This window comes from Dipodomys spectabilis, unplaced genomic scaffold (assembly GCF_019054845.1).
Source record: "Dipodomys spectabilis isolate Male_0828 unplaced genomic scaffold, ASM1905484v1 ptg000030l, whole genome shotgun sequence".
In the NCBI taxonomy this organism is placed as follows: domain Eukaryota; kingdom Metazoa; phylum Chordata; class Mammalia; order Rodentia; family Heteromyidae; genus Dipodomys; species Dipodomys spectabilis.
Window position 1 is genome coordinate 10712563 of NW_024870707.1, and position 64031 is coordinate 10776593.

A 64031-nucleotide genomic window follows, 5' to 3' on the forward strand; every position below is an offset into this window, starting at 1 on the left:
TGATATCTATTTTTGTAGTGCTGGGAATCAGTCTCAGGGTCTTGTGCATACTAAGCTATCTTGTTTAAAGAAAATTCCAGGGGTTGGGAAGGTGGCCCAGTGGTAGAGTGCTTGCCTTGCAGGCATGAGGCCCTGGGTTTGTTTCCTCCGCACCACATAAACAAAAAAAGCTAGCAGTGGTGCTGTGGCTCAAGATCTCAGCCTCCTGAGTAGCTAGGATTACAGGCATGAGCCATGGGCACTTGCTAACTGGGGCAATAATTAAGAACCTGTCACAAACTTTTGGTGGCTCACACCTGTAATCCTAGCTACTCAGGAGACTGAGATCTGAGGATCACAGTTCAAAGCCAGACAGCCTGGACAGGAAGTCCATGAGACTCTTATCTCCAATTAACCACCTGTGGCTCAAGTGATAGAGCGCTAGCCTTGAGCTGAACGGTTGAGGGACAGGGCCTAGGCCCAGAATTCAAACCCTACAACCAACATACACACAAAAAGTGCCAAGGGTACAGCTCTGTAATACAGTGATTGACAAACATGTGTAAGTCCCTGGGTTCTATGCTCAATTAAGAAAAAAATTTCTTCTGAGGTAGGGGCCAGTGGCTCATACCCGTAGTCCTAGCTACTCAGGAGGCTAAGATCTGAGGATCTCAGTTCAAAGCCAGCCTGGACAGGAAAGTCCATGAGACTCTTATTTCCAATAAACCACTCAGAAAAGTGGCACAGTGGCTCAAGTGGTAGAGCGCTAGCCTTGAGCTGAAGAGCTCAGTCCCAGAGTTCAAGCCCCATGATCCACAAAAAAAAAAAAAAAAAAGAAAGAAAGAAAAAAAAAATTTCATGCCTGTAATCCTAGTTACTCATGAGGGCTGAGATCTGAGGATCGCACCCTGAGAAGCCACCTTGGGAAGCCCATATCTCCAATTAATCACCAAAAAAGCTGTAAGTGGAGCTATGGCTCAAGTGGTACAACACTATCTTTGAGCAGAAAAGTTAAGCCAAGTTAAAGCCCCAATACCTAGACAGACAGATAAGCACAAGCACACACACAAATCCAGAAGACTCAGTAGACAAAAAGAAGACAGAAAACAGAATATTTTGGAACAGCCAGTCTGTTTTGTGAAGCAGAAAGTAGGAGAGATGAAGGCAGTCAATGTTTGGGCCATACAGTGAAACATAGTGGTTAGTGTCTACAGTATTCTTTAAAAATATTTTTCACTTACCAATGAAAATTAGAATTTTCTCTCTGGACTTTACTGAGCTATTTCCTGAAGCACAAAACCTTCCAGAGTATTGAGCTCCAATTAACCTTCTTTCACTGAGCCCAGGGAATCAACCAAATGTTGTACAGCATCTCACACAGTATAGGAAAAATCTATTTAAAAAGGGAAAAGGAAGAAAAGGAGGAATAGAGGGTGAGGACAAAGTACTGGAGGAGCTGAGGGTGTGGCTCATGTGATTTGAAAATTTCATCCTAGAGGCAGTAAGTTTGGCCCCCAGCCCCAGGGGTTGTTTTAAAACATTCCTTTCCGGCTTTCTCTAAGCCTGGATTTCTTAAGCATGAGGAGCCAGTTCTAGTCCCTTCCCCAGCTGAGAAATTCCCACAGATGTGCAGCTCAATGCACTGAGATTTAAGAACACCTTCTGCTAATTAACTGTACTTCATTTTAGGCAAGTTACAAATTCCCCAGGATCTCAAATCTCCATCTGTAAGTTAAGAAGAACAATTCCAGCGTCAGACATTGAACTTAACACAGACGTCAGGAAAAGTGAAGAGATCTGCTTCAACTGTTCGATTGGGCTGGGAGGTGAGGGAAGGGGCCCTGGTTAACCTGGGGGGGCACCCTGACACCCCGATCGTGAAGGAGCCCCTCCCGCAGACCCCCCCACCCCCACCCCCACCCCCAGACGGACATTCACAGGACGCACAGGGCTGAGTCGGCTGTCAACCTCCACTAAACTGTCCTAACTTAGCTGCCATCCCAAGGGTCCCAAGCTCGACCTTCCCCACTTTCTCAAACCCTGTCCACTGAAGTTTCTGGAACACAGCTCCTCAGGGGCAGGGTGGGTGTCACCCGCGGGGGGGGGGGGTGGTGGTGGTGGTGGTGGTGGTGAAGCTCAGACTCTGAGATCGCCATTTTGTGACGCTACTTTAGTTTTTATATGTAATTCACACGTGTTCTATATGTTATGAATATATAATTCAAAAAGCCAAAGGACACCTGGCCGCCGCTGGCCGCCCGAGGCGCGCGCCCCAGCCCGGCCCGGCCCCACACGGTCCGGCCCCGGCCCCGCATGGCGGCGCTGGGCCACGAGGCAGGAATCGTGCATCACTATATTAATTACGGGAGAATGATCCCCACCCCCGCCGAAGAGCAATGGAGGGCAGCGAGGGCTCCCCAGAAAGACCAGCACCTCCAAACATGGAGACCAAGCAGAAAACAGGGCCCAGGAAGAGTCGTCTCCTCCCCCACCCCCTCCAAGCCCAGGCCGTGGGGGCCGCGCGCGCCTGCGCAGAGAGGCGCTGCGTCAACCGCCACCGCTCTTGGAAGGCGGTCAGGACCGGCTGGAGCCGGTTAGAACCGGCAGCTCCCGCCCTCGAGCCGGCGCTTCACAAAGGCAGGCGGCGGCTCACGCTCCCCCGCGTATCCCTGCGCGGCGTGGGGGTGGGGGTGGGGGAGGAAGTGCGCGCCGCTCCCCTCCCCCAGCCTTTGTCCCCCTCGTCCCCGCTCCGCGGTGCCCGGCCGGAAGTTGGCTGGGGTTTCTGGAGGGGGGCGGGCGGCGGGGCGCTGGCTGCTGCTTTCCTAAAAAGAAAAAAGAAAAACCCCATAAAAAAAAAGCCTCATGGCAGTTTGGGGGTCCGGGAAGGGGTCTGCTTTAGCTGTGACTGTGGGCAGTTCAGGATTAGAGGGGGTCAGATAATAACACCCTTTCGGCTGGAGCCGCGCGGCTGCCGCCCTCAGCCAGCTCTCGGGGGATGTCTGCCCAAGGTTACTGTGTCCTTGAGGGCGACGCCCTGGGGAGAGGGAGCGTTTCGGAGGGGCCCTTCTGCTGGGTGCTGGGTTTCCATGGTGATCTAGCTTTGGGGATCTTGAATGAAGGCGTGGAAGGTTAGGGTGTTCAATACTGGCTGGGGACACCGTGTTTTGTGGGGCCAGATTGGGTTTGAAATGTTTGAGAAGGCCAGGCCCGGCCGGGGGTGGGGGGCCAGGCCACAGGGGCCGGCCTAGGAGGCCAGGCCCGGCCGGGGGTGTGGGGCCAGGCCTCGGGGGCCGGCCTAGGAGGCCAGGCCCGGCCAGGGGTGGGGGGCCAGGCCCGGCCGGGGGTGGGGGGCCAGGCCCGGCCGGGGGTGGGGGGCCAGGCCTCGGGGGCCAGGCCCGGCCGGGGGTGGGGGGCCAGGCCACAGGGGCCGGCCTAGGAGGCCAGGCCCGGCCGGGGGTGTGGGGCCAGGCCTCGGGGGCCGGCCTAGGAGGCCAGGCCCGGCCAGGGGTGGGGGGCCAGGCCCGGCCGGGGGTGGGGGGCCAGGCCTCGGGGGCGGGCCTGGGGGAGCCAGGCTTGGGGGAGGGGCAGCCTAGGAGGCCAGGCCTCTGGGGACCGGCGTGGGGGCCCAGGTCCGGCCGGGGTGGGGGGAGCAGCTTCCGGGGACAGGGGTGGTGCCGGAGGCCCAGGCCTGACCACGGGTTCTCTGTGGCCGCTTGAGACGTTTTCTAAATGGATTCCACTTGGTGACTTCCCATATAAGCTGGGCAGGTGTCTCCATTCAAAGTCAGAATTAAAGCCGTGGTATCTCGGTAAGGTCGCAGGATTTCATCTGGTGGGGGATGGGGACACCCTCCATTTTCTTTTGATCCTCTGTGGTATGATGTGAACTGATGCCCGGCCACAAAATGTAAACCAACGCCGTCCACACACCCCGTAAGTAACACACCCTAAGCAAACATCAAAGTTGTTTAGAACTACTTTTAAAGTTCCTAAGGGTCTGCTATTTTTTTTTTTTGGCCTAATTCTTCAGTTCATACTACTTGCTAGTAAATCAAGTATTTCTGGACATTTGCATTCAAGTTCCAGAAACGTGATGGAAAAATCTTGAAAGTTTTGTTAAGTCAGAGTCTATTTTTAATCTCTTCCGGGAACTACTTTTTCTTCCCTCACAAAGCCGGCGGAGGGTTACAGACTTCGCGGTGTGCTTCGACCTTGGTGTATAAATACGCCTCTCCCGGCCTCTGCGTCAGGCTTTCAGGCAGCCAGCGCAGGACGGTAGGCGAGGCGCAGCGTGAGGAAGGAAGCCGCAGATAAGTTTTATCATTTAAAAAGAGAACTAAATGTAGCTTTTTTAAACAAATGTAAACAGCTAAGGAGTCGCTAAGTGTTAAAATTGTTAGTTTTGCTAAAACTAAAAAGGATTTTAATGGAAGAGATAGCTTTTTTAAAAAGTAGTGTGAGAAAAGCGGTGAGGAGTAAAAAGTTCGTTAATGATGGAGGTTAAGATGAAGCTACCTCACGGAATAAATCTCGTTTTTAATAATCTGAAAGGGGCCCTAAAGTCCTTAAGAGAAGGTTAGCGAATCTCCTAGATGAAGATTAAAATGAAGAAGGCGATTAGACAGCTTAAACAACTTTTAAAAAATAAAACTTGTAGGAAGTAATTTGTAGCCTTAGTTAAAAAGACACAAAAGGTGAAGGTGTTTAAAAGAACCTTCATGGCGGAGGAAATACTGCGTCATCTAAAACCTAGTTAATAATTTAAAGCTACTTCAGAAAGCTAATAAGACAGTGAAGATTAATTGGGAGTGGTAGGGTAAAAATTGAAGATTAAAAAATTGGAATGGAAAAGTTGAAGACAAGGAAGGTGAAGAAAAGACCTAGAGAAGATAGGAAAACTAGAAGATTTTCTTTAAAGAAGTCTTTAGAAGATAGGAAAACTAGAAGATATTCTTTAAAAGAAGTTTTTAGAAGATAGGAAAACTAGAAGAATTTTTTTGAAAAGAAGTCTTTAGAAGAAACAGCCTTAGAAGAGAAAGTTTCTTAAATCGACAAGATAGGAAGAAAGAAACCTAGGAAAACAAGGTAATTTAAATCTACAAGATAGGAAGAAGGAAGAGACCTAGAACAACTGAGGTAATTAAAAATCCACAAGATAGGAAGAAGCAAGAAACCTAGGAGAACAAGTAAGCAAACAGAAGAAAACTAGAAGATAGAACAAGATAGAAAATGATTGGAAATTGCTGTCAAGGCAAGGTATTTCAGATGGAAAATGAGAAGCTAAGCATACTGCACGAAAGCTTTCAAGATAGACAAAAATAGGAAGTCAGTTGGATAAAATGTAAGCTGAAAAGGAGTGATTAATAGCAGCTTAAAAATTCCCATCAGTTTTAATTTTCAGTGGTGCAGTTTATAAGTTTTAAGGCGGGTAATGCTTAAATCTCTACTGTAAGCCACTTTTAGAAGAATATTTGAAGCTAAAAGGCAGTTAGACATCAAAAAGATACTAAAAGGACTGAAGTAATTTAAGGCAGAATGCTTTTGGAAGAGCTAGAAGAATTTAAAAGGCCTTAAGCTGATTAGCTTTACTTTGGAAGAAGGACTTTCATAGCAAATTTCAAGATCACGAGTAATCAGCAGTTTTTTGCATTGGACTTTGAGCCACTTTGAGCCAAGGTGGTTTTTAAAATTTTGAGGACTAGCATTAACAGCTGACCCAGGTCTACTCAAGTGGATGCAGTGAACCTAGGAAGACAGGATTCCAGGAGCCAGTGTTTGACGCTAGGACTGAGGAGCAAGCAGGAGTTCGTGGTGAAGATAGGAGTCCAGGAGCCAGTGCGATTTGGTGTAGGAAGAAGGAAGGATCCCTGACGGTCTGGTGGTGAAGCTAGGAAAGGATTCCAAGGAAGGAGGAGCCAGTGCGGTTTGGTGAAGCTAGCTGGTGGCTTGGCCTGTCAACTACCCGGAGGAGGAGGCACGTTGTGGAGCATAGATAGTGGATCCTAGACCAGCATGAGTGTGCAAGGCTACCAAGAGCGTGTGGTGCGGTAAAACTCGAGGTCGGCAATGTGTCTGTAACTGGTGTGGTAACTTGTTTACTTTCGTAATAGTAATGGGGGAGTTGTGTACTTCTGTGTAAAGGGATTTATATGGGTTAGGCCGATTTCCGGGTGTCGTAGGTTTTTCTTTTTCAGGCTTCTATTCTCATACACCTTGTCTGAAGCTTTTGAGGGCAGACTGCCAAGCCTGGAGGAATGGTAGAATGGCAAGTTTTTGTCTTTAAAACAATTTGAGGGAAGACATGAATTTTACAGAACCAGCAGAATTTGGGCAGATTTGTAAGCAGTTTTTTTTAGTTGGGGATTATGAAATGATTTTGTGGATAGATAATTTTGTTTTCCTCCACCCTGAATTAAATTTTGTAAGTAAGGACTCTGGGTGTTTAAGCGGGTGGAAAGTTATTTTGTGTGTGTGTGTGGGGGGGCAAATATGTTTTGAGTTCTTTTCCCCTTAGGTCTGTAGAATCCTACAGGCAGATGACTCGAGGTAAAAGAAAAAAAGAAAAATCCAATATCAGGATAATGAGAACACCACAGGTTTACAGTTTCTTTAAACTAGAGCACCAGTAGCTCTGTCTTGGAGGAGCTGACCATTGGAGAGAGAAATGGCTGGTAGTTATTCTTTCCCTCCCTCCCCTTGGTCAGGTTTTTTAAAGTGATTAATCCCTTCAACATGCTATTTTTACTTGAATTATTTGGGGGATGGTCTTAACAGGGAAGAGAGGGTGGGGGAGAAAATGTTTTTTCTAAGATTTTCCACAGATGCTATAGTACTGTTGACAAAAGTGGGTTAGAGAAGGCGTGTACTGCTGTGCTGTTGGCACGAACACCTTCAGGGATTGGAGCTGCCTCTTACCTTGGAAGAGTTTTTCCAGTTGAAGCTGAAAAAGTACAGTGCAGCTTTGGCTCATACTCAGTCATCTCAGGAGAACTTCAGGAGCGCTTGACTAGGCCAAATGTTGAAGTTAAGTTTCCAAATACCAAGTGACTTAAAAACACTTCATTAAAGGGGAGGGAGAAATTCTGGCGATTAGTTGGCCAAGGCCTATTTGGGATGGGGGTGGGGTTTAGGTAATTGTTTAGTTTATGATTTCAGATATTCATACCAGAGCTTAAGTACTTAGAATGGAAAACTAAAGAAATCTCAGCTTCCAAGTTGGCAAGTAACTCGAAATCGTATGGTTTTTGTTCCCCTCGTTTATGAATTGGGCCACTGGGGAAGATGGCGTTAGGTTTGGAGTGCACTAACTTGCGTGCATAGGGCTTGTGGGAGGAAAGTGCTGGACTTGGGGGTTGGCTTAGCCCACTGGAATGACTAAAGTTTGGATTATATAGATGGTAGTGTGTGGTTCTCTTTTGGAATTTTTTTCAGGTATTTAATGTAACTTAATACTACTATAGGAACTTCAGATCAAAGGAGGTGGCTTAATGACCCTGAAGGGATTTCTTCTGATGGTAGCTTTTATATTATCAAGTAAGACTCTATTTTCAGTTTTGTGTGGAAGCTAAGTTTTTTTCCCCTAGAGTAGGATGATTTTTCTTTGTATGATGGGCAAAACAAGATGTGAAGGTATGCTTAACTTTTTTTTTTGTAAATTGTTTTAAATTTGTGTTTGCTTTGTAAAGTGAATTGTTGAGGGAGGGCGTTTTGTTGATGAGGGAGGGGAAACCTTTTTTTTCTGTAGACTTTTTTCAGATAACATCATGTGAATCATAACCAGCTTGGCAGTGTGGCCTAGAATGCAGAGGGAACAAACAGCTCCTTGGTGAATTCGATAAGTAAAGGCAGAAAAAAAATAAATGTCATACCTCCATTGGGGAATAAGCTAAACTATGAAATCCTTACTGCTGATGAAAGCATTGCCTGCAAATGCAAAAATATAAGCAAGTGAAAGCTACAAATTTAAATATGGAATCTACCATTCTAAAGTTCTGTCCTAACAAGCTATATCCACAAAAATAATGATGAAAAACAATGAAGATCAAATGTCCATCTCAATACTGCTTTTACAAAAGCAGAATAAAAAAGTGAAATGAAAATGATACATTAATCCTGGAGTAAAAGAAGCTGAAATAATTGAGTTGGGATCAAGTGGATGAGGAGGCTGTGCTGTGTGCCAATCTTTCGTTTGCCTCAGACAGGTTTCTCTTCATAATCAGAAGAGTTGCTTCATTTCTTCTGGGAGCAGGAAACAGCAGACAGCTGTTAACAGATAAGTTTAATTTGTATCTGCAGTTCTGCATGTTAGGGATAAGTGCTTATTTGTAAGATCTGTGGAGATGATACAATTGTGCACTGTCTCCTGACCCCTTCCTTAGGGGATTTCAGGATTGTAAGCAATTTACCCATCCAGCCCATTTAAATTGTAGGCTGCCATGATGGGGTGGCACATCTACCTTGATTTTGAGGCATTTGGATTTTAATTCCTTGAGGTTACTTAATCATACTGCTTACGAAAAGGAGAAAATTGAGCGTTGAATCTCTGGAGAACTTATGTGCTGTTGAGTCAGTATGTTAATCTAAAATTTAAATGTTGCTTCTTGTATATTATGCATAAAACCATTAAAACATACAAATGAATAAAATACTTCAGTAGAGAATGTATGCTTTAGAAAGCTGTCTCCTTATTTAAATAAAGTTTTGTTTGTCTGTAGTTAGTGTTGGGGCAATCTTGGGGGGTATTCTTCTCTAATCTTTCAGAAACTTGTCTTCGAACACTTTAATGGACAAGATCAGGAGTTGAGCAGAAGACCGAATTTAACTTAAGGCAGGAAAGACAAATTTTATTCTTCATAAAGTGATGACCAGTTAATAAATCAGCCACATGGCAATAGACCCTCTAAGTAAGAAATAAATACCTCTTAGACAGGCGGGAGATAATCAGTAAAAAAAAGGTAACTACACATTTGTTTTCAGAAAGTCAGGGGTCTTCAGTTGACAGTGGCTAAAGAAACATAAGTTCATTTCCCACATTTCCAAAGTGTGCATGTTTTAAACTTTTAATGCTTAAAGTCATCCCATTGAGTGTGAGCCAGGCATGGGGGGCATGGGGGCTTCTAAAGAATTTTCCTTTGCAGAGGCTTCATTTCATCCTTCATGAAGCTGTTCAGGATTTTGACTTGATATGCGTGCTTGGCTCTGCCCTCTGTTCTAGTGTGAGATCTTGCAGTGAGTCTGATCAGTGTACTTAATTTTTTTTTTCCTGGAATTTGAGGGAAAGGGAGGAGGGGGATGGGGCTTACTTGTTTTAGCTTTTTTTTACAGACTACACAAAGAAAGCAGTTGTCTTGACTTCAGGTCTGTCTGTTCTTTTGGCAAGTAATGAATGCAGTACTGTTCTGATCGCTGCTATTAGAATGCATTGTGAAACGACTGGAGTATGATTCAAAGTGTATTCCCCAATGCTTGGAAGTAGTGATTGTTGAAGGAAAATCCATGAGTGATAAAGGCTGAGTGTTGAAATTACTGCAGCTTTAAGTGATCCATGTTTGTGATTGAAATCAAGTACCTTTTGCTGTGCTTCTTTAGGTAAAATGCTTTTTCATTTCCGGTAGGGGGGAGGGGGGCACTGAAGCCTTTAGTCTTTTCCAGATTCAACCTTAAAATCAGAGACAAGAGATAAGTTGAAACAAGCAACATTCCTCGAGAAATTAACTGGCAAGTGGAAATGTTTTAAACAGTTCAGTGGCCTTCAGTGCATTGTCTTGTGTGGGTTTCTCTCTCCCCTCCCTTGGTCTTAATTCTTACATGCAGGAACACTGACCAGCAGACACATGTGAAAGGCCAGAGAAGCCAGCCCCAGTAAGGAAAAATAGCCTATTTACTTTAAAATAAACAAACGAACCAAACAATTCCATTTAAATGTGGGGATTGGGAGCTACTAGTTCTTTCAGATGGTATTCTTCAGACTATAGGAGGAGCTTCCAGTTGAATTCACCAGTGGACAAAATGAGGATACCAGGTGAAGTTTTTTTTTCTGTACTTCATGCAAAGTTAGCTCAGTCATGGGCAAATAGCGTTGAGTATACTTCAGCTTTATGCTGGAGTACCCAGTATGTGAGCGAGTTGTGTGTTGGCCTGGGGGGGTGGGGTGAGGTGGGCGCTAAGCCTTTTCTTTAAGATTTTTCAGGTACCCCTCACTAAAGGCACTGAAGGCTTAAAGTAGGACAACTGGAGCCTTCCTGTGGCAAGAGACAACAAAGCGCTATTGTAATAAGGTCGATGAAGTCAGCCTCATGACCCTTAACCCATTGTGTATTAGCAGTGAGGACTTGCCTTTGTCAGTCTGGAGTGAGAAAGAAACCTTGAGTATCCTTGGGCTCGATCCTAACATTTAAATAGCTGTTTTTATAGCAGCCTTTAACAAAGCCCAACTCCAGTGGTGCTTGAAGGGGAGGGAAAGGGGGAAAGCGGGCAACCACTTTTCCCTAGCTTTTCCAGAAGCCTGTTAAAAACAAGGTCTCCCCACAAGCGACTTCTCTGCCACATGGCCACCCCCTGCCTTTGGCCTAGCACAGACCCTTCACCCCTCGCCTTGACGCAGCCTGTAGCTTGGAGCCTTGTGCGGGCATGATGCATAATCGGTGTCAAGGTAACCGCGGTGCCGAGGTCGGGTGGACTGCAGTACTAGGCAAGGCCATTATAATTTGCCTGTAAATGAGTTGAAACCACAGCCAAGGAGCGCCTAAGATCAGATGTTTTACATATGTAGCACTTATCTAGTGACTAGAAAACCACTTAACATGTTTCAGAATTGTAATTGTGGGTGGGAACATGTAACAAGACAGCCATAAGTGTTGACAGGGTTATGGGTGGGATTGCAAATACTCTCTGCTAAGACTTTTTCAGGTGATCATTCAGACTTGACCAAGCTAGCATCTTAGTGGAAGCAGATTCTTCAGTGTTCTTCAGTAGGGTTGTAAAGGTTTTTCTTTTCCTGAGAAAACAAGAAATTGTTTTCTCAGGTTTTGCTTTTTGACCTTTCCCTAGCTTAAAAAAAAAGCAAAAGATGCTGGTGGTTGGCACTCCTGGTTCCCAGGACGGGGTTCAAGTCCCCGCGGTGTCTTTGCTTTGACCCTTTAATAGTCTTCAGGGTTCTCTGTTGTCCATTAACACTGGTAGGCTCAGGAGGTGGGAGGGAGTTGATGGTACCTAACAATGCAGCCCCGTGTTGGCCAGAAGCCCACCAGTTTATTCACATGAGCACCTGATCACTTGTTTTTTTCAGGCCCCATGCATCTAGAGTTTGAAGAAGCTCCACTATTAAGCCATTTCAAAAGTTTGAAATAAAAATTGAAAAACTCCTTTGTGTTGGTTTGCTTCTTTTACTGTGATTTGTGTTGAACTCTTGACCTAGGCAATGTTCCCGAGCTCCTTCGCGTTCTACTGCTCTGAGCCACAGCTCTGCTTTGGTTTTCTGGTGGTTCATTGGAGATGAGTCTCACAGACTTGACTGCCCCTGCTGGCTTTGAACCACAACCCTCTGATCTCAGTGCCACCTGAGTAGGATTAGGTGTGAGCCAGCAGCACAAGCACCTGCTTGTGATGTTTTTGAAGCAGGCTTCATGCTTGAGTCTCCACTGTGGTGACCACTGGGATTAAAGTTGTGTGCCAGGCTGGCAATGTGGCTTAGTGGTAGAATGCCTGCCTAGTATACGTGAAGCCCTGGTTCAATTCCTCAGCACCACATAAACAGAAGAAGCTGGAAGTGGCGCTGTGGCTCAAGTTGATGGAGTGCCAGCCTTGGGCAAAAAGCCCAGGTACAATGTCCAGGCCCTGAGTTCAAGCCCCAGGATGGGGTGGGGTGGGGAAGTGTACCACCCCATATTGGTGAATGGCTGAATCAGGTTTGAAAATACAGTTGTGTGGGACTTGCTTCCCTGTAGTCAGCTTAGGGTGGGGACTTGGAAATGGAAGGTAGTAGGTGGGTGGGTGCCTTCCCACAGGGAGGGTTAAGAATGGGTGCTGGGCTGGGCAGGTGGCTCAATGGTAAGAGTGCTTGCCTCGCATGAGGCCCTGGGTTCTATTCCTCAGCACAACATTAACAGAAAATGCCGGAAGCGGGCGCTGTGGCTCAAGTGGTAGAGGGCTAATCTTGAGCTAAAGAGGAGGGACAGCACCCAGGCCCCACGATGGGGAGATCCCAGAGAACCTCCCCTCTGGCATATAAAGTCACTTCTTTGGTCCATCTACCTCAGTCTATGCCCTAGGGTGATTGCATTTACTGCTTCCAGACCCTGGTGGTGCTAAGATAAAAGCCAATCTCTCGCTGTTGGTGGCTCATGCCTGTAATCCTAGCTACTCAGCTAGCCAGCCTGAGTAGGAAGTTCCATGAGCCTCATCTCGAATAAACCACTCAGAAAACCAGAAGTGGTGCTGTGGCTCAAGTGGTAGAACGCTCACCTTGAGCTGAAGAGCTGAGGGACAGCACCGAGGCCCTGAGTTCAAGCCCCATGACTGACTCCTCCCCCCCCCCCCCCCCAAAAAGCCAGTCTCTCCCCAAGGCAACACCTGGATTTGAACCTTAGTTTAGCAGACACAAAAAGGTCAAATTGCAGTATTGTATTTGCTAGAGTTGGTAATGTAAATAAAAGGGCTGCAGGAAGGTTCAGAAAAGTCCATACAGGCGACATACACACAAAAATGGAATTGCTTGCTGGGAATGTGGCTTAGTGGTAGCATGCATGAAACCCTGGGTTCTATTTCTCAGCACTATATAAACAAAAGACTAGAAGTAGTGCTGTGGCTCAAGTGGTAGAGTGCTAGCTTTGAGCAAAGCTCAGGGACAGTGCCTGGGCCTTGAGTTCAAGCCTCAGGATTGGCAAAAAGACAAAAGGTCATGCTGGGTGCTGGCTGAATGCTCCTATGCTCTGCTGTGACTTGAAATGGAGGCACCAGCAGCAATGGGTGCTAGATGGCTTTGCTGCCATCTAGTGATCAGATGCAGTATTGCATGTACTGTCCTCAGAAAATGATTACTGGTTTAACAAGCATGTTTTTGTTTCTGTTTTGTGTTTTTTTGTTTTTTCCCCCAGTCTTGGGGCTCAACCTCTGGGCCTGGGTGCTATCTCAGAGTCTCTCTGTGCTCAAGACTAATGCTCTACCACGTAAGCCACAGTGCCACTTCCAGCTTTTTCTAAGTAGTTTATTGGAGATAGGGTCTTCAGGGCTGCTCAGGCTGGCTTTGGACTGTGATCCTCAGATACCAGCCTACTGAATAGCTAGGATTATAGGCGTGAGGCACCGCTGCCCAGCTTTTTTTTTTTTTTTTAACTTTTAAAAATGAGTTTTACAAGGGGTTTACAACTTTGTAAGTCAAAGTAATTAGTACAATACTTCTTGGACATTGTCAGTCTTGCTTTTCCCCATTTTCTTCCATCCTTGTCCACAAGTTGCATAGTTCATTTTTTAAAAATTTATTATGAAGGTGACGTACAGAGGGATTACAGTTATATAAGTCAGGTAAAGAGTTGATAACTTTTTTTTTTTTTTTTTTTTGGGTCCAGTCGTGGGGCCTGAACTCGGCCTGGGCACTGTCCCTCAGCTCTTCAGCTCCAGGCTAGCGGTCTACCACTTGAGCCACAGCGCCACTTCCGGCTTTTTTTTTTTTGCTTATGTGGTGCTGAGGAATCGAACCCACAGCCTCATGCATGCAAGGCAAACACTCTACCACTGAGCCACCTTCCCAGCCCAGTTGATAACTTTTTCAACAATGTCACCCCTTCCTCTGACTCCCTCCCAGTTTTCCTCTCCTATCCCCACCCACAAGTTGCATAATTCATTTTCAGCACAATGTCTAGTGAGTACCACTGCTGCATTTGTTCACCCTCTTTCTATTTCTGGGCCCGTATTTGTCCTCCTAAAGACAGATGAATGAACAAACAAGACAAAAGAGAAAGTAATGCCAGGAACTGATGGTTAACACTTGTAATCCTAGCTACTCAGGAAGCTGAAATTTGAGGATTGGGGTTTAAAACCTGTCTGGACAGGAAAGTCCATGAGTCTCGTCTCCAATGAGCCATCAGAAAGCTGGAAATGGAGCTGTGGCAAAATAGCTCAAAGGACAGTGCCCAGGCCCTGAGTTTAAGCCCCACAACTGACTAAAGAAAGAGGAAGAAAGGAAGGAAGGAAGGAAAGAAAGAGCAGCAACAAAGAAAAGATCTGGAGTTCATAGTTCATTTTTTTACATATTGTATATTGAATCCAGTGACTGCATTTGTTTACCCTTCATATTCCTTTACCAACCCCCCCCCCAATAAAAAAAAAAACCGCAAAGATAGCAACAAAGCAAAAACACCAATAACAAAAACATGTTTCCATTTCCTGGAATTGTTTGGGTAAATGGTACTTTAGCTATTCAGAGGAGTTAGGCTTTGGGGTCTCTCCCCTCAGTGTGTCGTCTTTTTCAACTTTTTCTTCCCCCTTGAATTACTGGGAATGAACTCAGGAACTCACTTGCCAGAATTCTGGACTTGTGCTCTTAGCTTTTTCAGTCGGGTGAAAGCATAGATAGCTTTCTACCACATGAGACACATCTCCACTTCCAGATTTTTGCTGGTTAATAGGACATAAGAGGCTCAGATTTGTCTGGGCTAGCATGGAACTCAGATCCTCAGAATTAGGATTATAGGCACCAACCATCAACATCTAGCTTTCCATTTTTTTTTAATTAATCCATTAACTTCAATGTGAATTTGAGTTGTTTATAGGGTTTTTTGTTTGTTTGTATATAGGGCTTGAACTCTGGGACTGGGTGCTGTCCCCCAGCTCTTCAGCTCAAAGCTCTACCACTTTGAGACACAACACAACTTCTGGTTTTCTGGTGGTTAATTGGAGATAAGACCCCAGCCTGGCTTTGAACCACAATCTTCAGATCTCACCCTCCCGAGTAGCTAGGATTACAGGTGTTTGCCACTGGCGCCCGGCTTGGACTGGGGCTTTGAATAGCAGTAGTGGTATCTCATCTTTGTCCACATTCCTGCCTCCAAGCTAATTCTGCTGAGCGCTGGTGACTCACAATTGTAATCTTAGCTACTCAGGAGGCTGAGATCTCAGGATCCCTGTTCAAAACCAGCCCAAGCAAGAAAGTCCGTGAGACTCTTATTGCCAACTAACCAGCAGAAAACCAGAAGTAGAGCTGTGGCTCAAAGTGGGAAAGCGCTTGCCTTTAACAAAAGAACTCAGGAACAGAGTCCAGGCCTTTAGTTCAGACCTCAAGGACAGTGCTCAGGCCTTGAGTTCAAGCCCCATGACAATAAATAAATAAATAAAGGAAAGAAAAAGCTAATTGTGAGCCCTGAGTTCTAGTAAGTGTTAGTCCTGAGTTTAATCCCTAGTAGGGAAAAAAAGTTTTTTAACATTAAAACTGGGTTCCAGTGACTCATACATGTAATCATGGTTCTGGCTGAGTGCTGATGGGCTTTTCTGCCTGGGTTGGCTTTGAACTGATCCTTAGATCTTAGCCTCTTTGTCACTAGGATTACAGGCATGAACCACCAGAGCCCAGCATCAGAAATGATCTTTTCCTATACTGGCTGAAAGCGACACCTGGCTGGTGATCTCAGAGTGAGTAGCCCTTTTAGGACCTGCGCAGGAGGGCTGGGGGCAGCTTTTCTGGTTTCTGTGTAGTGTATCTGCTTGGGTGTCTGCTTTTTCTTCCTCTTTCTTCCTGGGTGTACTTTCATTTATCCACTCTGTCAACCAGGAATCCTACAGATATTGAGGGTGAACTGGCACAGCTGGATGGCGTGCAGGTAACAGGTAACAAGGGAATGCCCCATGGCTGCAGAGCTGGGAGGACAGAGGCAGGGTTTGTGACACAAAATGGAGAGGAAGTCAGGCCTCACAGGAATCTCTGTCCACCCCACCTCCTAACCTCCCCTCCCACCATCTAGTTCTGACTCATCCTTGGATGATCTGATCCCCATTTTGCTCTGGGATACATGGGGCCATTACAACACCCAACTCCTAGTTCCCAAAGGTGCCACCCTAGCTGTTTTATTTCTCCCAGTGGCTCCATCCAGAGTCCCTGGGAGGTCTGATCCAGTAAGCTCACACCTGTAATCCTAGCTACTCAGGAGGCTGAGATCTGAGGATCGCTGTTCAAAACCAGGCCGGTCAGGAAAGTCTATAACACTCTTATCTCCAATGGAGCTGAAGAGCTCAGGGACAGTGCCCAGGTCCAGAGTTCAAGCCCCATGCCTGACCAAAAAAAAAAAATGTGGGTGCTGATGGCTTATGCCTATAATCCATATGTGTGTGTGTGTGTGTGTGTGTGTGTGTGTGTGTGTGTACTCAGGGCCTGGCTGTTGGCCTTGTTTTGTTATGTGTGTGTGTATGTGTGTGTGTGTGTGCATATGTGTGTGTGTGTGTGTGCACATGTATGCATGCACCAGTCCTGGAGCTTGGACTCAGAACCTGGACTCTGTCCCTGACTTTCTTTGCTCAAGGCTAGTGCTCTAACACTTGAGTGAGCCATTGAGAGCCATTGATCCACTTCAGGTTTTTGTGGAGATCAGAGTCCCATGGACTTTCCTGGGCCAGCTGACTTCAAATCGTGATCCTCAGATCTCATCCTCCTGAGTTACCAGTGTGGACCATTTAGCACTCTATTCTCCTGAGATTTTTTCCCCCCACTTTGGGCTTTTTGGTGGTTAATGGGCGATAGGAGTCTTCCTGCTTGGGCTGACTTCAAGTCTGGTCCTCAGATCTCGCCCTCCTGGGGAGCCAGGATGACCAGCTGACTCACTGGCACCACATTGACAGTTGATTTTGGAGCTTTTCCACTCTCAATCTGACTCTTTAGTTTCGTTGTCACAGGCGCAATGTGCAACCTTGCCGGCAGAGGGCGCAGGGAGCCGCTTTTTGGAGGAGGAGGTTCTGTCGCGCTCCTCCTGGCGGCAGCCGGGCTAGCTGGGCCTGGCCCAGGACGGGGCTCTGTGGCCACCAGCATCCAGGTCTTTTAAAAAGGTTTCCACTTTGCACACACACATACATACACACACACTCTTTTGTTGGTGGTGGTGGTCGTGGGACTTGAACTCAACCTGGACGCTGTCCCTGAGCTCTTCAGCTCAAGGGATACTTGAGCAACAGCGCCACTTCCAGCCTTTTCTGTGTATGTGGTACTGAGGAATGGAACCCAGGGCTTCATGCATGCTAGGCAAGCACTCTACCACTGAGCCACCTTCCCAGCCACCCCTCCCCCCACCCTTTTAAACTACTTAACACAAGTTCTTTTCTTTTCACTACTTAACAAGTCTAGTCCTACAAATGTTTGGATTCTAGATTTGCTTAGTGAAGTTTCCTTAGCCGTGTCCCAGAAGTGATATCATAACCCCCCTTAGTAATCAGTGCATGGAACAGGGATGTCAGTGATGGAACATGATCACAATGAGCCTTGTTTCTAGAGCCTTCTTTGTGATATGACCAAGACAAATACTATCAGAGTTTCTTGATGGCAAATGATCCATGCATATGATTCTTAGGGTTTCCACTTTGCATACACACACACTTTTTTGTTGTTGTTGGTGGTGGTGGTCGTGAGTCTTGAACTCCCGGCCTGGACACTGTCCCTGAACTCTTCAGCTCAAGGTGAGTGATCTACCACTTGAGCCACAGCACCACTTCCAGTTTTCTTGTGGTTAATAAGGGTCTCACAGACGTTCCTGTCCAGTCTAGCTTTGAACTGTGATCCTCAAATCTCAGCCTCCTGAGTAACTAGGATCATAGGTGTGAGCTACCAGTGCCCAGAGCACCTACATTTTTGCTTGTCTTTTTTTTTTTTTTTTTTTTGTGATGCTGAGGGGGTTTAACGCAGGATCTAGAGCTAGTTGGGCTGGCATGATACCACTGAACCATGCTTCCAACCCTGCTTTTCATTGATTTCTTTAGGATAGAGTCTCATTTCCAACCCAGGCACACCTGAGCCATGATCTGCCTCCTTGGCTTTCTATCATTACTGAATCTGCAGGCATGGATTACAGTGTCTGCCTACACAGGTGCCCGCCCCCCCCCCCCAATGGAGTGGAGTCTTACAGATTTTTCTGCTTAAGCTGGCCTCAAAAGAGTGATCCTCCTGTTGTCAGCCTCCCAACTAGCTGAGATTACAGGCATGAGCAATCCGTGCCCTGCTACCTTTGAGTATGTGAATGTCGGTTTGTTTGGGATTTCCATTGGAATTACTGAGGCAATGGAGATGCATTTGCAAATGTTTGACAGCTATTGCCAAATTGTCTTTCACCATGGTTGGACCAACTTATTCTCACCAACAGTGTTTGAAAGCCAAATCCTTCTTCATCCCAATCCTTCTCGTGTGTGTGTGGGGGGGGGGGTGTGCGCACGTGCGCACACACACATAGGCACATGCCTGGGAACTGTCCCTGAACTTCTTTTGCTTAAAGCTAGCGTTCTACTACTGGAGTCATGGCTTCATTTCTGGCTTTTTGGTGATTAATTGGAGACAAAAAGTCTCATGGCTTACTCAGGCTTTGAACTGTGGTCCTCAGATCTCAGCCTCCTGAGTAGCTAGGATAACAGGGGTGAGTCAAGGGTGCCTGGCTGGCATAGCATGGATGTTCCGTCTCCTGCTGACCTCTGCTCGTCCTATACTAGACTTGGTGTCATCCTCCTTGCTACTCCTCTGTTCCTTGTGTAGTCCCAGCTTCCCCGGGCCCAGTGGCCCTGCACCTGCACCTGTTTCTTCCCCAAGTGAGGCCCCTGTGCCGGGCCTGAATTCAGGTAGCTGGTAAGAGAACATTACATTGACTGAAAACCATCACAGGACTCTTAATATTCCTGAGCCCTTGCCCTCGGGTGAATTACTCTAAAGAACCACTAAACCTCAGCTTCCCCCTCTGCATTCCCTCCCCCCCCCCCCCCGCCCCGCTCAAACTGCTCAGGTTGTGCCTCTTCGACAGGACGAGCCGCTGTATTCTGGCATCTTAGACCTCTGCCTGCCTCCACCTCAGTGCCAGAACACCCGCATGGCCAGCACTACCACTCACGGTCAATATGGCCACTGCCTCCCGCCTCTTCAAGCCATGCAGGAGGTTGTCTAGCTGTAAGTTGTTTTTCTTTCTTTTTCTTTTTTGTTGGTCGTGGAGTCTGAACTCTGGGCCTGGGTGCTGTCCTTCAGCTCTTCAGCTCAAGGCTAGCACTCTATCTAATTTGAGCCACAGTGTCACTTCTGGCTTTTTCTGCTTATGTGGTGCTGAGGAATCGAACCCAGGGCCTCATGCATGCAAGGCAAGCGCTCTACTACTGAGCCACCTTCCCAGCCCCTGTAATTTGTTTTCTTGAAACAGGATCTCACTATGTAGCCCAGGCTGGAATCAAACTGGCAACTCTCCTCCCTCATTTACTGTGACTGGTGTGTGCCACCGTACTGAGCTCTAGCTGAGATTCCTAAGATGTGCTGAACAGCCCACACTGTCTGACACTGCCTCTGCATGACCATCCTGTAGTACTGGTGTGTGCACCAGTACTAGGTCTTGAACTCAGGTCCTAGGGGCTATCCCTTAGTTTTTTTTGCTCAAGGATGGCACTCTCACCACTGGAGCCACAGCTTGGCTTTTTGTGGTTGATTAGAGATGAGAGGCTCACGGATGTGCCTCCTCTGGCTGGCTTCGAACCATCATCCTCAGACCTCAGCCTCCTGAGCCAATAGGATTACAGGCGTGAGCCACCGTGCCCAGCTCCACAGTTAACTTAGACAAAGATAGGAAGGATCTGCAGTGTGGCTGTTCTGGGTCATTCTGATAGATAGGGGAAGACCCCACGAAGACCCAGGATCTTCCTGAGTTCCCACAGCCAGTGAGGGACTGAATCGGGATTCAACACAGGCCTGCCTACTAGTGGCATTCTCGTGCGTTCCTTCTCAAGCTTTTATCCTTACAAAGAAAGATGGACTCTGCCACGCCCCTTTTATATAAAGACAGCAGTTTAGGTGACCCGCCAGAGCAGAGTCAGTCTACTGTTGTGTTGATCTGCCCCGCCCCAACCCCGCTTTACCCCACCTCAGGCCCCGCCCATCTCCGGCCAGGTCCCGCCCACAACTGAGCAGACCCGCCCATCTCCCGGCGCCAGAGGCCACGCCCCTTCAGCCAGGACCCCGCCCATCTCTCAGCCCCAGAGCCCCGCCCATCCCCGCCCCGGCTCGGGCTGCCGGAGGACCCGGAGCTGAGGCGCCCGAGCCCGCCGCGGCGGCCGGGACGATGTGGTTTTTTGCGCGGGACCCAGTCCGGGACTTCCCGTTCGAGCTCAGCCCGGAGCCCCCCGAGGGCAGCTCACCAGGGCCCTGGGTCCTGCACCGAGGCCGCAAGAAGGTGAGGTTTGGCGGCGCTCCACAGGCCGCGGCCGACCTCGGCCTTGCCTAGTCCGCGTCGCCGGCCCCGCCGCGTCGCGCCTGGCCTGACGTGGCGACCGGGGCTCCGGGGCAACGGGCCGGGGAGGGGGCGGGCACTGCCGACGTGGCGGGAGGAAGGATTGAGGGACCGAAGGGCCGGCAGACCTGGGGTCACGTGGGCCCGGTTATGCTCCTAAGGGCTGACCTGGGAAGAGGCCGGCGGGCGGCCCGTTCCTTCCGCTTGGATGAGGGGCCGGTGAGACCCAGGCCCGGTCGAGAGGACGATCTGATCCCAAGCCCCTCGGCCGCCCTGTCCTCCCCCAGGCCACAGGCAGCCCGGTGTCCATCTTCGTGTATGACGTGAAGCCCGGCTCGGAGGAGCAGACCCAGGTGGCCAAAGCTGCCTTCAAGCGCCTCAAAACGCTCAGGCACCCCAACATCCTGGCCTACATCGATGGGCTGGAGGTATCTGCTTGCCAGACTGCCCATCTCTCGTCTCTCACCTCCTGCCTCTCAGCCTGTCTCTGTCCATCTATGGATCTCAGCACCCCCATTTGGTTTCTGCTTCACTATCTCCCTCCCTCCTCCCTCGTGTCCTCTTCCCTGCCCTGATACCCCATCTCCTTCCCCAGACAGAAAAGTGCCTCCATGTAGTGACAGAAGCTGTGACCCCCCTGGGAATGTACCTCAAGGCCCGGGTGGAAGCTGGTGGCCTGAAGGAGCAGGAGCTGTCCTGGGGGCTGCACCAGATCGTGAAAGCACTCAGCTTCCTGGTCAATGACTGCAACCTCATTCACAACAATGTCTGCATGGCTGCCGTGTTCGTGGACCGAGCGGGCGAGTGGAAACTTGGGGGCCTGGACTACATGTACTCAGCCCAAGGCAATGGTGGGGGACCCCCACGCAAGGGAATCCCTGAGCTTGAGCAGTATGATCCCCCAGAACTGGCTGACAGCAGTGGCAGAGCCGTCAGAGAGAAGTGGTGGGTGTTCGGGAGGTTCCTGCATCTTTGTACCCCTATACTAGCTGACACTTTCCTGCTGCCCCTTCCTGCCTGGCTGGGGAGGGAACAGGGGCCTTTTCCCAAGTTCTCACAGCTGTAGAGCAGAGTGGATGCAGGCCTCAGGGTTAGATGGGTCTGAATATTGAAAGCCTTTTGACCAGGGATACATGTCCTTGTTTCTCTGATCCTTAGTTCCTTTTTTCTTTTCTTTTTTTTTTTGTGGTGGTACTGTGGCTTGACCTCAGGGCCTGGGTGCTGTGGTATTCCTTAACTTTTTCCCTCAAGACTAGTGCTCTACCTTTTTTGAGTCACAGCTCTATGTCTGGCTTTTGGTGGTTAATTGGAGATAAAGAGTCTCATGGACTTTCCTGCCTGGGCTGGCTTCGAACCACTATACTCAGATTTCATCTTCCTGAGTAGCATGGATTACAGTCATGAGCCACACCAGTGCCTGGCTCACCCTGTTAAATGGGATGAAGGAAACCAGTTGCTTCGGGTTGACGGGTTAGCTGCAGGCCTGCCGTGTAGCAGCTGCCTGGTTGGAGACTGGCACTTGTAGGTGTGGGTCCCTGAGTAGGTGGGGGTTATTGCCACAGGTCAGCAGACATGTGGCGCTTGGGCTGCCTCATCTGGGAAGTCTTCAATGGGCCCTTACCTCGGGCAGCTGCCCTCCGCAACCCTGGGAAGGTAAGCATTCAGCCCCTAATCGCTCCACCCCATGCTTTTCCTGCCGTCTTCCTCCCTCCATCTCTTCCCTGATACTGAGCCTTCCCTTACAGATCCCCAAATCCCTGGTACCCCATTACTGTGAGTTGGTGGGAGCCAACCCCAAGGTGCGTCCCAATCCGGCCCGTTTTCTGCAGAATTGTCGGGCACCCAATGGCTTCATGAACAACCGCTTTGTGGAGACCAACCTCTTCCTGGAAGAGATTCAGGTGAGTGCCCCCACTCACTTGGGCTTCGCCCTGCATTCCTTGTCTCTGTGCCCCATCCCACTTTTCAGGGACCGTCTGAAGACAAACATGAACTGTGCAGTTAGGCCTTTTAGGAACAAACCTGACTCAGCCCTGATAACAGTGCCAGCTTCATAGGAGAACAGAGAGGAGACCAAGAGTTTAAAGCACATTGCTCAGTTCCCTACTGTCTGTGGGGATTGGGTCCTGGACTCCTGAGAAAACCAAAGCCACAGAGGTTCAGGTTTCTCATATAACATAGCAGAGTATTTGCGTATGACCTACATCCTCCTACGGTCTTTATTTTGTGGTAGGGATCAAAGCAAGAGACCTGTGCTTTTTTTTTTTAAGTCCTGTAGTCTTTAAATGATCTCTGGATGAATTATAAAACCTGTGTAAACAGTAATTAAACTGTATTGTTTAGGAATAATGACATGAAGAATATGTTTGTTTGTTTTTTGTCGGTTGTGGGGCTTGAACTCTGGGCCTGGGCGCTGTCCCTGAGCTCTTCAGCTCAAGGTGAGCGCTCTACCCCTTGAGCCACAGTACCACTTCCGGTTTTCTAGTGGTTTATTGGAGATACGAGTCTCACAGACTTTCCTGCCTGGGCTGGCTTTGAACTGCAATCCTCAGATCTCAGCCTCCTGAATAGCTAGGATTACAGGCGTGAGACACCGGCACCTGGCTGAAGAATATGTTTATGCATGCTCAGTACAGCTACATTATTTTGTGTGTATGTGTGTGTGTGTCAGTCGTGGGGCTTGAACTCTGGGCCTGGCATTGTCCTTGAGCTCTTCAGCTCAAGGTGAGGGCTCTACCACTTGAGCTACCGTGCCACTCATGGACTTTCCTACCCAGACTGGCTTTGAATGGTGATCCTCAGATTTCAGCCTCCTGAGTAGCTAGGATTGCAGGTATGAGTCACTGGTGCCCACCTTTTCTGGAATTTTTATTTTATTTTATTTTTTTGGTAGGTCATGGTGCCTGAACTCTGGGCCTGGGCGCTGTCCCTCAGCTATTTAGTTCAAGGCTAGCACTCTACCACTTGAGCCACAGCGCCATTTCCTGCTTTTTCTGCTTATGTGGTGGTGAAGAATAGAACCCAGGGCCTCATGCATGCAAGGCAAGCACTCTGTCTCTGAGCCACCTTCCCAGCCCATTGCTCTGCAGAGCTGGGCACACAGCAGGTGTTTAGTGACTGCCCATCACTCTAGAACTCCACACAGCATCCTGGCTCTGGTCTTCTAACTGGTCTGAGGCATAGACAGGAGAATCAAACCTGCACCTGCCCTTAAGTACCTAGAAGAAGTGAACAGGCTAGATCCCTAATTTTGGGATTTTTTCCTTTGGGAGAGAGACAGCAGACGTGTCAATGACAAACCTGTGCTCTCTGGGTTAGGATGGAGGGAAAATGGGGTGGGGTGTCCCAGGAAGCACTCTCAGAAAGCTGGGATTTAAGCCAGGGTCTGAAAGTTGGAGCCAGGGGATAATAACAAGGAAGAATGACCAGCACATGGGAAGATGGGGAGGTGGCGCCCCCTGTTACACCTCCGTAAGGGGAGAGTTGCAGCATTTGCTAGCTTCTAGTGGTGGGGAACAAAGGAGGGAGTGCTGCCTGCTCACCACTCCCCCCCAGCGTGTGTGGAGAACACAGCAAGGTGGCAGCTAATCGGGATTGGGGCAGAAGAGTGACAGGCACTTCCACAGACCTCCAAGGAACTGAACTGTGGACATCTTGGCTAGAGTTGGGCCAGAGCTAGTGGACAGTGGGGACCCTGAGCGGCATTGAGAAGAAGCTGCTTGGAACAGCCTGCTGCCTTCTGGCCAGTGTAGGGGCAGCAGGAAGTTTGTTACATGAAGTTTTCTCATGCCTGGCTGGCCTTTCCTTTAGAAGGTGTCCACAGGGAATGGGCTATTTTTGGCTGGCCCCAGTAGGATGTGGGAGGACAGTGTGCAGGGCCTCCCTCCTGGTGTTGAGTGGCACTGCGGGATGGCGCAGCGGGAGCTGCCCGTGTCATCATCAGTGTGCCTTCGTCTCTCTCCTCCGTCTCTCTTTGGGCCTTGTCTTCCACTCTCCAACTCTGCCTTCCACACTGCGCTGAGCTGCTTGAAGGCAACCCAACTATTTTTCTTTATTTTTTCTTCTTCTTTTTTTTTTTTGGGTCCGGTCGTGGGGCCTGAACTCTGGGCCTGGGCGCTGTCCCTCAGCTCTTCAGCTCAAGGGTAGCACTCTACCACTTGAACCACAGTGCCATCTCCGGCTTTTTTCTTTTTGCTTATGTGGTACTGAGGAATCGAACCCAGGGCCTCAGGCATGCAAGGCAAGCGCTCTACCACTGAGCCATCTTCCCAGCCCTCTTCTTCTTTTTGAACTCTGGGCCTGGGCGCTGTCCTTCAGCTCTTCAGCTCAAGGCGAGTGCTCTACCACTTGAGCCACAGCACCACTTTCAGTTTTCTGAGCGGTTTATTGGAGATAAGAGTTTTACAGATGTTCCTGCCCAGGCTGGCTTTGAATTGCGAACCTCAGATCTCAGCCTCTTGAGTTGCTGGGATTATAGGCATGAGATAATCCCTCGCTCCCCTTCCAGTATTTGAGTGGTTAATTGGAGATAAGAGTCTCACAGGGACTTTTCTGCCCTAGTCGCCTTCAAACTGCAGTCCTCAGATCTCAGGCTCCTAAGTAGCTAGGATTTTAGCATGAACCACTGGGAGCCCAGCTAGCACTTTACCACTTGAGCCACAGCACACTTCTGGCTTTTTCTGTTTATGTGGTACTGAGGAATCAAACTCAGGGCTTCATACATGCTAGACAAGCGCTCTACCACTAAGCACATTCCCAGCCCCATCCCAACTATTTCTTTCTTTCTTTTTTTTTTTTTTGTCTATCATGGGGCTTGAACTCTGGGCCTTGGTGCTGTACCTGAGCTCTTCAGCGAAAGGCTAGCATTCTACCACTTGAGCCACAACACCACTTCCGATTTCCTGAGTGGTTTATTGGAGATAAGAGTTGAACAGAGTTTCCTCCCTGGGCTGGCTTTGAACCATGAGCCTCAGATCTCAGCCTCCTAAGTAGCTAGTATTACAGGTGTGAGCCACCGGTGCTCGGCTCATTCCAACTATTTCTTTCTTTTTCTTTTTTTTTTTTTTTGGGTCCGGTCGTGGGGCCTGAACTCTGGGCCTGGGCGCTGTCCCTCAGCTCTTCAGCTCAAGGCTAGCGCTCTACCACTTGAGCCACAGTGCCACTTCCGGCTTTTTTCTTTTTGCTTGTGTGGTGCTGGGGAATTGAACCCAGGGCCTCAGGCATGCAAGGCAAGTGCTCTACCACTGAGCCACCTTCCCAGCCCCTCCAACTATTTATTTATTTATTTTTATTGTAAATATACTATACAGAGGGTTACAGTTACATGAGTAAGGTAATAAGTACACTTCCTATTGAGCATTGTTACCCCCTCCATTGTTTTCCCCCTACCATCCCTTCCCTCCCTACCTTCCCCGAGGTTCTTTTTTTTTTTTTACTGTGATTAAGTGATTACATAATTTCCCGAATTTCACAGTATTGTGGAATAATGATGCTCATTTAAAGTCACAAGTTCATTCTAACTTTCCTGGAGCGAATTGTCTATCACAATCTATAACATATAACGGTGTACACATGTTATACACCATACATGTGATCAGCAGCATGGGGATATTTAGTAGTGGTTCGACCAGATGAGTGGGAGTTCTTTGTTTCTTAAATCCTGTTAGTTTTGTCGTATCACCTAACATTTTGGATTTAGCGTCCACTTATCAGGGAGACCATGTACCTTTTGTCTCTTTGCTCTTGGCTTACCTCGCTCAACATGATTCCTTCTAGCTCCATCCATTTCCCTGCAAATGCCATTATTTTGTCATTTCTAATGGCTGCATAATATTACATTGTGTATAGATACCACAATTTTTGGATCCATTCATCTGTGGTGGGGCATCTGGGTTGTTTCCATATCCTGGCTATTGTGAACAGTGCTGCAATAAACATGGAGGTGCACCTGTCCTTGTATATTGGTTCCTGTTGTTCAGGGTAGATGCCTAGAAGTGGTATGACTGGGTCGTAAGGGAGGTCAATCTTTAGCTTTCTAAGGACCCTCCAGACTGCTTTCCAAAGTGGTTGTATAAGTGTACATTCCCACCAGCAGTGTAATAGGGTTCCTCTTTCTCCACATCCCCTCCAGCATTTGTCGTTGGCTGATTTATGGATGTGGGACATTCTGACTGGGGTAAGGTGGTATCTCAGGGTTGTCTTTATTTGCATTTCCTTCACCACCAGGGATGATGAACATTTCCTCATGTGTTTCTTTGTCATTTTTATTTCTTCATTTAGAAGTCCCTCTTTAGTTCCCTTGCCCATTTAGTAATTGGTTTGTTAGGTTTGGGAGGGATTAGTTTCTTGATCCAACTATTTCTTTTTTTTTTTTTTGTCGGTCGTGGGGCTTGAACTCGGCCTGGGCGCTGTCCCTCAGTTCTTCAGCTCAAGGCGAGCGCTCTACCACTTGAGCTACAGCGCCACTTCCTTGATCCAACTATTTCTTATCCCTAGTCAGCGGTCACTTTCTTTTCCTAAGCAGCCGTGGTGGGGATGGGAGTGGAGTGGGAGTGGGAGTGCGCCAGACGCACAGGGACTCTGGAATAAGGACTACACAGACCCCCCCCCCTTTTTTTTTTTTTTTTGCTGATCCTGGGGCTTGAACTCAGGGTCTGGGCATTGTCCCTGAGCTTTTTTACTCAAGGCTAACACTCTACTGCTTTGAGCCACCGTGCCACTTCTGGTTTTCTGGGGGTTAATTGGAGAAAGGGGTCTCACAGACTTTCCTGCCCAGGATGGCTCTGAACTATGAAATTCAGATCTCAGCCTCCTGAGTAGCTAGGATTATAAGCGTGATAAGCCACCAGCACTGGGTCCATTTTTTTATTTATATTTTTTGGTGATACTTTGAAATCAGGGCTTTGTGTTTGCTGGGCAGGTAATCTACCAGTTGAGCCACAGCTCCTGTTCTCGGGTTTTGCTGTTAATTGGAGATACAAGTCTCCAGAACTTTCCTGCCTGGGCTGGCTTCAAACTATGATCCTCAGGTCTCAGCCTTCTGGGTAGCTAGGCCACCAGTGCCTGGCCTTTTTTTTTTAAATTTTGGTCGGTTGTGGGGCTTGAACTCTGGGCTTAGGCACTGTCCCTGCACTCTTCAGCTCAAGGCGAGCTCTCTACCGCTTGAGCCACAGCACCATTTCCAGTTTTCTAGTGGTTTATTGGAGATAAGTCTTTGAACTGCGATCCTCAGATCTCAGACTCTTGAGTAGCTAGGATTACAGAGGTGAGCCACTGGGGCCCAGCATGCCTGGTCTTTATTGATTAATGTATTTTTAAATTAAGTTTTTATTGTGAAAATACTGTACTGAGGGGTTTCAGTTACATGAGCAGGGTAATGAGTACATTTCTTTTCCAGCATTGTTGCCTCCTCTTTGCTTTTCCCCTACCGTGCCTTCCCTCCCACTTTCTCAGTTACCACCACCCCCCCACACCTCCCATGATTAATGTATTGATAGAAACTGGGTCATATTCTATAGCTTAGGCTGGCCTTGAGTTCTCAATCCTCTTGTGTGAGCCTCTTGAATTTCTACCATTATGTGCAGCATTGGGCCCTTCTTGTGTTTGGCGACAGAATCCTCACAGTCTTAACAGGCGTATGGCCCAGGCTGGCCTGGGATTCACTAGGTCACCCTGGTACTTTCTGGCCACTTTTGACTGGTGACCTCGATCCTCAGTCTCCTCCCTTATAAACTTGGGAGCAACAACATCCCTTTGAAGGGTACAGTACAGCAGAGGTGCCCTGGCCACTTCTTAGGTGTGTGTTTGCCAGTCCTGGGGCTTAAACTCAGGGCCTAGGCACTGTTCCTGAGTTTCTTTTGCTCAAAGCTAACACTGTACCACTTGAGCTACAGCACTACTTCCAGCTTTTTCTGTGTATGTGGCACCGAGGAGTCAAACCCAGGGCTTCATGCATGCTACGCGAGCACTCTACCACTAAGCCAAGTTCTCAGCCCCACCCTTACTTTTTTGGTGTGCCCTGGGGCTTGAACTCGGCATGGATAATGTCCTTAAGCTTTTTTGCCTAAGACTAGTGTTCTACAACTTGAGGCACTTCTGCTTTTTTTTTTTTTTTTTTTTGGGTCCAGTCGTGGGGCCTGAACTCTGGGCCTGGGCGCTGTTCCTCAGCTCTTCAGCTCAAGGCTAGCGCTCTACCACTTGAGCCAAAGCGCCACTTCTGGCTTTTTTTTTTCTTTTTGCTTATGTGGTGCTGGGGAATTGAACCCAGGGCCTCATGCATGCAAGGCAAGCGCTCTACCACTGAGCCACCTTCCCAGCCCCTTTGCTTATTTTTTGTAGTTAATTGGAGTTAAGAGTTTCATGGACTTCCTGCCTGGGCTGGTTTTGAACTGTGATTCTCAAATCAGCCTCCTGAGTAGCTAGGATTACAGGTGTAAGCCATGGATGCCTAGCATACTTAGTTTTTTTTTTTTTTTTTGCCGGTTGTGCGGCCTGAACTCTGGACCTGGGTGCTGTCCCTCAGCAATTCAGCTCAAGGCTACCTTGATCCACACTGCCACTTCCAGCTTTTTCTGCTTATGTGGCACTGAGGAATCGAACCCAAGGCTTCATGCATTCAAGACAAGCACTCTACCACTAAGCCACATCCCAGCCCCACCCTTAGTTCTTTGAGCCTCAGTTTCTTCATGTGGGTTGTGAGCTTCTGTAGAGGTGAGGCTGATAAAGGGTCTGGTTCCTCTATGAGTATTCTTCTGCTAGAGATGAAATAGTGGACAGCTAGATGCAAGTGGCTCACACCTTTAATTCTAACTATTCAGGAGGCTGAGATCCTAAGGGTCAAAGTTGGATGCCAGTCTAGACAGAAAAGTCTTCTAGGCTCTGTCTCCAATTAACAGAAAAAAGCTGAGCTGGAGGCCTGTCTCAAGTGGTAAGAGCACCAGCTGTGAATAGAAAAAGCCAAGTGAGAGTTTAAGGTTCTAAAGTGAACACCCAGTACCAGCAAAAACAAACCCCAAAACATATGGTTGCTGATAGGCTCTTGGTGTTGTGCCAGGCACTGTGTTGGCAACTTTTTTGGTGGGATCTTGGAACTTGAACTCAGGGCCTGGGTACTGTCCCTGAGCTCTTTGCTCAAAGCTAGTGCTCAGCCACTTTGAGCCATAGCTCTACTTCCAGTTTTCTGGTGATTAACTGGAGATAAGAGTCTCATGAGCCGAGTGCTGGTGGCTCACGCCTGTAATCCTAGCTACTCAGGAGGCTGAGATCTGAGGATTGAGGTTCAAAGCCAGCCATGGCAGGAAAGTCCTTGAGACTCTTATCTCCAATAAACAACTAGAAAACTGGAAGTGGTGCTGTGGTTCAAGCGGTAGAGCACTCGCCTTGAGCTGAAGAGTGCAGGGACAGTGCCCAGGCCCAGAGTTCAAACCCATGACCGACCATAAAAAAAAAAGAAGAGTCTCATGGGCTTTCCTGCCCGGCTGGCTTCAAACGGCAATCCTGAGTAGCTAGGATTACAGGCTTGAGCTACCAGCACCAAACAACATTTTTTTGTACCATCATGGGGCTTGAACCCTGGGCCTCATATTTTCCCTTTACTTTGTCCACTCAAGGCTGGCACTCTACTACTGGAGCCACACCTTTACGTTGAGCTTTTTGCTGGTTAATTGGACCGTTTGTCTTTGTCCTCACATCTCAGCCTCCTCAGTGGCTAGGGTTACAGCATGACCAACCAGCACCTGGCTATTTTTTTTTTGTTTGTTTGCTTTGAGAGAGGGACTAAAAATGTATCCCAAGCTGACCTCAATTTTTTTTTTTTTTTTTGTCAGTCGTGGGGCTTGAACTCTGGGCCTGGGCGCTGTCCCTCAGCTCTTCAGCTCAAGGCGAGCGCTCTACCACTTGAGCCACAGCGCCACTTCTGGTTTTCTGGTGGTTAATTGGAGATAAGTCTCATGGCCTTTCCTGCCCAGGCTGGCTTTGAACCATGAACCTCAGATCTCAGCCTCCTGAGTAGCTAGAATTACAGACATGAACCACCAGTTCCCGTCCCAAATATAAGATATCACATTTGCTCCCTCTCCTCCTTTCATTGTTCCGGCTCATGTGCATTTTCTGGCTGAAGCCTCAGAGGTGGAAGAATTACTATGAAGAAGAGCACTTGCCCAAGGTCACAAGGAGGCTAAGGAGGAGAGCTAGCCTTTGAACCAGGTAGTTAGGCTCTGGGTCTTCACTCCTACTTCTTCCGGCTGGGTTGGACCTCTGTCCTTTTCTCTCCTCAGATCAAAGAGCCATCCGAAAAGCAAAAGTTTTTCCAAGAGCTGAGCAAAAGCCTGGACTCCTTCCCTGAGGATTTCTGCCGGCACAAGGTGCTGCCCCAACTGCTGACTGCCTTTGAATTTGGCAGTGCTGGGGCCGTGGTCCTCACGCCCCTCTTCAAGGTCAGTGGGGTCAGGGACCCCTGTGAGAGAGACCTGAAAGGCCTGGAGTCTCAGGAACTGGGGACCAGAGCGCTGGTGCAGCATCTGGGATGCCAAAGAGAGGGATGTAGGTGGGGACAGCCCTGCCCGAGGGTGAACTGCCCAAGCCCTGTCAGGACAAGCTAACGCTCACCTAGGAGGAGCTTCCTGCCGCTTTCCTGGTGGCTTAGGGCCACCTAATCAGCTCTGGGGCTCTTGCACTTGGAGACAGTAGCTAAGATGACAGGTGTCAGCCACTGGCGCCCAGCCTACCCTTCCTCTTGACCACTCAGCTGTTGACTTCTGGGGCTTCCTTAGTCCTGGCCAACCTTACTCAGGCACCTGCCCTTCCCATCCTGAGCATTCCAGGGGACTCTTTTTCCTTGAAGGGACTCAAGGGAAGGGACAGCCATTCAATCCCGTTTAGTTGGATCCCCAGAAACTGGGGGCACAATTCTGTGTGCGTGTTATACAGGTGCCTGTATTTATTGGGATGGTCACAGAGCTTTCAGCAGCCTCCCGAGAGGCCCAGAAAGGTTAAGGCCCAGTGTGGGCACAGGAGGCTGCAGAGGAAACACTACTGCTTCCCCACCCTGGGAAGCCTCCTGCTGCCATGGATGTGGTTGAGCCCCTTCCTGCTCCTCCCCTCAGGTGGGCAAGTTCCTCAGTGCCGAGGAGTATCAGCAGAAGATCATCCCGGTAGTGGTCAAGATGTTCTCATCCACCGACCGCGCCATGCGCATCCGCCTCCTCCAACAGGTGAGAGCCTTGGCTGGTCCCTTCCCTGGCTATGGCGGATGCGCCTGCCTCACCTCCAGCTCTAGGCAGGTGACGAGAGCCCCCGCCCTGCCTACACTGAGACCCTTTGTCCTGAACTCTGCAGAGGGAAGGATCAGGCCAGACTCTCAGAGGTGGAGCCTGTGACAGAGTGCATTGCCCAGGCTATAGGGCTCAGAGTCCCCAGTTTTTGGCTCTGTCCCTGTGACCCTCTAGGGTAGGATGCATCTCTTCTGCTGGGAGCACCAGATTCTTGGGTCTAGAGAGTCAGGGGGCCCTTGTGAGACAGAAGGAACAGGTACCAATCCCAGTACCAATCCCTGTCCAACTACCAAACCCACGAGCCCTCCTAAGGCCAAACACATGGACCAGATAGCTGCCCTGGCCAGCCAGCATCTGCATAATAGGAAAACAAAAGCCAGGGTGGCCCTGTGTTGGGGGGTACTGGGGGGGGGAAGGCAGGGAGCGGGGCGGGGCGTGGGGTGTGTGGGGGGGTGAGGATTAGATATGTATGTTCTCATACCCTGCCCTGGGCCACAGATGGAGCAGTTCATCCAATACCTCGATGAGCCAACCGTCAACACCCAGGTCTTTCCGCATGTGGTGCATGGCTTCCTGGACACCAATCCTGCCATCCGGGAGCAGACGGTCAAGGTGGGTGTGGCCAGGCTAGGAGTGACCATGCTGGTTTTCTAGGGTGTGGAGAGGGCTCTCCAGGACATAGACTTTGGGTTCAGCCTGTGGGTCTGAAGCTGTGGGAGGTGCTGTGTGTGTGTGCATGTGTGCTGGTCCAGGCCATGTCCTACCTGTAGCCAGCAGTGTTGCAGTGGGGCGTGGCCTGTGGGCTTTGAGCATTGTTCACCAAGCACCTCTCTGCTCTGCCTGTGGCTCATGCTGGGACACAAGGACACAAGGCAGCCTAAGACCCCTGTCCTCAAGCAGCACAGAGAGTGGGCCTGGCAGTTGAGAAACAGAGTTAGGAAATGCATATTGTTAGAGAATGAGAGGCTGGTGGAGAATGGGAAGAAGAGGGTTTGCAGCTTTGAAGATGGAACTCCTTTCAAAAGGTACCCTCTATACTGATTTAAAAAAAAATGTGTGGGGGTAGAGCACTCACCTTGAGCTGAAGAGCTGAGGGACAGCGACCAAGCCGAGTTCAGGCCCTACAAACAACCAAAAAAAAAAAAAAATGGGGCTGGGAAGGTGGCTCAGTGGTAGAGCGCTTGCCTTGCATACGTGAGGCCCTGGTTTCGATTCCCCAGCACCACATAAGCAAAAAGAACAAAAGCTGGAGTGGTGCTGTGGCTCAAGTGGTAGAGCTCTAGCCTTGAGCTGAAGAGCTGAGGGACAGCGCCCAGGCCCAGAGTTCAGGCCCCACGACTGGACCCAAAAAAAAAAAAAAAATGTGGGGCCATGTGCCAGTGACACAGCCATAATCCCAGCTACTGAGGCTGAGATCTGAGGATCACAGTTCAAAGCCAGCCCGAGCAGGAAAGTCGATGAGACTTTTGTTGTTGTTGTTGTTGGTTGTGAGGCTTGAACTCTGGGCCTGGGCGCTGTCCCTGCACTTTTCAGCTCAAGGTGAGCGTTCTACCTCTTGAGCCACAGCACCACTTCCAGTTTTCTGGTGGTTTATTGGAGATCAGAGTCTCATGGACCTTTCTGATCCTCAGATCTCAGCCTCCTGAGTAGCTAGGATTACAGGCGTGAGCCCTGCGCCCAGCTTCTAGGAGACTCTTTTTTTGGGGGGGGTCCGTTTGTGGGGCCTGAACTCTGGGTCTGGGCACTGTCCCTCAGCTCTTCAGCTCAAGGCTAGCGCTCTACCACTTGAGCCACAGCACCACTTCCGGCTTTTTTCTTTTTTTTTGCTTATGTGGTGCTGAGGAATCGAACCCAGGGCCTCATGCATGCAAGGCAAGCGCTCTACCACTGATCCACCTTCCCAGCCCCTCTAGGAGACTCTTATCTCCAATTAACCACCAGAAAACTGGAAGTGGCACTGTGGTTCAAATGGTAGAGTGTTAGCCTTGAGCTAAAGAGCGCAGGGACAGTGCCCAGGCCCAAAGTTCAAGCCCCATGACAAATGCTCAAAGGTTCTGAACAATGTTACCTTTTTCTGAGAGGACTGAGGTGCAGAGTTTCAGAAAGGTTGAGCCCAAGCTCAACCAAGCTCTGCTTGACAGCCAGGTGGAAATGTCTAGCTGGCCGTGGGTTGTGCATGTGTGGAATTTAGGGAAGAAATCTGGGCTAGGAATGAATGTTGGAGCTGTGTTCATTTTCTGTTGCTGGAACAAAATGGAGGCAAGATATGCTTTGGTCTCAGGCATGACCACTTGGTTCCATTGCTTCTGGGCCTCTGGTGAGGCACAGGGAGAGTGGGGAGCAGAGCAGCTCACCTCTTGGTTGGTGAGAAGCAGAAAACAGGGCTAGGGCCTGGGACAAGATATGGCTCCCAAGTGCACCAATTTACCCCCCACCCCCAAGTGCTCACACCGCCCATAACCTGTGGAATTATGAGCCCAAAAATGGATTAACTCATTGATGAGGTCCGATTTTTTTTTTTTTCCGCTGGACGTGGGGCCCGAACTCTGGGCCTGGGCGCTGTCCCTCAGCTCTTCAGCTCAAGGCTAGAGCTCCACCACTTGAGCCACAGTGCCACTTCTGGCCTTTTCTGCTTATATGGTGCTGAGGGATCGAACCCAGGGCCTCATGCATACAAAGCAAGCACTCTACCACTGAGCCACCTTCCCAGCCCTGATTTTTACTTTTATTTTTTGCCAGTCCTAGGGCTTGATCTCAGGGCCTGAGCGCTGTCTCTGCGCTCTTCAGCTCAAAGCGAGCACTCTACCACTTGAGCCACAGCGCCACTTCCGGTTTTCTAGTGGTTTATTGGAGATAAGAATCTCATGGACTTTCCTTCCTGGGCTGGCTTTGAACCGAGATCCTCAGATCTCAGCCTGAGTAGCTAGGATTACAGGCGTGAGCCACTAGCACCCGTTTGTCCCTGACTTCTTTTGCTCCAGGCTAGTGCTCTGCCATTTGAGCCATAGCACCACTTCCTTTTTTTTCTTTTTGCTTAAGGCTGGCACTCTGTCACTGCCACTTGAGACATGCCTCCCCTGGTAGCTTTTTGCTGTTTGATAGGAGGTAAGAGTCTTTGGGATTTATCTGCCTGGGATGGCTCCTGAGATCCTCAGATCTCAGCCTTTTGAGAAATTAGGATTATAGACATGAGCTACAAGCAACCAATTGTTATGATCTAATAATTTTCCCAAACCACTATCTCTCAGCATGGCTGCATTGGGGACCAAGCCTTCACTTGAGCCTTTGGGGGACATTCCAGATTGAAAGCATGTCAGGAGCATGTAAAACCGTGAAATAGGTGCTGTCACTCAGGGCACTATTGTTAAATATTATAGGCGCTCAGCACAGAGTGTGGGCACAGTGGCTCATGACTATAATTCTAGCTACTTGGGAGGCTTGCAGTTTGAGGCCATCTTGGGGGAAAAGTTCCTGAGACCCCATTTCAACAATAAGCTAAGTGTAGTGGTGTGCACCTGTCATCCCCTGTACAGTAGAAACCATAAATAAGAGGATGGCAGTCCAGGCTTGCCTGAGCTTAAAAAGCAAGACTGTCTGAAAAATAACCAAAGCAAAAATGGCTGGAGGCTTGGCTCAGGTAGTAGAGTGCCTGCCCAGCAAGCACAAGGACCTGAGTTCAAACCCCAGTACCAACAAAAAATAATAACTAAAAAATGAAAGAAGTCAAGCTGCGTGCCATTGGCTCACGCCTATAGTTCTAGCAACTTAGGAGGCTGAGATCTGAGGATTGTGGTTGGAAGTCAGCCAGGTGAAAAAAAAATTCTGGGACTCTTATTTCCAAGTAACCAGCAAAGGTGTTCTAGACTAGAAACATAGCTCAGGTGGTAAATTGACAATTGTGAGTGGGGAAAACAACAACAAAAACTCAGCCGTCTAAGAGCTCAGCAAAATGGGTGGCCAATGAGGTCAGAAGACCATGAACCACTGTGCACTGGAAGAGCAGAAGCAAAAGCGCTAAAGCGGAGAGAGAATGAGGGGTAGTCACAGTTGCAGAAGGGTCAAGCGTGCTGAGGACAGAGGATTGGCCATTAAATGTAGCAATAAAGAGGTCAACAGTGACCTCTGCCTGGGCCTGTTGGGTAGACAGCAGAGAGGAGAAATCCAGCCAGCAGTGTGATCATGCCTCTGAGACCTTACTGTAAATGGGGGGCAGAGAAGTGGAGGATCCCCTTCCCCAACTTGCCGAATGAGGCAGGTCGTAGCGTGGTGGGTTTGGCAGGGCTGCCAGTGGCCTCCCCTCTCCCAGGCATCCCTTCTTGCCGTGTCTGCAGTACTCACTGTCCTCCTCACTCCACAGTCCATGCTGCTTTTGGCCCCAAAGCTTAACGAGACCAACCTCAACGTGGAGCTGATGAAGCACTTTGCCCGGCTGCAGGCCAAGGATGATCAGGGCCCCATCCGCTGCAACACAACCGTCTGCCTGGGCAAAATTGGCTCTTACCTCAGCGCCAGCGTGAGTGTCCTGAGTTGCTGCCACAGGACTGAGGCTTCCTCTGGGGCCAGGAATCCTGTGTGTGGAGGCTCTCCTCCTGGTCTCCCAGGCCTGGCACAGGTCTGAGCTCTTGGACACGATGGGCTGCACCCATAGCAGGTGGATCTGCAGTCTGAGCCCAGATTTGCTTGACCCCAAGACTGTTTCCTCTGTTTGTAAACTGGGCTTATACCAGGCCCAGGAGATCTATAGTCCCGGCCCCAGGTAGCTGCTGCTCGAGCCCTGAGGTCCTGAGACAGCTTGAACAGAGAGCCCAGTAGTCTGGGAGAAGCCCAGATCCAGGGGTTTGAGTAAATTCTCATTTTCGCACAAGTGGTGTAAATTCGCAGTGTTAGACTTAGGGGGTCCCGTGACGGTCCATTCTAGGACATTCGATCAGGAGGTTCTGGGTATAATGTTGACCCTGTGCTTAGTTCTCTTCTTTTTCTCCCCTCCTTGTCCCAGACTAGACACAGAGTCCTCACCTCTGCCTTCAGCCGGGCCACTAAGGACCCCTTTCCACCGTCCCGGGTTGCAGGGGTCCTGGGCTTTGCTGCCACCCACAACCTCTACTCAATGAGTGACTGTGCCCACAAGATCCTGCCTGTGCTCTGTGGCCTCACTGTGGATCCTGAAAAATCTGTGCGGGACCAGGTGAGGCTGGGCCCTGGACCCTCGTCAGCCTGGGGTTCTCAGGAACCCTGGAGGCTGGGGATGTGGCTTAGTGGTAGAGTGCTTGCCTAGCATGCATGAAGTCCTGGATTCGATTCCTCAGTCCCACATACACAAGAAAAGCCAGAAGTGGCGCTGTGGCTCAAGTGTTAGAGCGCTAGCCTTGAGCAAGGAAAAGCTCAGGGACAGTGCCCAGGCCCTAAGTTCAGCTCCTTGCTACCCCACAGGCCTTCAAGGCCATTCGAAGCTTTCTGTCCAAACTGGAGTCCGTGTCAGAAGACCCCACCCAGCTGGCAGAAGTGGGTGAGTGCCCCAGGCTGGTGTTCCCTCTCCCTACTGCCACATGCTTGACTGTCACCTGCTGTGTCCCACCTCCACTGCGGTGACTGAAAGCCAGAAACACGTCAGTGAGCTGGGAGGGCTGTGGGGAGCTCCAGCAGAGGGGGCTGGCGGATGTCATGCTTTCACGTCCCCCACAGGGCCTATGGTGCCCATACCTGCCTCTGTCTCCCACACTGTTCAGAGAAGGATGTCCACGCAGCCTCCAGCCCTGGGGTGGGAGGAGCTGCCGCCAGCTGGGCAGGCTGGGCTGTGACAGGGATGTCCTCGCTCACCTCCAAGTTGATCCGCGCACACCCCGCCGCCACGCCGGCTGAGACCAATGCTCCCCAGCGATCACCCCCTGAGGGTAAGCGTTCTAGCCCGGCCACATAAGTGGCTGAGAGGGTTGGGAGGTGCTGGCCCCCAGAGTTGCTACTGTCGAGCTGGGGTAGTGACAGGGGTGTAGGTGATGGAGGGGGGCCTAGTCCCCCTGTGGGCTTTCCCCTCAGCACCCTCTACCCTGTCCCAAGATCTCCCTGACAGCTCAGGGACCTCTTCCAGGACACCCTGCCCCGGCCCCCACCTCGGTCCCTGCTACTCCCACAACCTCGAGTCACTGGGAGACACAGGAGGAGGACAAGGACACAGCCGAGGACAGCAGCCCTGCTGACAGATGGGATGAGGAAGACTGGGGTAGCTTGGAGGTGAGTGGGCCTGAAACTCCCCAGCGGCGCCAGTCTAAAATCCTATGCTGCATCAAGGGTGCATATTAGAGTCTGACCTGCCCTCAGCAGCCCGGACTGCATCCTTAGCAGGTAGGCCTCATGGAATTGGCCGCTGGAAGCCAGAGTGAGCAACTGAGTCACCCCTTAGCTTCAAGGGCCACTGGGAAGAAGCAGGGAAGGAAATGGTTGGGGAGCCTGTGAACTTCTTACAACATGCCTTCACACCTGTCCCTCTATCACCTGTTTCAGTGTCCACCCAGTCCCAGGCTTAGGCCTCCCAGGAGAGGCCACCCCCAGGTCTACACCGAGACCAAGCCTACTGGGAATTTCCTGTGCACCGCAGAGATTGGAGGGTGGGCCATCCGGGGCATCTTGACCTCATCCCTGGCCTCAAAGAGGGGTGACAGCAGACTGGGGGTCAGCTTGCCAACTTCACAGGGAAAGCAAATGTCCAAAAGGGTGGAGCCCCTAGCCAGGAAGGGACTGGGATGAACTTAGTTGTCCTTTTGGGAGTTGGTGGTTTCACCGGTCATGTCCCCCCTTCCCTCACCACAGCAGGAAGCTGAGTCTGTATTGGCCCAACAGGATGACTGGAGTGCCAAGAGCCAAGAGAGCCAAGCTGGGCAGGTGAGCTGGCTGAGGCCACAGGCTGCTGGTGGGCAGGATCTGGCCCTGCTCATCAATAGGCGCCTCGCCCCTTTGCTTCCACAGGTCAGCCACCCGGACCGCAAGGCCCTGGAGTCAGACTGGAACAGCTGGGAAGCTGAGGGCTCATGGAATCAGGGCTGGCAAGAGCCCAGTTCCCCCGTGCCACTCCCTGAAGGCACAAGACTGGCCAGCGAGTATAACTGGGGTGGCAATGAGTCCAACAAGGGTGACCCCTTCGCTGCCCTGTCTGTGCGTCCTAGTGCCCAGGTACTGTCCAGCGTGGGTACCGTTGGGTAGAGTCAGTGAGGAGCTGGCCACCATCACAGTCTGCACTTCCCTTTGCAGCCCAGGCCAGACCCAGACTCATGGGGTGAGGACAACTGGGAGGGCCTGGAAACTGAGAGCCGTAAGTACTTCCCCCGGAAGTAGACGAGGGTTCTGGGTCACCGACCGCAGGCAGGTCTTTGGGTGGGAAACTGAAAGCCAGTCCTTCCCATCCTCAGGACAGGCGAAGGCTGAGCTGGCCAGGAAAAAGCGGGAGGAGCGGCGGCGAGAGATGGAAGCCAAACGTGCAGAGAAAAAGGCGGCCAAGGGCCCCATGAAGCTGGGAGCCCGGAAGTTGGACTGAACCCTCCTGGGCCTTCCAGCCATGGAGGGGAGGCCCTGCGGATGTATTTATTGTACAAACCATGTGAGCCTGGCTGGCCTGGCCTGGCACATCTCATGTGTACATAATCAGAGCCACAATAAATTCTATTTCACACCCCTGGCCCAGGTTCAGTTAGCCCCAGCCAGACTGCTGATGTGAACAGCCAGTTTGCTGTGAAAGCAAAGAGTACAGGAACTGTCCTCCGGAGGAAGGGTGTGACAAGTGCCCTGGAGACCCAACAGCTCATGACCTGGGCGGCCTGCTCTGAGCACCTCTGGTGTTAGGGTGCAGGAAGAGGTCTGTGGGCCCCAGAAGGTCCCTGGGTCTGTGTCTCAAGTTTAGACCAGAGCAAGACACCAGCTCACTCTCCCCACCCATTGTCAGTCTCGGAGGTGAGGCCGAAGCGGGCGTCAGCGGCGGCGCTGGGGCACACAGGTCCCGTGCGGGCGGCTGCGCACGTAGCCAGCTTTGCAGACGCAGCGGAAGGAACCGCTCGTGTTCACGCAGCGCTCGCTCTTGCACAGAAGCCCACGCTGGTTCAGCTCTCGGCACTCGTCAATGTCTGCAGGTGGCAATGGCAGGTGTGAACTTGGCATGGCGTCTGGACCCAGCCCAGCTGCCGGCCCCGCCCCCTGGTGCCCACTCACCCACACAGCGGGCGCGGGACGCGTCCAGCTGGAAGCCGCCGGGACACTCGCACACGGCGCCGCCGGGCCGAGGCACGCAGCGCCCGCTCACGCAGCGGCACTCGTCCGAGTCCTCCTCGGAGCTGTCCTCATCTGTCGGGCCGGAAGAGTAACAGATCACCATCACCCCCAGCCCGCCGCCTCGCACGCCCTGCCCCCGCCTCACCTCTCGGCGGCTTCTCCAGAAGCAGGGGGCTCGTGTCCCAGAAAGAATTGCTCTCGCTCTGCGACGGGCACTGGGCCTGGGACGCTGGAATTGGGGGCAAGGGTTCATGGGTGTACCCCACCCCTTCGGCCGCGCTGCGCCCCTCCTCCCCCGCGGCCGGCTCACCCGCGCTTCGCGGTGGGCACGGACGGCACTGGGTGCCCCAGCCCCGGCCCTGGCGACAGCAGCAGTCGTCGAAGGTGAGGGCAGGCCCCGCGAGGGGCCCCACGCACATGCCGTCCTCGCCGCGCTGGCTCCAGCACACTTCGCGCCGCTCAGGACCGTGCTCTGCGTGGGACCCAAGGTCAAGGAGGAGCCGGAGGCCGCCCAGCTTCCGCTCCGCACCGGCGGACGGGGGACGCGGCCGGCTGCACGGCGCCCCTCGCCAGGCTCCAGGCGGCAGCCTCGGCCCGCGATGGTTCACGGTCCCGTCGCCCCGCCCCCGCGTCCCCCGCTGAGGGCCCGGGCCTCACCCAGCTCCTCGGGGTTCAGGCACTGGCGCTGGGCGGGGCTGTACTCGGCAGGCGGCGTGCAGGCGCAGCGGTAGCCTCCCCGCGTGTTCTCACACACTCCGTTCCGGCAGTTGGACTCGTCCAGGCACTCGTCCACGTCTGCGGGGGGCGGGGGGAGGCGATGATGGCAGGGCCAGGCCTCGTGCGGGGAACGGCTGCGGGGCTCGGGCGAAGAGGGGCGCCCCGCTCACCCACGCACTCCAGCAGGTTCCCGTCGTAGTAGAAGCCCTGCTTGCAGTAGCACTCGTAGCCGGGCTGCGTGTTCACGCACTTGCCCTCCTTGCAGATCTCCGCCCCGAACAACACGCACTCGTCAATATCTGTGGGGTGACGAACCCGTGGGCGCCCGGGCCTCGCCTGCCCCAGCAGCTCAGCGGGCGGGAGCGCAGGTGCGCGGGGAGGGCGGGGCCTGCAAGGAGGCTGCAACCCGACAGGCCCCGCCCACAGCTCCAGGCCGCACTCCAGAGGGTTGGTGGGCGTGGCCAGCTGGAGTGGGCGTGGTTTTCCAGTTGCCGCCAGGCCAACTACACCAGAGAGCCAAAGCCAATCTGCAGGCGGGATGGAGGTTGGGGGCTGAGGGCAGAGCCCCGCCGGGCTTACCACGGTGGGCCGGGATGCCATAGTTGACAATGTTGTTGTCCTGTGTGTAGCCCTTTCCATCTGGACATAGACTATGAAACTCGGCTGCGGGTTAAGAGAGGCCATGTGTAGGGAAGAAAGTAGGACTCAGCTGTTGGCGGCCAGAAACAGGTTGGAGCTCTCCCGTCCCTTCCCAGCTACCCCAGGGCGAGGGGCAGGGGAAGGGGGAGGAGGGGGGAGGCGAGACCATTTTTTCCCATTTGGTTTCCAGATGATCACACAGGCTCTGAAAAGAGGCCTGCCTGGCTCCTGACCTGAGCTGTAAACTGGACAGGGGTAGATTTCGCAGTGGTCTCCCCAGCCAGCACCCAGCGAGCAGCAGCACTCTTGTTGGGTGACATTGGTGGCCAACACGCTATCGCAGAACACGGTATCATCGAAGTTAAGGTAACACTCCTTCTTATGGTGGGGTTGCTCCACCTCTGAGGGGGGCAAATTGCAGCTTAAGTCCTGTAGCAGGTGGCCTTGGGCAGTGTGCCCCCCTCCCCCCCTTTCCCTGGCTCTCTTTATGGCTATGGCAGAGCCAAGAGCCTTCAGAGAGTCCTCAGAGGGCTAGCCCCCAACTCCCCCAGGCAAAAGGAATTACTTCCTGTTCCCAGAACTCAGGAGGGTGGGATCAGGCCATTAGCTCTGAACCTCAGCAGCAGCTCAGGGAATCTTGTGGTCTGGGGGAGAGCTAGGAGGGTACTCACCCTCACAGCCATGCTGGTCCTGGGTGGGTGTGAAGCCCTCCTGGCAGACACAAACATAGGAGCCCTGCAGGTTCTCACAGGCTCCGTGGGGCAGGCACAGGCTAGGGTCCTGACTGCACTCATCTATGTCTTGGGAAGCAAGAATAGAAGCAGAAGTGGCTCTAAGGAGACCCTTCCCTCTTCCCCAGGCCTCACCCGCACAAGTTGGGAACCTGAATTTCCACTTTGATTTCAACCTATACAACAGAACACAACAGTAAGGTGGGGGGTGTCCATGTCTGATATTCACTGGTGCCAGCCTTTGCAAATCTCCAACATAAGGCCCCCACTGACAACGTAAGGAAGCCCTCGAAGACTTTGGCACTTGACCTTCAGTTTGGCTTCCCAATGCCTTTCAGATTCATCACTGACTGTTTTGTTCTACTTTAAGACCGAGTCTTGCTATATAGCCCAAGCTGATCTCAAAGTCTAGATGGTCCTCCCCAGTGGCTAGGATTATAGGCAAACTTCATTATACTCAAATCCCATCAATCTTCACTCAAGTCCTTGTCCTAAATCCTTTGCTCAGCACGTCGGTGTTCATTAGCCAGGTGCTGGTGGCTCATCACTGTTAATCCTAGCTACTCAGGAGGCTGAGATCTGAGAATAGCTGTTGGTAGCCAGACCAGACAGAAAAGTTCATGAGACTCTTATCTACAATTAACTACAGAAAACAAGAAATAGAGCTGTGGCTTCAAGTGGTAGAGTGCTAGTCTTGAACACAAAAGCTCTAGGACAGTGCCCAGGCCCAGGATTCAAGCTCCAGTACTGGCAAAAATAAGTAAAAATAATAACTAGGGCTGGTGCCTCAGTGGTAGAGTGTTTGCCTCACATGCATGAGGCCCTGAGTTCGATTCCTCAGCACCATATAAACAGAAGTGACGCTGCAGCTCAAGTGGTAGAGTGCTAGCCTTGAACTGAAGAGGTGAGGGACAGTGCGCAGGGCCAAAGTTCAAGCCCTAGGACAAAACCAACCAACAAACAATGACACCAAAAAAAAACCTAGGTGCTTCCAGGTCTCTGTGCTTTGTATATAATGTTTTGGAGGCAAAATACAATCCAGTTCTCTATTTGCATAATCCCTATTATTTTCAAGATCCAATTCTAGTAGTCACCCCATTAACTACTAGTCCAAACTTTCCCGGGTACCTAAGCCCAGAGAAACAGTGTACATGTTACTCTCTTCCAACTAGGAGTCCCACGTAACTGCCCTGTTGCTCTGACTGGGCAAATAGTAGGTGTTGAGTTACCTCTTGTTTTTTGTTTGTTTTGTTGGTGGTGGTGATGATGCTATGTGACAGTCTTTATATGTACCTCAGGCTGGCCTCAAACTCAAGATCATCCTGACCTGGTATATATGGTTAGCTCATTATCTCTAGTTGGTACTGAATAGACTAAGAGAGGATTGGTGGGCTAGACTAATATATGTGTAAAGAGTTTGGCAGGGGGCTGGGAATGTGGCTCAGTGGTAGAGCGCTTGCCTAGCATGCATGAAGCCCTGGGTTCCATTCCTCAGTACCACATAAGCAGGAAAAGTGGTACTGTGGCTCAAGTGTAGAGCGCTAGCCTTGAGCACAAAGAGGCTTAGGGACAGTGCCCAGGCCCTGAGTTCAAGCCCCATAACTGACCCCCCAAAAAAGTTTTACAGTAACTGTGCTACAATGGAAACACGGTGATTGCTACCCATGCCATGCCTCCAAGTGAGTGACAGGATGGATGAGTGTAGCATGGGTGGATGGGGGATAGGAAGGCAGGAGCCACAGTGTCTAGTGGATTACCATGCCCTGCCAATTCCTCATACCTTGGCACTTCCTGCCACCCACCAGCCGGTACCCCTGGGGGCAGAGGCATCTGTAGGAGCCGTTGATGTTGATGCAGTCACCCCCAATGCAGGCCGCAGGGAAGTCACACTCGTCAATGTCTGCAGAGGACCAAGGAGGTAGAGAATCTGGACTGACCCCCTACATGCAGCCGCCAGTGCCCCCCCCCCCCAGCCTGGGCCGTTGCCACACTCCCACACCACATCTTGGATATGGATGGGGACTAGACCTGGGTAGCAAGGATCCTAAGGTAGGGAAGGATAGGCCAGTACCCCAACTATAGGACTCCTCACCTTCGCAATGGTTCCGGTCCCTTGACAGATGGTAGCCAGAGGGGCACTGACACTGGAAGGAGCCGGGCGTGTTGGTACACATGCCATTGTCACACACGTCCCCAGCTTCGCACTCGTCCACATCTGTGGAGCACAGGGAGAGTCAGAGGGTCAGGCCAAGGCCTCTGCCCATGGACCCAAGCACCGGAGTAAGGGCAGCAAGGCTGGTAAGAAGCACCGTGCCCACACATGGCTCTCATACCCTGCTGGCCAAGCCAGGGGCTCCCTGAGCCATCTGCCCTCACCAGACAAGAGCTAACCCTCCCAGCCTCTCTCCATATCCTGCTCTGGTCTTTGCTCTCACTCCTCCCCCCCTACTTATTGTCCTTCTCCCCACCTGCCCCTGTATGTGTACCCCTTAACCTACCCCCCCATTTGATGGAGCAGGCCACCTCAGCACCCTGTGCCCACCAGCCCATGAATGGTTCCAGATGGAGATGTCTGGCTTAAGATTCCCAACCCAGGGCTGGGAAGGTGGCTCAGTGGTAGAGCGCTTTCCTTGCATGCCTGAGACCCTGGGTTCGATTCCTCAGCACCACATAAGCAAAAAGAAAAAAGCCGGAAGTGGCACTTGGCTCAAGTTGTAGAGCACTAGCCTTGAGCTGAAGAGCTGAGGGACAGCGCCCAGGCCCAGAGTTCAGACCTCACGACCGGACCCAAAAAAAAAAAAAAAGAATCTCATGGACTTTCCTGCCTGGACTGGCTTTGAACCTAAATCCTCAGATCTCAGCCTCCTGAGTAGCTAGGACCTCTCTCTTCTCCCCTCCCTTTCTCTCTCTCTATCTCTTAATTACAATTATTACATGAGCAAAAGAAAAAAAAAAGATTCCCAACCCACTCAGTCCATCCTCTACTGGCATCCCCAGCTGGACAGCCCTCAGGGACCAGAGCAACACCACCCACCTTGTCACCAAATTGGATGCCTGGAGGGCCCATCAATCACTTGCCTCCTCCATCTTGACTTGTAGCCAACAAGCCTAGGTCATTTGTCCTAATATCATACCATCTTACAGTCATCCCAAACCTCTGCTCTCATTCAGCCCACCTGCTGTTTTGTGCATGCTTTAATACTGGGGCTTGAACTCAGGACCTCAGGCTCTTGCTTATTTTCAGTGTGTGTGTGTGTGTGTGTGTGTGTGTGTGTGTGTGTGTGTGTGTGTGTGCTGGTCCTGGAGCTTGAACTCAGGGCCTGGGCACTGTCCCTGAGCTTTTGCAGTCAAGGCTAGTGTTCAACCACATTGAGCCACAGCTCCACTTTCAGCTTTTTGGTAGTTAACTGGAGGTAATAGTCTCATAGACTTTCCTGCCCAGGCTAGCTTTGAACTGTAGTCTTCAGATCTCCTGAGTAACTAGTATTATAGTCATAAGAATAACTCGTATTATAGTCATAAGACATGACTTGCTTACTTTTTTTCCCTGTGTTTTTGTCTTTTTTTTTTTTTGTCAGTGGTGGGACTTGAACTCTGGGTCTGAGTGCTGTCTCTCAGCTCTTCAGCTAAAGGCTAGTACTCTACCACTTGAGGTACAGCGCCACTTCTGGTTTTCTGGTGGTTTATTAGAGATAAGAGTTTCACAGACTTTCTTGCCCAGGCTGGATTTGAACCACGATCCTCAGATCTCAGCCTCCTGAGTACCTAGGATTACAGGCGTTAGCCACCAGCGCCTGGCTTTTTTTTTGTTTTTTGTTTTTACAAACTGTGGATCAAACCCAGGATGTTACACTTGCTAGGCAGGCGCTATGCCACTGAGCTACATCCCAGCTTGCTTAGCTTTTTTGCTCAAGGTTGGCCATCTACCACTTGAGTCACAGATCCACTTCCATCTTTTGGGTTGTTACTTGGAGTCTCAGATCTCAGTCTTCTGAGTAGCTAGGATTGTGAGCATGAGCTACCAGCTCCAGTGTGCCATGCTGTTCTTTCATCCTTGGCTAATTTCTATTACTTGTCCTTCAACATAGCTCAGGGCTCCTTCCTCTAAGTGCTGTTGGTATGTCCAGAGAGCACCCAGTCTCCATTCAGACCTGCAGCAGTTCTGTTTCCCTGAATCCCACCCTGCCTCTTGGTGCATAATAAACACTGGGGGCGGGAGGGGGGAGGGGAACTACTAACTGTGCCTCCATCTTCAAACTTAAGTAACATGTTTTGCAAATGCAGCTGTAAACCTGGCCTCCTAAGACCTCGGAGGCCACTTTGCAGCCCCTTTACTATAAATTAGTGCCCTCCCATCCACTGGTTTCACAGGGTGACCCACTCCCTGACTTCAGCCAGGGAATGGATGGTGGGCGGCCCGGTGTGCGTAGTAGAACTCACCCAGGCAACTGTGACCATCAGGCCCAGGCGCATAACCCTGGGCGCACGTGCAACGGAAGGAGCCCGGGAGGTTCTCACACCATCCAGGTGTGCAAGGGCTGCCCTCTGCACACTCGTTGATGTCTGCAGAGAGAGTTCCGCTTAAACACTGGGGACCTGGCACCGCCCCTCCATCACGCGCCCCGTCCTGGGAAGCCAGGCTCCGCCCTCACCGCGGCAGACTCCGCCCCCCTGGCTGCGGTAGCCCGGCTGACAGGCGATGCACTTGAAGCTCCCAAGACTGTTCTCGCATTTGCCATCGGGACAGGAGTTCGGGTCCCGGCATTCGTCGACGTCTGCACAGGAGGGAGAAGGAGGTGCACTGTCGCTTGCTGGCTCTCAGGGTCCTGGGCAAATTGAGCCCCCTGGGCTTCCTGGACCCCCAGCCTCAGCGTCAGGGCTGCGCGGGTAGGTCCCACCCCAGGTCGAGGGCCAACCGAGGAACTCGTGTGTGTGTGTGTGTGTGTGTGTGTGTGTGTGCGCGCGCGCGCGCGGGTGTCAGGAGTAAGACTTGAACTTAATGGCCGGGGCGATGTCCCTTTTTTTTTCTTCCATCCAGGCTGGCGCTCCACCCTTTAACCCGCCACTCTTCTACCCGCCACTCTTCTTCTGGCTTTGCTTTTCTTGCCCGGGCTGGCTTTGAACCGCGATCGTCAGAGGGGCTGGGATCGCAGGCGTGGCGCCTACCTTCGCACAGGGGTTGCCGCGAGGCTTTGAGCCGGTAGCCGTAATAGCAGCTGCATTTGTAGTGCCCGGGGTAGTTGATGCAGAAGCCGCCGTCGCCGCACACGTGGGGCTTGGCGCACTCGTTCAGGTCTGCGCGAGAGGAAAGGGGCGCGCCCGAGGGTGTTCCAGAAGGCTCGGGGCGCAGAGCCCCCCCCCGCCCACCCAGGACGCTCGCGCGGCCCTCACCCACGCACGAGCGCCCCCCGGCGCCCACGTGCAGCCGGTAGCCGCGGTTGCAGTGGCAGTTGTAGGAGCCGGCGGTGTTGAGGCAGCTGCCGCGGCCCAGGCCGCAGGGCTCCGCCTCGCACTCGTTCACGTCTGCAAGGGCGGCGTGGAGACACGTGAGCCGGAGCCCCGCCCCTCCGGGCCCCGCCCCTCCGGGCCCCGCCCCTCCGGGCCCCGCCCCTGCTCACCCACGCAGTAGCGGTGCTGGGGATGAGAGCGGTAGCCCGGGTTGCAGTGGCAGGAGTAGTCAGAGGGGCCCGGGATGCACTCGCCGTGCCCACAGATGTTCTGGTTCAGCCGGCACTCATCGGTCTCTGCGGCGGGGCGGGGCGGGGTGGGGCGGGTCAGAGGGCGAGGCCCACCCCAGCCCTGCGGGGGCCACGGTGACCTCACTTTCCCCAACACCATCCTCCTCACTCAGGAAGAATCTCCATGTCAGGGGGGCCCCTCGGCCCCCCAGCCTTCCCAATACCCCACCCTCCAGCCGCTCCGGACCTTAAACCCCGAGCCTCAGCGCCAGTCACTTCTGTCCTTATTCCAGAGTAGCTGATTACCGCCCACCCACCCACCCCTCCTCCCCAGGCAGGCCAGAAGCCGGTGTCCCGGGCACCCTGACTTGTGCCACAGCTGTTGACAGGTGGTCAGATGCAGCCTAGAATAGGGCTGACTTCTGCTCTGCCCCAAATTGACATGCCAGTGGGCTTTTGCGGGCTGTTTTCTGCCTGGAGTACCTCTCCCAGGACCTCCTCAGTACCCTCCCTGCGTGCCCTGTCCTCCACATCCCAAGAGCCTCCCTTCCACCTGAGCCCAGGAGCTCATCTAGGCTTAGGGATCAGTCAGGCTGCCAGCTCTCTTGAGGCTTTGTAGCCCACAGTGGATCTGAGGTTTGGATCTATCTGGCTGTGCTGGGTGACTTCAGGCAAGTTACTAACCTCTCTGACACTGTTTTCTCATCTGAAATTGAGGCAAGCAATGCTTAGTTCAGAGTATGAGAAGGTGTGTGTGTGTTTGCACGTCCACACACACACACACATGTACTGGGACTTGAATTTGGAGCCTCTGGCTCTCACTTGACCTTTTCATTCAAGGCTGATACTCTACCACCTAAATTATACCTTTGGCTTTTGGCTTTGGTTAATTGGAGAATAAGAGTCTCATGGACTTTTTCCCCAGGCTGGCTTCAAAATGTGATCCTTGGGGCTGGGAAGGTGGCTCAGTGGTAGAGCGCTTGCCTTGCATGCATGAGGCCCTGGGTTTGATTCCTCAGCACTACATAAGCAAAAAGAAAAAAGCCGGAAGTGGCGCTGTGGCTCAAGTGGTAGAGTGCTAGCCTTGAGCTGAAGAGCTGAGGGACAGCGCCCAGGCCCAGAGTTCAGGCCCCACGACCGGACCCAAAAAAAAAAAAAAATGTTATCCTCAAATCTCAGCTTCCTAAGTGAAGATTACAGGTGTGGGCCACCAGTGCCCATCTTAATTTTTTGGGGGGAAGTGGCCATCAGAGAGAGGTTTGCTCAGTCTGAGCTAACAATGATTAAAGTGCTTTCTCACTTCTCATAGCCTTTGGCAGCAAACATAGGCCGGCTAACAAGGCCCATGCCCTAGGCTTGTTCAGAAACATGGATCTCAGTGTAGTGTCTCCTTCCTCCACTAGTGATTCATACTTCTATTCCTTTGCCCAAACTGAACTCCCTCTGGAATTTTCCTTTCAGGAACCTGTATGCCCCTTCCTCTTCCTCCTCTTCCTCCTCCTCCTCCTTTTTATTCTATTTTTGGTGCCAGGGCCAGGGCACTGAGTTCAACTTTTTCACAGGGTTAGTACTGTACCACTTAAGCCACAGCTTCACTTTTGGCTTTTTTGGTGGTTAACTGGAGGTAAGAATCTCATGGAATTTCCTGCCCAGGCTGGCCTTCAACCATAATCCTCAGCCTCTAGAGTAGCTAGGATGACAGGCCTGAGCCACCGGTGCCTGGCTCCACATTTTTAACAATCTTTAAAGCCTTCTCCAGAAAGCCTTGTCTCTCATTGCCATCCTATATATATATTATCATATCCTATGGAGTTCCTTTTTTTTTTGTTTATTCTTTCAAAGCATTTGAAATATATTAGATTTTTACTTATTCTCTGACTTACTTAACCTGCTCATCACTGCATACTGGGTGGGTCAGAGTGGATTTATGAGACAGGCTAGATGTTTACTTATCTGGGTTTGTTGTTGTTTTGTCTGCTCTGCAAGGACAAGGATTTTTTTCCAGTCTGGTTTTGTTTTCTATGCTAATCCCAGCATCTCAATAGAACCAGGCACATAATAGATATTCAGTGTAAACTGAATTAATGAATGCCCTCAGATTGGGTTCACTGCCATATATTCCCTGGCTCATCTGGGAGTAGGGTGCGATCTCTGCAGTTCACCAGAACTTTCCTAGTGCCCAGCCCTGGGCAAGCATTAGCATGTTGGTGGTAGAGAATGATTGTTTGTTGGGAGGAGAGAGGGCCGCACCAGAAGGAGAAAAATAAACTGGGGGTGTGGCCTCCTGGGTATTCGGGAAGTAACAGCAGGGCATGGCCTGCTGCCTGCCTTACCGGTGACCTGGGTCGGGGCAATCTCCACGGCGCTTCGGGAAGGAGGCAGGTCTGGCAGGAACCGGTGCATAGTAGGTGGTGAGGGGCGGGAGATCAACTCTGCAGGCAGCAACACAAGCTCCTCAGAGGGTGAGGGGTGACTAAAGCTCCCTCTTCCACCCCATTATAAATGTCTTTCCCCCACCCCCACCCCCCAACTTCCCAGTGACTTAATCCCTGAAGTCTCCTCCCTGCAGTGCCCAGCTCACCCGGGAAAGGCCGGGCAGGCGTGGTGGTGGCAATGGAGTGGCTCTGCTGCGCTGATCGCTCCTCACTCACTGGCTGTGGGTGACAGCAGCATGGGCTCCCTTGTCTCCCCCACCGCCTCCACCCCTCCCGCCCAGGCTGTCCTACTCACTGGCTCCGTGGTCACCCCTAAAAAGGAAGAAGATGGAGATATTAAAAGTTGAGGTGGGAGAAGAGGTCAGGGTATGAGCAACTGGGTGTGAGCTAGACTAGGTCTCGTGTGTGTGTGTGTGTGTGTGTGTGTGTGTGTGTGTGTGCACGCGCGCGCACGTTTGCACGTGCTCGTGTGTTGGTATTGAGGCTTGAACTCTCAGGGCCTTGCACTTTTTTGTCAGACGTGGGACTTGAACTCTGGGCCTGGGCGCTGTCCCTCAGCTCTTCAGCTCAAGGCGAGCACTCTAGCACTTGAGCCACAGCGCCACTTCACCACTTCTAGTTTTCTGAGTAGTTCATTGGAGATAGAGTCTCACAGACTTTTCTGCCGGGGCTGGCTTTGGACTTTCCTGCCGGGGCGGCTTTGAACCGGGATCATCCTATCTCAGCCTCCTGAGTAGTTAGGATTATGGGTGTGAGCCACTGGGCTCGGCAAAGACCTTGAATTTTTGCTTGAGTTTTTCCCTTAAGGCTGGTGCTTTATCACTTGAGCCACAACTCTACTTCCAGCTTTTTGCTGGTTATTTAGAGATAAGATTCTCCTGGATTTGTCTGCCCAGGCTGGCTTCAAAGTGAGAACCTCAGATCTCAGACTCCTGAACAGGATTGCAAGTGAGCCTATGTTTGGCTAGGGTAGGTCTTTAAGAGTTCAAAAATCATATCTCCACTCAGGCGCCCCGTGGCTCACGCCTGTAATCCTAGCTACTCAAGAGGCTAAGATCTGAGGCTCAAAATTTAAAGTTAGCCTGAGGAAGGAAAGTCTGGAAGACTCATCTCCAATAAACCACCAGAAGTGGAGCTGTGGCACAAGTGGTAGAGCGTTGGCCTTGAGCTGAAGGACAGCGCCCAGGCCCAGAGTTCAAGCTTCAGACCCAATCTGAAAAATAACTAGAGTAAAAGGATTAGGAGTGTAGTTCAAGCGGTAGAATGCCTGCCTAGCAAGAGAGCAGAGCCCTGAGTTCAAATACCAGTACCACCAACAATTAAGAGAGTTAAATGTGAAGTCCTGTCAGTGGGTTTTAGGGAGTTAAACATGGAGTCATATCTGTGGGTTAGGGGTCATAGAGTCAGAGCAGACCTCTCTCTTCCTCTGTGTCCTGGGGGGACGGTGCCCGGCTGGGGCTTTCAGGGGGCTGCTGGAGTTTGGGTGGCCCATCTGGATGCAGGAAAAGAGAAAAATCGCTTTCGCCCTGGATGGTGAGTGTCTGGTGGGAGGTGAGGATGTGGTAGCCCTTCCCCGCGGGACAGATCTCCTTGAAGGCAGCTGCAATCAAGACGGGGGCCACAGTGGACACAGACATGAGTGTTTGGCCTGGTATACGCGGCCAGCCGGCCCCCAACACGATCCCTCCACGTGTCCTCACCAGTGCCATCTGCAGGGCAGCGCTGGCACCGTGTGCCCCAGGCCTTGCCCACACTGCAACAGCAGAGCTGGCGGGTGAGGCGCGTGGTCAGGGGGTGCTGGCACTGGTACTCGGGGCTCACCATGCGGAAGCACAGGCTCTTCTCCTCTGGCTTGTCTGCTGCAGGGGTGAAGGGCAGGCTCATGACCCTCAACACTGCCCACATCCCTCAGCCCTCTGCCCAGCTGCTCCAGACTTTGCTTCTCTAGTTCCCACGGTGGCCCTGACCTCATGTCACCCAATTTTTCACTCCTCCTTCCACAGATGAGGGACCTGACACGGAATCCCAGCGCCGTCAACCCTGATCCTCCCTGCTCTAGCCTTCAGCTTCCTGCAGTCAACTCTTGACTTGACTTGATTCTGGTGTGTGTGTGTTTTGGTCTTGGAGCTTCTGGTGTGTGTGTGTGTGTTTTGGTCTTGGAGCTTCTGGTATGTGTGTGTGTGTTTTGGTCTTGGAGCTTCTGGTGTGTGTGTGTGTGTGTGTGTGTGTGTGTGTGTGTGTGTGTGTGTGTGTGTGTGTGTGTGTGTGTGTGTGTGTCAACTCTTGACTTGATTCTGGTGTGTGTGTGTTTTGGTCTTGGAGCTTCTGGTGTGTGTGTGTGTGTGTGTGTGTGTTTTGGTCTTGGAGCTTCTGGTATGTGTGTGTGTGTGTGTGTTTTGGTCTTGGAGCTTCTGGTGTGTGTGTGTGTGTGTGTGTGTGTGTGTGTGTGTGTGTGTGTGTGTGTGTGTGTGTGTGTGTGTGTGTGTGTGTGTGTGTGTTGGTCTTGGAGCTTGAACTCAGGGCTCTGTCCTTAAGCTCTTTTTCCTCAAGGCTAGCACTCTTGAGCCACAACTCTACTTCTGGCTTTTTGGTAGTTAGTTGGAGATAAATGAGTTCCATAGACTTTCCTGCCTAGGCTAGCTTTGAACTGTGATCCTCAGATCTCAGCCTCCTGAGTAGCTAAAGTTACAGCTGTGAGCTGCCAGTACCTGGCTCACTCTCATTTCTGCAGGCCTCTGACTCTTGCTGCTTAAAAGTTTCACCCCTTTCACCCACTCCGTCTCACCAATGCACTGCGTGCGGGAGGGGCCCAAGCTATGGCCAGGTGGACAGACGCAGCGGTAAGAGCCGGGGCTGTTGAGGCAGTCACCATGGCGACACATGCCGGGCATTGCGCACTCGTTGATGTCTGTGGTGAGGGAGAGTTTGGTTCCTTTGGTCTGGCGCCATTAGAGTGATAGCAGCCTGCTGCAAGAACCTCAGACTCTCGTGGGCCCAACCTCGGCACCTCCCCCCACGCCCCCTTCTGTCCCAGAATCCCAATCTCCCGCTGTCCGTACCCTGGCAGTGGGTGCTGTTGAGCCTTTTGTAGCCCTGGGGACAGTCAGCACCCACCTCCCCACGTACAGGTCCTGGCTTCTGCACCCCGGTGTCTGCAAAGAGAGGACAGCATGGCAAGGGGGAGGGGGTGCAGAGGGCACCGGGGAGCGTGGCGTGGGGAGGGGACTTCCCACACACTCACACTGCAGCTGGGGACACTTGTGGCACTTGCTCTGACCCCAGGCTGTGCCGATGCTGCCGCAGCAGTCTTCCTGCTTGGTGAGGCCTGGCAGGGGGTTGCTGCCACACTGCGGGGAGAAGCGTGGACAGGGGTCACACGCGGCACCCAGCCCTGTTCACCCACCTTCTGAGGTCCGTTCCCCTCCACACCCCTTCTCGCCGCAGCCTGGGCTCTGAACTGTGTTCGCTCACCGGCTGCTTGGGCAGTGTGTCCTGGAAGCAGCGGCCCAGGGGCTTCTGGGTGGGTGGCCGCGGGTGCAGGGGCTTGGGGTGAGGCAGCAGGTGCTGGACGGGAGCCGGGCCCTCAGCGTTGGGCCCCTCGATGCGGTGTACCTGGACAGAGGCCTCCGGCGGGTGGTGGACACGCACGTTCACCACGGGGGGCGGGGCCTGCACTGGGGGCGGGGCGTGGTGGCCTCAGGGCTGCTCCACCTTGGGGGGCCCCCCTTGTGCCCACCCCCATTGGTAAGCATCCAGTATTGCCCCCTGGCCTGGTACCTTCTGCTGAGATCTGTCCTGGCCCCAGGGGCACCAGGAAGGCGGCGTGCTGGGCTGGGGGTCCGTCCCCCTGTCCAGGAGGGTCGGCAATCACCTGCACGGCGTAGATGGCGTGCTTGCTGGCCACCGAGTCACCCTCCGGAGCTAGTGCACCTGTAGACAGGGGCCCGGCCCGGCCCGGCCCGGGGCCAGAGCCAATGGTGCCCACGGCCGCGCCTCCTCCAGCGGGCACCTGGCAGAAGCGGCCCGTGAAGTCCGGAGGGCACAGGCACTGGTTTCGGGAGGAGCACTGGCCGCCATTCATGCAGGGCAGAGGACAGACCACTGGGGAGGAGAAGTGGGGGTCAGGGTCTGGGAGGACCCCCACCCACCACTTCCTTGCCACACACTGGCCCTGTTCTCACGTGGAAGATGGTTTTGGTCATGTAAGTGAAAAGTGCCCTCCCTGACGACGACCCCTCCCACTATGGTTGGTCATGGGGCCTGAACTCTGGGCCTGGGCGCTGTCCCTCAGCTCTTCAGCTCAAGGCTAGCGCTCTAGCCCTTGAGCCACAGCGCCATTTCCGGCTTTTTTTCTGCTTATGTGGTGCTGAGGAATCGAACCCAGGACCTCATGCATGCAAGGTAAGCACTCTACCACTGAGCCACCTTCCCAGCCCAGGTTCTAAAATCTTAAGTGGCCAACTTAAATGGTGGTTGGCTTCTGTGTGGCATTCACCTCCCCGCTTGGGGCACTCATCTGCGGGGCTGTTGTGCCAAATGAGGCAGTGACTGTACGGATGCCCGGCCCAGTGGGGCGCACACACAGACTGTTGAGAGTACGGTGCAGTAGAGGGTGATGGCGACCCTTACGGAACAGCCTTTCCTGGGGATGGGTTCTTTCTGACCCCTCCACTTGTTTCTCCTAATTTCGTCCTCTGCCCTCTCTCCTCAACACCCCCCCCCCCACTAGCCCCCAAGGGCTCACACTGCTGCCAATAATACCCCATCTATGGACACAACCACAGCCTCTGACCCTTCCAGAACTTTCTCCCTAACACTTTCCAAAATCAACAGCTCTCTACCTGGGGTCACCACTGGGAACCCTTGCTTGCTCAGACACATGGAACCCAGCCTCAGGCCCCCATTTATGAGGCTCCTCCAGTTATGGCTTCTGAAATGTTCCTGAAACCCATCTCTTCTCTACCCCTGGCCTCTGCCCCTCCTCTGTGTCTGGTCATGATGCCCAGACCCTCCCTGGCTTCCGGTCTCTCTCCTGCCAGGCTACAATCCCAGCATCCCTAGAGACGCCTGCCTCAGGCAAAAGTCTGGCATTTCACAATCCCAGCTCACCATTTTCATCCTCTGCTGGGCATATGAGAGAAACTTTATTCTGTTTTCTTCCCCAGCTCTGAGGTTTGAACTCAACGACTTGGGCTTGTGCCTCCAACTCTTTCCTGGATATTCAAGGCTACCATCCAGAACTTTCTCTCAGCTCATCCCCCTCTGCCCCTTCCATGGTATATATATTCCATTCCTGCCTTTTCCTCCACCCCAGAGTCCTGTTGGCCACCTCTGTTAAAACCTGATCCTCCTGGACTCATCTTCCCTAGGAAGAACCATCCTCCTGCCCCATCCCTGCCATGTGTTCTCTTTGAGTTACACCCCCTCAGCACGGCTTGGCATGGTTGGTTACAGTGTCATGTCTTCCCTACTACAAAGGGTGTTTGGAAGCCTGTCATCCTAGCTACTCAGGAGGCTGAGATCTGAGGATCTCAGTTCAAAGCCAGCCCAGGCAGGAAAGTTTATGAAACTTTTGATCTCCAATTAATCAGCAAGAAGTTAGAAGTGGAGATGTGGCTCAAATGGCAGAGTGCCAGCCATGAGCAAAAAGCCAAATGAGAGCGTGAGGCCCTGAGTTTAAGCCCCAGTACAGTACAAAAAAAAGGCCAGAGCTGGGGCTCAGGAGGATGAGGGAAGAGGTGACTGAACAAGACTTGAGACCCTCTTTCTCCAGGTATTCACACCTGACCTGTTTCTAGCCTTGGGTCCTGAGATCCTGTACCAGCTCCAGCACCTCCTGGATACCTAGACCTCCTCATAGAGAGGGACAGCCCTACCCCTGGCTAAATTAGGGTCACACCAAGAGCATCCTAGCCCAGCCTGCCCTCCCCCTTCCCCTGCCCTGCCCCCTGGGGCCAGGCCTCATCAGGCACAAGAGGTGTGTCCTGGGCCGGGGGAGGCAGGATCCTCTCCTTCCTGCCTCCCAATGAGTCACTCATAGCGGCGTGGATGACCTCCTGGTGACATCCGCCCACTGTGGCCTGGGCACCGAGCCTGGGGGATGTGGGCAGCACATATGGAGACAGCAAGGATGGCCAGGGGGTCTGGGAGGCTGGGCACACATATACTCACAAGCACAGTCAAAGCACACACCGACTCATTCTGACACTAACACAGACTCACTATGTAAACACTCCCATCCACTCCCTGGAAGTGAGCACAGACACATACCAGAGACAATAACAGACATGAACTAATCACAATGTGCCTGTGTAAACACATACACACACACACACACACACACACACACACACACACACACACATCCTTATCGTGAGAGGGGTGAACCGCATGAGTGGGGCTCCTCAGGTCTGGAGTGGGTGAGGAATGTGTGAGGGGGGCTGTTTTGCTGGTGCCATCCTGGGCTCGGCCTAATTACCCTGTCCAACAGGGTAATTACTACTGGGACACCTCTCCCCCCCCAGCCTTGGCACACAGGGAGCTCATTGGGAGGCAGGAGGAGAAGAGGCACTGATGACCTAAAACAGCCCCAAATCCAGACCTGCACCCTACTTCTCAGGCCTCAATGCCTCCCCCTCTCTGCCCTGGCTCCTCCCCCAGAAGGCAGGTGTCCCCTGGCAGGCCCTGCCTTAGACATTTTTTAAAAGGCTTCTGTTTCTTGTGAAAATATTTACCCCCCTTTTGGAGACTTCCTGCACCGACAGGGGTGTGTGCCACCTCTCCGAACACAGCCCTGTCCCCTCTGCCTCTGCCATCCAGGACCCCAGTCTAGGCCCCAACTCTCACGGAAAGCTTCCAAGTGCAGGCCTCCATGCGCCCTGCACCCTTCCCCAACTCTGGCCTTCAGGACTGCAGCCTCCCAAGCCCCTCAGTTCCCTAGGGCCCCAGATGGGGGGGGCTCTCTGTACCCCAACTTCCCCCCCCCTTCATCTTCTCTGCCCAACGCTCCTCTACTCTTGCGCGTGTCCCGCCTGGTCCTGGCGCCGGTCTGTCCCGCACTTCCCAGCCGCAGCCCCCGGTGCTCACCCACGCGGAAACCGGAGCCCGTGAGCGTGTCGGTGCTGTGGCCGTTCTCTCCGATGAGCGTCATGTTGGAGCCCTGCTGACAACTGTCCCGACACTGGCCCTTGAGGCAGGTCCGCTTGCAGATCACCGGCGCGAAGACCACCTTGAAGCGCTCGCGGGCCAGCGCCCCGCCCCCGCCGGCGCCGCGCTCGCCGGTCGGCCCCCCCTCGGCCCCGCCGCCCGGGCCCAGCAGCGGCAGCAGCAGCAGCGCCAGGAGCCCCGCCGCCCCTGCCCCGCGCATCGCAGGGGCCAGGCCGCCGGCAGCCCCGAGGGGCCCGGGCATCCGGGGCCCGCGCGACCCCGGGAGTGGAGGGGGGCGAGGGGGAGCCGGGGGGTCGGGAACCCCGCAGAGGGTGGAGAGGAGCGGAGGGAGCGGGCGGGGAGGGGACGGCAGGCGCGGCCGGGGGCGCCCCCGGGGCGAGGCCGAGAGGTGGAGGCTGCGACCGCGGGGAGCGGCGGACACGTCCCGGCCAGGCCCGGGCCGGAGTCGGGAGCCCGCGGAGGCGGAGAGGAGGAGCGAGGGAGGAAGGCCGGGCGGCCGGCCCGCTCCGCGCCCCTCGCCGCGGCCGCCGGGACGCAGGCAGGGCGCGCGGGGCGGACGCGGGCGCGCGGGGCGGGCGCAGGGCGCGGGGCGGACGCAGGGAGAAGTGAGCAGTTGTTTTCCCTGGCTGGAGCGCGGCGGCGGCGGCGGCGGCGGCGAGGGCGAGGGGGGCTGGGACGCTGGCCCGGGGCCAGGGAGACAGTTTTGTTTTTTTCTCTTTTTTGGCTCACTTTTTTTCTTCCTGGCTAACGCGGGGTCGCGGCTGCCCCGCGGAGCGCGGGTGCGCGGCCGGGGCCCCCCCGGGCGCCCTCCCCCGCCGGGCCCGCCGCTGGGCGCTTTCCAGGGAGCCCTCACCTGGGACCCGCGCGCCTGCCCGCCAGATTCCTCCGGGCGGGGCGGGGAGGCCCGGGGTACGCCGCCTCCCGGTCCGCGTCCGGGCGGGAAACCGAGGCTGGGGAGGAAGAAGGGCTTTGCCTGGGGTCACTCGGACGATCGGAGGCCGCGTGGGCTCTTCTTCCCCAGCCGTCCTTGCCACCTGCGGGGGGGTGGTCCTCACCGCCCCCCAAAGTCACTTCTCCCCTCGGAGGCGCAGCCCTTTGGCCAAGGTTCAGTGAGGTCCCAGGAAGAAGCCAGTGGGGTCCGGAAGAAGATCAAGATCAGAAAGAACCGCGCTAGACGCCCAGTTTTCCTTCCCCCGTCCCGTCCCCCCCCCCCAATTGGAGAGCTTCCCGGTGCCCACCCTGCCACCTCCCCCCTCTTCCCCGGGGCTGGCGGGCGGCCTCAGACACTGGAATGGCCAAGGTCTGAGCTCAGGGGCTGGCCCCCTTCCCAGGCTAACAGCCGGAGGAGGGGGGTGCTGCTTGGGGGCACAGCAGGGCCCCGGGCACAGAGTGAGGAGGGGTCTTCAGTTGGTCAAAGCTAGAGGGAAGCCAGGCCAGCCCACTGGTTTGGAGGGTGACTGTGTTTTCGGGGTGGGGGGGCAGGCCTTACGGTGAGGATGGGCCAGGAGACCCCAGGATCCAGTGTCTGACTCAAGAGAAGTCAGCTGGGGGGCGGGGTGAAGGGTCTGGATCATGCCAAGCCAGGGTGGAGCCAGACCTTCTGGAAGAAACCACGGTTGGCAGTCTGATGGGGAAGGGGTTTGGGCTTACCTTCAGGCGCACCTGTCCCAGGAGCTCATGGCTTTTCCTGTGAGGTGTTTGTTTGGTCAGCGTTGGTGGGGGAGGATTGAGGAAGACAGACGCTTTGTTGAGCTCTTCTTGAACTGCTCAGTGCCTGTGCCCTGTTCAGTACAGCCGGGGATAGAAATGGAGTCTGGACTGAAAGGAGAAAATAACTTTACAGCCTGGGAGAAGCCAGCCAGACCCCATCTGGGGCTGGGGAGAGGAGGAAGTGGAGGCAGCAAAGAGGAGCAAGGGTAGAAAAAGCAGGAGAGGCTATGTCCCCACAGGAATCCTGGAGGGCCTGGGAGGCGGGGCCCCCTCCCCTTGGCTCTGGTCACCCTGAAGCTGGGAGTAATACTGAATGCTTACCACCTGCCAGGCGCGTAGCATTTTACACTCATTTTTTCCTTCATACTCATCTGAACCGATCCTGCCCCGTCTAGAGCAGGCTGTGGCTCACCTTGGAACACAGCACAGCTCAACAGTCTAAGCTCGGAGTCTTCATCTCTCCAAGCCTCAGTTTTGTCACCCATGAAATGGGCTGTATTCATGCACCACACAGAACAAAACTAGTCCTTCACCCCTTAACTCCGAGGGCTGGTGGGCACGTGCCAGGTCATTTCACACGTGAAGGTGGGGCTGTGACAGAAGAGAGCAGGAGTCAAATCCCAGCACAGATGGGGAGGGGAGCGGAGATGAGGGGAGCGAGGAGAGAACCGGAAGCTGGTCAGGGGGTAGGTCCCGGAGTCCAGAAAGTCCCGGACAAAAGAACTTTATAGCTAGGTATGGTGGCACACTTCTGTAATCTCAGCACTCAGGAGGCAGAGGCAAGACAGTCTGAGGCCATCCCAGGCTACGTAGTGAAATCTTATCTCCAGAAACAAACCCCTTCCTGTCTACCAGAGGCTGAAGGGTGATGTGGAGGGCACCTGGGAAACTGAAACAGCTGAAGAAGAGATTTTGCAAGGAGAGTGTGCAGAAAGGAGGTGTGGGGGTGGGAGGAGCAGCAGGGTGAGGAGGGGAGAGAGCAACAGCAGAGCCGGGCAGGGAGTAAGGACAAGGAGCTGCAGAAGCAATCAGCAAGGCTAGCTTCTGTCTGGGGGTGCAGTGCTCTGAGAGTGGGCTCCTGGCATGCCCCAGGCAGCAGGAGGATGCTAATTGGGAGCTAGGTAAGCTGAGACTGTCCAACACACGTGGCATCCTCATCCTGCCCACCATTTCTATCTTCTCACCACACGTGGTCCCCTCAGCTCCCTAGCAGCTGCTGGTTTGTGTGTTCTGCAATCTCCCATCTCCTCTAAGATCAAAGACATGATGACCTTCATAATCATTCTAGATTATTAGGACTGCTCACATGGCTATTTTACCGCCTCTAGTCTCATTCACTTGATGCCAGAGTGACTTTTATATGTGTGCCCGCTGTGGGGCTTGAACTCAGAGCCTGGGCACTGTCTCTGAGTTCTTTCACTCAAGGCTAACACTCTACCACTTTGAGCCACAGGGCCACTTCTGATCTTCTGGTGGTTAATTGGAGTTAAGAGTCTCACAGATGGCTGGGAATGTAGCTTAGTGGTAGAGTGCTTGCCTGGCATGCATGAAGCCCTGGTTCGATTCTTTAGTACCACATACACAGAAAAAGCTGAAAGTAGTGCTCTGGCTCAAGTGGTAGAGTGCTAGCCTTGAGCAAAAAGCTCAGGGACAGTGCTTAGGCTTTAGTCTCACAGACTTTCCTGCCAGTGCTAGCTTCAAACCACAATCTTCAGAACTCAGCCTCCTGAATAGGATTACAGGCATGAGCCACCAGCTCCTGGGCAGGATGACTTTTTTTTTTTTGTCAGTCATGGGGCTTGAACTCGGGGCCTGGGCCCTGTCCCTCAGTTCTTCAGTTCAAGGCTAGCGCTCTACCACTTGAGCCACAGCGCCACTTCCGGCTTTTTTCCTTTTTGCTTATGTGATGTTGGGGAATCGACCCCAGGGCCTCATGCATGCAAGGCAAGCACTCTACCACTGAGCCACCTTCCCAGCCCCCTGAGAGATTTTTGTCTCCAACTAACCAGTGAAAAGTGGAAAGTAGAGGTGTGGCTTAAGTGGTAGAGTGCCAGTCAAGAGCGGAAAAGCCAAGTGGGGATGCTACAGTTTGTTGGTTGATCAAAGGAAGAAAGAACATGAGAACAAAAATTCACCCGCATTTACCATGTACTCTGCACTGTTAGGTCCCTTCCCTCCGATACTGTTTCCTCCCAGTGACCTTACATGGGAAACCAAGGCCCTGAAGTTGACTCAGGGAACCTAGTAAATTAGTTTCAGGGATTGAACAAATCCAAGACTGCCTCATTTAAAATGTAGAAGAAGCGGGGTACCCGTAGCTCATGCCAATAATTCGAGCTACTCAGGAGACTGAGAGCTAAAGGTCTTGGTTCAAAGTAGCCCTAGCAGGAAAGTCTGTATGACTTCTGTTTCCAATTCACTACCAAAAAGCTGTGGCTTACGTGGTAGAGCACTAGCTTGAGCAAGAGCAAGAGCTCAGGGATAGCTCCCAGGTCCTGAGTTCAAGCCTCAGGAATGGTTCCAGGATAGTGTTCCATCACTTTGAGCCATAGTGCCACTTCTGGTTTTTAAGTGGTTGATTGGAGATAAGAATCTCACTGGGACTTTTCTGCTTTGTTTGGCTTCAAACCATGCGAGATCCTCAAATCTCAGCTTCCTGAGTAGCTAGGGTTACAAGTGTAAGCCACTGGTGATTAGTTCATAGTGGGTTCTCCCAGTTTTTTCTTTTCTTTTTTTTTTTGGGTCCGGTCGTGGAGCCTGAACTCTGGGCCTGAAAGCTGTCCCTCAGCTCTTCAGCTCAAGGCTCTACCACTTGAACCATAGTGCCACTTCCGGCTTTTTTTCTACATATGTGGTGCTGAGGAATCGAACCCAGGGCCTCATGCATGCAAGGCAAGCACTCTACCACTGAGCCACCTTCCCAGCCCCCCAGTTTTATTTTTTTATTTTTTTCCAGTTTTGGGGCTTCAACTCTGGGCTTAAACCCTGTTGCTAAGCTTTTGTGCTCAAGGCTTGTACTCTACCACTTGAGCCACAGCTCCACTTCTAGCTTTTGTGATTAAATGCCCCAGAATCTGGTGCTGCTGGCTCACGCCTGTAATCCTAGTCACTTGGAGACTGAGCTCTGAGGATCACTATTCAAAGCCAGCTCAGGCAGGAAAGTCTGTGAGACTCTTACCTCCAATTAACCACAGAAAAAGCTAGAAATGGTGCTGTGGCTCAAGTGGTAGAGTGCTAGCCTTAAGCAAAAGGAGCTCAGGGATAGCACCCAGACCCAGAGTTCATGCCCCAGGGCTGGCAAAAAAAAAAAAGGAATCTCATGGACTTTCCTGCCCAGGCTGGCTTTGAACTTCAATCCTCAGATCTCAGCCTCCTTTGTAGCTAGGATTACAGGCATGAGCCACCAACATCTGGCTTTTCCCAGAGTTTTATGTCCCTGAGTCCAGTCCCTAGACTGGGCCAGCTATGTAAATTGGGAAAATCTTTAAATTTCTCTATGCCTCTGTTTCCTTATTTTCCACAGGGAACAATGAACTGACATCTATGAGGCCCTGGTGCATGGTGCATGATGCATGATAAGGATTCAGTGTACGTCAGCTCTTGTCATTATGTCTGGGTCTGGAGGCCATGCTGGGCTGGGTGGTGGGAAGAGAACTGCCACTGAATGGGGCCAGCCCTGTGCCAGCTTTCATCTGGGAAGTTTATAGGCTCTGAGGAAAGATATGGCTCTGTGGGTGGGGTTGGCAATGGGAAGGCTGGGAAGGACACTGCTCATTAGGTTGAAAGGGGAGGGACAGAGTTACAGAAGCCTTAAGGGCACAATTCTACCCTGAAGCATCTATCTCTTTGCAAAGATACTGTTCTGAAAGTAGCAGTTACTGGGTCCCTTGAATGTGCCACTTAGTATGGGCAAAGACAAGCAAATGTGAGGCAGGATTAGACATGAAATGAACCTACTTTCATGCCTAATAGAACTTATTTTGTGTGTGTGTGTGTGTGTGTGTGTGTGTGTGTGTGTGTGTGTGAGTGTGTGTTGGTCCTGGGACTTGAACTCAAGGCCTGCGTGCTGTCCTTGAGCTTTTTGGTTCAAGGCTACCACCTCTACCACTTGAGCCACAGCTCCACTTCTGGCTTTTGGGGTGGTTAGTTGGAGATAAGAGATCTCATGGACTTCCTTGCCCAGGCAGGTTTTATACTATGATCCTCAGATCTCAGCCTGAGTAGCTGGGATTATAGCTGTGAGCCATTGATGCCTGGCTGTTCTTATTTTTTTCTTTTTACCTGTAGTTTTCCCTGTGCTAAGGATTGGATCCAAGACCTTCTATATGCTAGCCACGGCTCCTCTTCGTGCTTCATACATCACGATGCCAGCACTCTTCTTGTCAGGTCAGAAGGCTCTTCTGCCCTCACCACTCCTCATCCTGCACATGCAGGGTGAGTCTGCCAGTGACCACTCAGGCCCAGTGGAGCCCCAGTCCTGCCAGTCCCAGATCGGTGGCAATCAGTACATTTTTTTGGGGGGGGGGGCATTGGTCGTGGGGCTTGAACTCTGGGCCCAGTCACTGTCCTTCAGCTCTCCAGCTTAAGGCAAGCACTCTACCTCTTGAGCCACAGTTCCACTTCCAGTTTTCTGAGTGGCTTATTGGAGATAAGAGTCTCATAGACTTCCCTGCCTGGGCTGGTTTTGAACCTCAATTCTCAGATCTCAGCCTCCTGAGTAGCTAGTATTACAGGCATGAGCCACAGCTGAATCAGTACATCTTACCCACTCTAAACCTTAGCTTCTTCATCGGCAGACTAGAATAAAGATAAGACCCAGCTCACAGAGGACAAAGTGAGACACTTCCTGAGAAGCTATTAGCTCAGTGCCTGGTCCTCCCAAACTACACCAAGTAAGCTGGGGAACAGCTCGGTGATAGGTACATGACTGTAGGGACATCAGGTTCCCTTGTCACCATCTCTCATGGGGGTGATGCTAGTGGACCTAGTCTGCCCATAGAGTAGGTTATAT

General features: G+C 52.2%; 2 protein-coding genes across 3 annotated transcripts; one reads left to right on the forward strand and one right to left on the reverse strand.

Moving 5' to 3' along the window:
- Nucleotides 1-20172: 20172 nt before the first annotated feature.
- On the forward strand, nt 20173-39350 carry Scyl1 (SCY1 like pseudokinase 1). Of its 2 annotated transcripts, none has more exons than XM_042675787.1 (17): nt 20173-20363; nt 20708-20848; nt 21016-21365; nt 21983-22073; nt 22166-22321; nt 30695-30853; nt 31523-31630; nt 32189-32302; nt 36048-36203; nt 36687-36875; nt 37121-37196; nt 37417-37581; nt 37776-37918; nt 38495-38566; nt 38651-38854; nt 38933-38993; nt 39091-39350. In XM_042675787.1, the coding sequence occupies exons 1-17, from the start codon at nt 20253-20255 to the stop codon at nt 39213-39215; spliced, it is 2421 nt and encodes an 806-aa protein (XP_042531721.1). In that variant the 5' UTR covers nt 20173-20252; the 3' UTR covers nt 39216-39350. The 2 variants fall into 2 exon arrangements, with proteins under 2 accessions (XP_042531721.1, XP_042531722.1); XM_042675788.1 differs by having other exon boundaries at nt 38498-38566.
- Ltbp3 (latent transforming growth factor beta binding protein 3) lies at nt 39187-57551 on the reverse strand. Its single transcript, XM_042675786.1, has 27 exons — nt 57230-57551; nt 53921-54244; nt 53615-53817; nt 53385-53490; nt 53203-53295; nt 52929-53051; nt 51844-52002; nt 51558-51743; nt 50439-50455; nt 50290-50362; nt 50042-50140; nt 47649-47774; nt 47422-47553; nt 47197-47325; nt 46683-46805; nt 46471-46593; nt 44123-44245; nt 43811-43930; nt 41971-42099; nt 41533-41700; nt 41240-41323; nt 40831-40959; nt 40601-40738; nt 40254-40415; nt 40089-40172; nt 39884-40015; nt 39187-39798 (listed from the first exon to the last, which is right to left on the reverse strand). Exons 1-27 carry the CDS (start codon nt 57549-57551, stop codon nt 39647-39649), a joined length of 3759 nt encoding a protein of 1252 aa, XP_042531720.1. The 3' UTR covers nt 39187-39646.
- Between the last annotated feature and the right edge of the window lie 6480 nt (nt 57552-64031).

Excerpts from the sequence above, each read along its gene's own strand:
- Scyl1 (XM_042675787.1), top strand. The coding sequence starts at position 20,253 with ATGTGGTTTTTTGCGCGGGACCCAGTCCGGGACTTCCCGTTCGAGCTC. Across the intron at positions 36,204-36,686 it reads GCTCTTACCTCAGCGCCAGC|ACTAGACACAGAGTCCTCAC; the intron begins GTGAGTGTCCTG and ends TCCTTGTCCCAG. Across the intron at positions 38,994-39,090 it reads GGGCCTGGAAACTGAGAGCC|GACAGGCGAAGGCTGAGCTG; the intron begins GTAAGTACTTCC and ends TCCCATCCTCAG.
- Ltbp3 (XM_042675786.1), bottom strand. The coding sequence starts at position 57,551 with ATGCCCGGGCCCCTCGGGGCTGCCGGCGGCCTGGCCCCTGCGATGCGC. Across the intron at positions 47,554-47,648 it reads CCAGCACCGCTACTGCGTGG|ACGTGAACGAGTGCGAGGCG; the intron begins GTGAGCAGGGGC and ends CCGCCCTTGCAG. Across the intron at positions 40,016-40,088 it reads TCTGGAGAAGCCGCCGAGAG|ATGAGGACAGCTCCGAGGAG; the intron begins GTGAGGCGGGGG and ends CCGGCCCGACAG.